We start from the raw sequence: 72,089 nt of genomic DNA, 5'->3' as shown, positions 1-72,089 counted from the left end.
GGCTGAGTGTTTGCTGTGAAAGATTGACAATGTTGTTGATCTTGTTTTGATTGGTGGCCTGTAGGTTGGAAAGGTTGCAGAGTTTTTTATTTTTCTGGTTCTTCAGTAACTCCAGTTGAGAGTGGTAAATGGTTTGTTTTTCCTTGTGGAACTTCTGTTTTTCCTTGTGGAACTTCACCAAGCTCAAAACCATGGAGGGACCTGGTTTGAACAGAGATATCGGGTTCTTATCTCATTATACATGATAAGCGATCTTCAGCCATCTCAACCCTTGCTTTTTCATGCAAAACCATTTGCAGTCGTTTGCGGTCATCAACAGCTATCAGTCAGTCAATCACCCATTTCCACCACCCTTCTGAGTGATCCCCCCTCCCCATCCCCACCCCTCCCCACCCCTTCTCTACATAAGTGCCTGGAAACTTCCATTTCACTGTATCTGAAGAAGTGTGCATGCACACGAAAGCTCATACCAAAATAAAAACTTAGTTGGTCTTTAAGGTGCTACTGAAGTTAATTTTTGTGTTTGTTTGTCAAGTAAGAAAACTAATAAAAAGCATTTTAAAAAATCCTGCATTGCAGGGGATTGGACTAGATGACCGCCATGGTACCTTCCAACTACAATTCTAGGGTGCTGAGTATTGTTAGGAGACCCCTATCCTGCCCAGAGCTATGTTTCCCAGACTTCCTGGGGTGAGGGACTGACTATTTAACCGCCACAGGAATTGTAGCTATGTGAGGAGAACAGGGGGCCTTCTAACAACTCTTAGCTCCCTTAACAAACTACAGCTCCAAGGATTCTTTTTTTGGGGGGGGGGGAGCCACTGTTTAAAGTGGTATCACAGTGCTTTAAACGTATGCTGTGACTGTGGCCTTGGTCTCCCAGCTCCGAGTCCCACACTCTAACCACTAGGCAACACTGCATCTCAGGGATACAGTAGGAGCGGGGAGTTACTAACATGTAGTTATGACATAAGGGGGATGGGGTTCCTCCAGTTTTATAATAAGCTCAGTGACAGATCTCCATGTGACCGTTTTAAAATAACACCCGATCCAGTGACAGCTGAGAGAGAGAGAGAGAGAGAGTGCTGCTTGAAAGGAAATGGCCGTTGTTGCTCAAATATTGACATCATCCTCATATTATTATCAGGGCAAATTATCCAGTGACTATGCACACACACTCCTGTTTATTCATCTTTGCCACCACGGTGATGAAGATGGCAAGGAGTAAACAACAACAACTGGCTGAGAGGACTTTTCCCATGCTGGGACAGGGTGGGAATCGAGGGGTTTTTGTGTTGCCTGTGGCCACGGAATTTTTATAATTCTCCTTGAAGGCAACAGCTTCCCGCATTCCCTGAATTAAACAGCTGCGCTTATCAAGGAAGGGTAACTTTGCTGGTATTCCCCTGCCTTCTCCAGCATGGAATCCGTTTAAAAATAGTTTTATTTTCCCTCAACGAAACCTGTTGCCTCATGAAACAGCAGTGTGTGTGTGTGTGTGGTCAGGAGGAAAAAATGACCACCTCATGTTGCTGAATACAGTATCTGATCTCTCGTTGCCAAGGCTGAGTCATTTCCTGTCACAATAACAAGACTGTAATCTGCAGAAAAAGAAGAGGGAGCGAAAAAAAGCCCTCCGAGCCAGTCTACGTTTTCTCTTTGCCTTCCCCAACCTGGTGCCCTCCAGACATTTTGGACTGGAAGTTCCATCAGCCAGCCCCAGCCCGCTGGGAGTTGTAGTCCAAACCGTCTGGTGAGCGCGCAAGTTAGCGAAGGCTGGTTTTATCTGATTTAGCTTGAAAGAGCTTACATTGTGCAGATTGTCAGAAGGCTTAGTTTTCAAACAGAACTGTTCTTTTTTGGGGGGGGGGGTGGATTTTATAGGCAACTGCTGAAGCAACCCTTCCCCAGGATCTGAGATGAGAGTTTTAGGCAGTGCTCTTTTTTTTCCTTAAAAAATGTTTAGGGGTACATTACTCTCGTTTTCCTACTCATATTGAAATTCTGCCCCTCAATGAGGCCAAACTTAGATTCACAAAATGTTTAGGCGTCCCCCCAGAAAAAAAAAACACCATTGGTTTTAGGTCTCAGGGCTGCCTCTCTCTCTGCTCTGTAAGCTCATATGCCAGTATCCTTTATTTTTTTAAATTTGTGTTTTTTCAGTGGTGAGATACAGCACTTTTTGAAAGTAAGGAGTTTGCGTGTGTGTTTAAAAAAAATCTGAACACAGTTTCAGAATATTGTTGGAGAAGACTAAAGCAATGCTTTGCTTTTTTTATAACGTTGTAGCTGAGTCACCAATTAATTGAGCTTCATGGCCAAGTGGGGATTTGAACCCTGGTCTCCCATGGTAGCTAAATGAATCCTCCAGATTCATTGGGAGTCTGCCCCTGAATGCCCATTTGATATACCACCTTCATGACCTGACTGCGGAGGGAAAGATGCTGTGCTAAACAGGTCTTTGGTCTGGTCCAGAAAGTTTCTTCTTGTGTTTTTGTGGCTAATAATGGGGAAATGAGTTTGGTTAGAGAGGGAGGGATAGGGCTAAATGAGGGCCAGTAACTGCAAGAGGTTCCCGGGCCTTTTCTGCTAACTCCACACTGACCGCTTGGCAGGGAAATGAAAGGAAAACCCCAAGTAATCCTGCTCCCTCTTCTCACCAGCTCTTGCTTCATGCTGAATAAAATTCCAAGGCATCAGCTGTTTCTCAAAAGGAAAACACAGCGGCTGCACTTTCCTCTCCCTCTAATTGTCATACATGATCCCTACACTGAAGAAATAAAATAATCCACACTCAGTGCTGCAATTTCATCAAGGGAGCATCACAGCATAGTGTTAGAAGTGGAAATCCTTCGGATTTGGTGTCGTGTACTGAACAATGAACTGTTTCAGGAAGAAACAAAAATGTGTACTGGGTCAACATGCTTCTCCCAAAGCACTTTTGGGTGGTCCACGGATTCCTACAACTTTGTGGCCTCCAAAGAAGAAATCCTAAATGCTAGCCACCACAGAGAGCCCCTGGGTGAACTTTCATGTTCCAGATTTCAACCCAGGAAATGTAAATGCCATCCAAGACATTTGGGATTACTTTGCTTTGAGTTCCACTTCCTAAAAAATAAATAATTTTTGCCTGCCTTCAATGTTTCCTGAACAAACAAACAATGGCCATGCAGCTCATTAAAGGTGCTGAGATATAATCCCTAAATGGATTTGGACCAGAATACTTGAAGGACCCAGGTGGCGCTGTGGTTAAACCACTGAGCCTAGGGCTTGCTGATCAGAAGGTCGGCGGTTCGAATCCCCGTGATGGGGTGAGCTCCCATTGCTTGGTCCCAGCTCCTGCCAACCTAGCAGTTCGAAAGCACGCCAAAATGCAAGTAGATAAATAGGAACCGCTACAGCGGGAAGGTAAACGGCGTTTCCATGTGCTGCTCTGGTTTGCCAGAAGCGGCTTTGTCATGCTGGCCACATGACCTGGAAGCTATACGCCGCCTCCCTCGGCCAATAATGCGAGATGAGCGCGCAACCCCAGAGTCGGTCACGACTGGACCTAATGGTCAGGGGTCCCCTTTACCCCTTTACCTTTACTTGAAGGACAGCCTTCTTCCACTTGACCTGCCTGCCCACTCTCTTCATCAAATGAGTCTTTGATTCATGCCTAGCTGCCATCTGATAGGATGGGATGTGAGGAAGGGCTCCTCTGCAATAGCACACAAGCTGTAAAATCTATCCCTTGAGAAGCCCAATTGGCTGCCTCGTAATAGGCATTTAGAGAGGATGTGAAAAAAATATTGTTACACAGTATCTTCAGTTATCCTCCGTCCAGTGTGAATTTTTGTTTAAGACTGGTTTCACATAGGCCTGCAGATGTTCACATTAATTATATAAATTTACACCTGATTATTTACTGGGCTAAGCCACACCCACCGTGACTTACAATCCAGTGACGGTTATGCATGTGAGAATAGACTGCCATGCTTTTCGAAAGAGCCAGTTGCTTGATGCTGTTATTTAAGTGGAAAAGAACCAAGCAACAAACACGTGTGCACGATCCAGAGCTTTATGTCCCGTAGGTGAATGTGTGAACGGAGCCCACTGAAAAGTATTGTGTTTGAGGGGATGTAGAGGTTCTAAATGCAATGTCAAGCCTGAGATCGCTTGTTCACCCATGTAGTCATCACTTGATGGTGCACTCATCAAGTGATAAATATCCCTGTGTGAACCAAGGATTGAATTGCAAGGACATGCTAGATGTTGGCTGGATTGTCCTCCTAGAAAGCTTGTCCGGGGTCTCAGGCTGTAGCCTTTCCATCAGGGCCGGCCCTACAGCCAGGCTGGGTGGTGCAGGGCAGCACGGCGCCGGCCCGCCAGGGGGGTGATGTGTAGCTGCGCCCGCCTGCCGCTGGCCACTCCGCCGCACAGCAGCGCCCGCCCGCCGCACTGGGAAACAGGGCGGGGGGCGCCGGCGGGATCCGTCGCACAACGGCGCCAGAGGTGCTTAAGACGGCCCTGCTTTCCATCACCTGTTTGCACATTCTTTTAATGGGAGATGTGAAAAATGCAAAACATGTGCCTTCCTGCCACTAATCTGTGGGTTCTCCCTGGTCCCTGGTCTGATGACCCCCCAACCACCCCACATTAGGAGAAACTATCTTAGCATTTATCTCTTATGCAATTAACCAGCATACCACAAGGCACAACTGGCCCTTTTATGGTATTCCACATTTGCCATGTCATACTAGTGCCACACCAAAGGTTTATCATCATTTCCCAAACTTGGGTCTCCAGCTGTTTTTGAAATACAATTCCCAACATCCACTGGTCCTGCTAGCTAGGGATGATGGGAGTTGTAGTCCAAAAACTGCTGGAAACCCAAGTTTGGGGAACCCTGGTTTACATGGACATTTTATGAAGAAACTCAATCAATTCTTCTTCTTCTTCTTCTTCTTCTTCTTCTTCTTCTTCTTCTTCTTCTTCTTCTTCTTCTTCTTCTTCTTCTTCCTTGTGCATGTCAGCACCACTGTGGTTGTCAGCTCTGGCAAACGGAGGGGCTGTTTTGCATCTTAAAGCCACTGATTACACAGCTTAGGTAAAGAAAGCCACCTCTACAGGGAGTATTTGGGTTTCTGTCATTAAGAAGTTGTAAATAGGCAGCCTGCTTTATAAGCAGCTGCGGAGACCCCTGCCTGAAATCGATGGCTGTGTGGAATCCTCCATGTACTCTTCCATTATTTCTGGAAAGGGATGGAAAAATACTGTCAGTTGTTTCACTCACCCCACGCTGAAGCAAAACAAATGTTGCTCGTAAACTTGCATAGGTAGTTTTCCAGGCTGTTTAAATGCAAATACCTTGTACTTGCTCCAGACCCCTTCTAGCCTGCAGCGCTATTTCACAGGCAGGCGGGGGTAGGACAGGACTAACGCTGCTGTCGAAAGATACATTTATTTGCTCATGAACTTCCACTCCCTGCCACCTTGAACGCTTTGCTACGGTCAGAGTATTCATTACATATAACCAGGTTTTTCTTCCCCTCTCTGTTACCTCCATTACCATCCGTGTATCTGGGAATACAATTGCGTCTCAAATTTCATCAGGTATTTAATAAAAGTCAGAAATGCATGCATTTTCCCAAAGGTTGCACATCGTTTGCACATTGACTTTTTATGGGCCTGCCTCTTGGGGAACATCTTGCGGCATAATTCTCATCTCTGATACAAAGGGAAGCACCCAGGACCACTAGGCACAAAGTCACAGGCTTTATTGTTACCAAATCATGCTGCAAGACACTGTGTAGAAAGCCGCAGACGTCATCATTGCTGAAGCAAGAAGCAGGCTAGCCACAGAGAATGACAGGGCTAGTCCAACCCAATAGGTGAGGGGTAGCCAACGTGGTGTCCAGATGTCATTGGACTACAACTCACATCCTCACTGGTCATGCTGGCTGGTGCTGATGGGAGTTACGGACCAATAACATCTGGAGGGCATCATCATTTACTAAATTCCTATACCAGATGTGAGGGACAGAAGCTATAGACAGCCCCCTCCCATCTTAAACACGAGCTCTTCGCCCAGTGCAAGTTGGAGTGGGGAGGGGGATGCTTCGAGCGGTGAATCAGGAAGCAGAAGCCAGGGCTCAGGCAGGATAGCTGAGCCACGGCGCCGCTTGGGAAAGGAAGGGGGAAGCAGGGAAACCGCGGGACGAAGACCGATCCCAGCGATCCCGGAATTGCGTAAGAAGCGCCGGGGGCGGAGATTTAGTATCCCCAGCCTACTTTGCTGGAGAAAGACGCGGGAATCTCCATTCGGAGGTTCTGCACCGGACTGACAACATGTACTGACAACATGTATATAGCACTGCTTAAACACTGTAAATAGACTGCACTAATAAAAGGATAAAATGCAGAGCTGTGAGGAGTCGTTACTCTAGAGTAGCCACCACCGCCACTGTGACACCACCCTTCATCCAAAGATCACAGGGAATTTTATTGCCTGTGCAGTAAGTGATACAGGAAGCCGCCTATGGCATCAGAAGTCAAGAAGCACAAGCAAAAGTTCACCAGGTTGGGTGGAGATGCTACCTTACCTTCCTGGCAGGTGAGCCACTGTTACTTATTGGGATGGAGAATGCTGATGTAGTGGGGAAGTCAGCACAATGCAAATGCACTGGCAGAGGCAATTGGACTCTCCTGCCAATGTGTTTGCACCAACCTCATCTTTCCACTTCTGCTTCCAGGTAAGCAACACAGTCCTACCACTCTGGAAGCTAGTGTAAGAGTTCGGCACCACCCACAAAACCACTTTTTGACGCCAGGTTACTCTGGAAGAACTTGGAAAGGGGGAGTTCCCACACTTATGACTCATGAGGCAGCAGGATCCAAGGGAAGGGAAGAGATGTGTCCCGCCAACAGCGACTTCCCAGCTCCAACCCCCTTCTGTTGGGCCATTTTTAATTATTTGTTTATAATATTTCTATCCTAACTTTCAATTTATATATCATATAATCACAGAGTTGGAAGAGACCACAAGGGCCATCCAGTCCAACCCTCTGCCAAGCAGGAAAGACCATCAAAATATTCTTGACATATGGCTGTCAAGCCTCTGCTTAAATCAAGTTTGTGATCTACCAAGACTCCTAGATCCTTTTCACATGTACTGCTTTCAAGCCAGGTGTCTCCCATTCTGTATTTGTGCCTTTTTTTTTTTTTTTAGCCCAAGTGTAGTACTTTACATTTCTCCCTGTTAAAATTCATCTTGTTTGCTTTGGCCCAGTTGTCTAATCTGTTAAGGTCATTTTGAAGTGTGATCATGTCCTCTGGGGTATTAGCCACCCCTCCCAATTTGGTGTCGTCTGCAAACTTGATCAGGATGCCCTCAAGCCCATCATCCAAGTCATTGATGAAGATGTTGAATAAGACAAGACAGAACACTGTGGCACCCCACTAGTCACTTCTCAAGGCAGCTTACAGAGTTCAGGGGGTAGGGGACACAGAATTCATTAAAACAACAACAAATAACAATTTATGGCTCAGGAAAAGTGGACTGAGCCACTTTGGATGCAACAGCAAACTAGAGTTCAGCATTCTACAAGCGAGCCTCAGAGACACCTGCCTTCGCAATCCCCATGCTCTGATTTTCTCCCCAAAATACTCTTCCATGACAGACTTCCATGACAGTAAGTCCATACATTTCACAAAGGCATAATTTGTCTGCAAGCCAGAAATCAGAAGCCACAATCAGAACATGGTTTCCGCTGGGGTTTGCTCACAAACTGGCTTGCACAAACCATCGTTTTGCCTGGTTCAGGTGTAAAATGGCTTGTCAAGGAACTCAGGAACTATGAGAAAGACAGAGATAAGTATTTGGGAGTACTGTAGTATGCAAGCCTGAGGGTTCACTCATGGAACCCCCAACTGTGGTTTGGCTCTCCACCCAAACCCGCTCAATACAGTGGTACCTCTGGATATGAATGCTTCTGGTTGTGCATGCTTTGGGTTACGACAGGGGTCCCCAAACTTACCCGGCTTCTGGCTGGTGCCCGCTGCGCCAATTGCGTGGAGGGTGGGGGAGCACGCATCCATACGCATGTCCACACACTATTTCCGGCGTACATCCGGATTGGAGGAGCACTGGAAATAGCTTGCGTGCATGCACACAGGCCTCCTCCGACCATAGCTGCCAAGTTTTCCCTTTTCTCGCGAGGAAGCCTATTCAGCATAAGGGAAAATCCCTGTAAAAAAGGGATAACTTGGCAGCTATGCCTCCGACCCGGAAGTGCGCCAGAAATGACGCTTGCGCGGAAGTGGGCAGCCGCACCACACCGCTAAGAGCAGGTGGTGGCAGGGGTTGCCGGGGGCCGCATAAAAGAGCCTCGAGGGCCGCATCTGGCCCGCTGGCCTTAGTTTGGGGAAGCCTGGGTTACGAGCTCCACTAACCCAGAAGTAGTTGCTCCCAGTTGCGAATTTAGCCCCAGGATGCGAGCGGCAGATGCCATTAGCGAATGCGCGCCTCAGGATACGAATAGTTTCAACTTAAGAATGGATATCCGGAACAAATTAAGTTTGTAACCAGAGGTACCACTGTATAGCTTGAGTTGACCTCGATTACATTTACAGTATCTCCCTCTCCCTCTTTCTTAATCATATGAGCCAAGAGTGAAACTGCAATGTAAGACCTTTGGCACTCAAACCGTCTGACTTTAGTTCAGGGAACGGTGAGTACTTAGTTATAGGGAGTGGGAAGATGATGTCACGGCAAAGATATTGCTTTTGCTTCTGAAAGGAGTCGATTTGTTTCAAAGTTATCCAGTGTATTTTCAAGCCTGGAAAAGGAGGTGGAGGGGGGGGGAGGATTGGAGGGGGGTGAAGGGGAAACTCCTTTTCCACAGATTGTGGAACGGAGACAGTTTCGCTCTCATTCTCATCTCCCCCTCCACAATTTTCCTCCTTCTCTTATTTGCACCGCCACAATCTAGGACTTTTGTACTAATTAAAATGCAAACAAAAGGCATTCATCTGTTCCTAGTAGGCAAGGGGGTGCATGAAACACACTTCAGCACTCAGAGGAGTGGGTAGAAACATATTAAGCATACTTGGGAGCATTAAATTGATGCCAGAAAGCACGGGGGAGAGTTGACAAGCAAATGGGAAAGATGCATTAGAAGGAGGGAGCTTTTGAGGACAATGTACCGTATTCACTTCAAAACATACAGGCTTCCACCTAGGAATAAGAGACATTCCAGATTATGATTATGATTTCTTTTCCTTTTATTTTTCACAGGGTGATTCGTGCTTTATATTTTCAATTCCAGCAGAGTAACTAAGGTTGAATGCAACCTGGACAGGGTTGCAAAACGAGGCCTCAACATTCATGCCATATTTGGGCAGCTGTTCGTGTTCAGTGTCGTAATGTTTTCTTTTCAGTACAGAATGAAGGATTCGGCATATTTTCAAGACGGCAAGCGATAAGGATATTTGCTCGCTCGGAGGCTCAGTAAGGGTGGCAGGCCAGACAGAGGAGCACCGTTCACAGCTCTCATTGGCCCCCTGTGCCTGCAGCCTAACACAGCAAACCACATTCAGTCATTAAATGTTGCTGGTGCTGGAGGAGGAAATTGGAGGCAAGGCAGCAGCAGCCAGCAGCAAGGAATTGTGTGCTCGGATTGGCTAGATTTCATACACGATGAGCTCATGGTCAAAGATGGTTCCGACAGACAGATCTCATAACAGAGAATGGATTACGCCAACCGTCGCTTTGTAACCGCAGCCAATGCCTGGGGACTCTCCCTATATATAATCTCATTTGACTGCATGTATGTACGTCATACACTGAAAGAGTCTAGTTGGGAGAGTTGCCAGATGACAGCAGACATCCTGCAATAAAACCTCGTACAGCAATGCCCATTAGTTTTGTAAAGTTTCACCTTGGTCTATTCACCTTGAGAATATCCATAAAAGGGTGGCTTATTATAATTTTCCTTTTCAATGTGCCAGACTGAGATTCTGTCAACCAGCTTGTGCACATGAAGTGACCGCTTCAAAATGATACCCTTATCCCCCCCCCATCCCATGTTTCTTTCTAGGACTTCTGTATCTGTAAGAGCTAACTCTTGCCAACTCTCTTCTTCTTCTCCACAGGCAGCAATCCAGAGCGGAAGAGAATCAGGGAGGAAGGACCTGAGCCTTTCCCCTTCCTGTTTCTTGGCTCAAATTACACAAGCATGGTGTAGTGGTTAGGGCGTTGGACTGCGACCTGGCAGATCAGGGTTCAAATCCCCAGCTCAGCCACAGAGCTCCCTGGCTGACCTTGGGCTCAGTCACAGCCTCTCAGACCAACCTACCTCCCTGGGTTGTTGTGAAGAAAGCACAGAGAGCAGAGAGGAATGTATACCACCTTGAGCTCTTCAGAGTGCAAGTTTTTTAAATTACATTAATAATAATAATAATTTATTATTTATACCCCACCCATTTGGCTGGGTTTCCCCAGCCACTCTGGGCGGCTTCCAACATAATATTAAAACACAACAGTCTATTAAACATTAAACGCTTCCCTAAACAAATATCTATCCAAAGATCTCAGGGTGGTTCACAAGATAAAAACAGAAGCACATAATAAATAGATAAGACAAAAATAAAATAATAACCCCCATTCCCACAAACACATTGAAAAGGTTGTAGTAACGTATAGGCCCAAGCCCTCATTGAAGAGGAATGTTTTTGTCTGGCGCCTAAAGGTGTGTAATGGTTACATGTGGCAACCAGCTTCCTTGTTTGAATGAAGCTGGATCTTGGAAGATTCAGGACAGAGAGAAAGGAAGGACTACTTCACGCAGCACATAGTTAAACTATAGAACTCGCTCCCACAGGAGAAAGGGAGGGTCACCAACTTGGAGAGCTTGGAAAGAAGATTGGGCAAATTCCTGGAAGGAGGAGGAGGCTTTCAATGGCTGCTAGCCATGATGTGGTCTGCCTCCACAGTCAGAGACACTGGTGGCTGGAAACCACAGGAGGGTAGACTGCTCTTCTGCTTGAGGGTTTCCCACAGGCATCTTGTCAGTCACCGTGAGAAGAGGACACTGAGCTAAATGGACCATTGGCCAGATCCCGAAGTGTAAGGATTTTGCTTGTGCAATGGAACCTAACCTGCTCTCTTCCCCCCACGCCAGGCATATACAGTGCCGGATTTATGCATAAGCTAAACAAGCTATAGCTTAGGGTCCCATTTTCTTGCCCCCCCCCCCAAACAATTTAAAGGGGAAAAAACCTGGATGTGCATTTCCAAAATATAAGATAAAAAACAAAAAAATAAACAAAACCTACATACAGCAACAGTGTTTTGTGTTGTGTAGGCTCCTATGATGTAAGTAACGGGCCCTGCCTGCCAGCCTGCTCCCTAAAACATCACTGGTTTGCCCATTTCTATATATAGGGTGCCTAGATTCTGCATGTGCAAATGGCTTTAGGTACTTGAGGGCCGATTCTAAAAGGTCTTATTTGAGAAACGACTTTGCCCCTGTGGAGATGGTAGCATAGAATCAGGGGCACATGTCCTCCTGTAATGTTCCCTGTATAAAGACTTGAGGAACGAGATCATTACTCCACTCCTTCTAACCATTCCAGGGCGTTCATCCATGGCCAGAATGCATTTCCTTCTATTAGACCTAAATGACCAGACAACAGCTAAGGTTCCTAGCTTCATGGATGGGGCAATTAGAACAAGGGCCACCAACCCAGGACTCTAATTTGTGCTTTTAACAAATCTAATTTGTGCTTTTAGCAAATCTTTTATTGTACACAGTGTATTGTTTTATTCTTGCTATGGCCTTTGGCTAACGTTTATTATTATTATTATTATTATTAGATACCTATTAGGTCCATAAATTACCATATAGCATATATTCAACACAAAAAAAACAGTGACAATTTGTTGTTAACAAAGGACAGCTGGACATATAAAGGGTAGCATTACCTTCAGTAGCTTAGGGCCTCATCAAACCTAAATCCGGCCCTGGGTATATACGTACATGGAAATTGTCACAGTGCGGTTCTTGACAGGCCCATAGTCTGACTCAGTGTATTCTTTGAAGTGCCAGACACAGGCATGCAGCCTATGGGGATGGACCACCTAGACACATGAATGCCTGGGGTCTGCTGAGCATGAAGTAGCCGGAGGAATGTGCAAAGCCAGTCGATTTGCAATGTGCAACTTTTGTCATCTTATTTTTCATCTTATTTTTCTTACAGAAGTCACTCCGAATGCAGATGGCCGAGTCTTGTGATTCCCCCCCTCTGTGTCTCATGATTTTGATGGTTTATCTTGCAGCTCAAAAATAAAGAAATCACAAGATGCATGATAGCATCATGAGAAGTCTGGAGCCGTTCCCCTGCAAATGCACACACTGTTATAACCGAGTGTCCTAATCATACCAGGCCATTACACGTAAGTTTGAGTTTTGCATTCCCTGTACAGACAATTGCGCAGAATGTGCATTTGCGGAAGGAAGCAGTTGCAATATTGAGTGTGAGATTAAAAGCACGGCCCCATTCCCGATTTAATTGGGGAATTGCCCTATGTATGAGTAATGTGTGAACTGGGATTAAGAAACAAGGAAACAAACTGCAACTATGTGGAATGAGGAAGAAAATCCTAGAGTTGAATGCATTCAAAATGTTGCAAAGCTATTATTTAATATTTAATAATCATTTCTTTTCTTCCTATGTGCAATAATGTACCCTCCAACATTTCTCCAGTTAAATTAGGGGGGAGTCCTATATAATAATAATAATAATAATAATAATAATAATAATAATAATAATAATACCCTGCCCATCTGACTGGGTTGCCTCAGCCACTCTGGGTGGCTTCCAACATATATAAAACCATAATAAAACATAAAACATTTTTTTAAAAAATAATAATAATCCGTATGCAGGGCTGCCTTCAGGTGTCTTCTAAACGTTGTATAGTTACTTATCTCCTTGGCTCGGGGCTTGCATAACTCCACACCCTCCAATATTTCCCCAATGAAAATAGGGACGTTGAAAGGAAAAGCTGGACATTCTGGGATCAAATCAGAAAGCAGGACGGCTTCTGTCAATCCGGCACTGTCCCTGGAAAATAGGGACACTTGGAGGGTCTGCAATAATTGGGCTTCAATCGATCACAAATTTATCTTGTTGTTTGTCATCATAAAGGTCAGGGTGGAAGGAACTAAAATAAAATAAATTGAAATAAAAGAAAAATGGGGGGGGAGGAAAAAAATTAAATAAAAATGTATACAGCAGCATGAGGACTACGCTAGCATGGGGAACCACTATAGGGTGACGGTAGCCCCAATCAGCATCTCCAACCAAATATACAGAGCCATGGTTTGCATATAGCAATGGCAGGATCAATTTCTCATTTGCATCTCCAGGTGAGGCAGTCCAGCAGATGTCTGGCCTTGGTAATAGAGTGGATGTGGGCCCATAAACTGCCGCTTAATCGATATAAGACTGAGGTGCTGTTAGTGGGCAGTTCCCTTGACTAGATGGCTGGGCTGCAACCTGCTTTGGATAGGGTTTCACTCTCTCAGAAAGCCCGAGGTGCATAGTTTGGGGAAAAGATGGTCTGAACACAAAACACCAATTCTGCATGGCTGCATTTGCTAGCCATTAGCTTCCAGGCCAAATTCAAAGTGCAGGTTTTGACCTATAAGGCCTGATGTGTCTCAGGAACCTGGCGCCTAAAGGTTTGCATCTCCCCGCGTGATCCAACCTGGACCTTGCATTCCTCATCTGAGGCCTTCTCTGTTGCCCACTCTGAGGGATGCAGATCAGGTGGCAACATAAGGACAGGCCTTTTCAGTGGTGGCTCCCTGGTTGTGGAATGCTCTCTCCCCAGGGCGGCTCACCTGGCACCTTCACTCTCTGTTTCTAGGGACCAGGTAAAAACATTTATAGTCACCCAGGCTTTGGGAGTTTAATGTCTGCATATTTCAGTAGGGTGGGGTTAAATTGGATTGGCTCTTTTATACATTATTGTACATATTTCAGCTTGTGCTCATTCTTGTTTTTGTAATTTTAGATTCAGGTAGGTAGCCGTGTTGGTCTGACGCAGTCGAAATAAATAAATAAATAAATAAATAATTTTCCAGTAGCACCTTAGAGACCAACTAAGTTTGTTCTGGGTATAAGCTTTCGTGTGCATGCACACTTCTTCAGATACCTTCAGATTCCTTTTTCAGATACCCTTGTTTTTGTAAGTTGCCTTGAGTTCCTTTTTAAAAAAAATGACTAATAGATATTAATGATAAAAACAATCTGTTAAATGTTGATTCTCTCAGTTTCTCGTTCTTCCAATATTCTCTACATCTCTGTGGCAGTTTTCATTAATTTTCTATAACAAATCTCCAAATTTCTGCTTACAAACACATCTTCCCTAGCATACTTTTTTTTTGCAAGCAATCCCCCCCAAAAAATGTAATGCATTTTTGTACGTTGCTCTCACTAATATTTATGCACAGTTCCCCCTTATACTTGCATTTTTAAAAACGTTGGTTGGTTGGAGAACTGCATTGCATAATTTAAATACAGTGGTACCTTGGGTTAAGAACTTAATTCATTCTGGAGGTCCGTTCTTAACCTGAAACTGTTCTTAACCTGAGGCACCACTTTAGCTCATGGGGCCTCCCACTGCTGCCGCGCCACCGCCGCACGATTTCCGTTCTCATCCTGAAGCAAAGTTCTTAACCCGAGGTACTATTTCTGGGTTAGCGGAGTCTGTAACCTGAAGCGTCTGTAACCTGAGGTACCACTGTAAATGCTAATTCTGAATGACAGCTGTGTTTCGGTTGCTGTAGTGTTTCAGCAACTGCATGTATGTCTTTAAACGCCAGCTGAATCAACCTTGGAGTCCAACCTGCTGCCTAGTTCTTGACCTTGCTCTCCTCCACAGCATATCCCGTAAGATATTACAGTACTCAGCAATGTCTTCGCTGCTTTCTCCCCCCTCCTGCCCCCCACAAAAGAGCCTCTTTGTCCACCGGACAAACTGATCTCAATCCAAGTCATTTAGTAAATTAACATAATCTGAGTAATAGCAGCCATGGATGTGCCTAAGACAGAGTCACCGGTGATGTCATTCCAGGATGTGTTCCACAGGGCTCACCTGTTTGTCAGGTTTAGTCAGCGCTGAAGTTAAACTGTAAGCTCCACGTCCGGTAAAGGACCTGAGAGCAATGAGCAAAAGGTGAAATTGCCAGGAGCAGTTTCTGGGAAATGGCTGCACGGTCCATAGTGCCAACCATATTGCACATTTATTATATTTATGTAGGGGGTGGGCAGTGATGACACAGCAGCAGGATAAATCACCACTGACATTTACAGGCAGGGAAAGTGGATAGTTGCAGCTAGGATAAATTTATGGGGCAAATGTGCATTGCAAAAGGAGGGTGGTGGCAGAATAGGGCACCGGAGCACTGCCTCCTTGGGAAGGACTACCACCTCATTGGTAGAACGCATGCAGAATTTCATGGGTTCAAGCCCTGGAACCTGTAATTATGAAGGTCAGGTCGGAAGGGGGTGATGGGAAAGAGACCTGAGACCAGGGCTGTTGTCAGTCAGAGTAGACAATATAGTCTGCTTTCCAAGTTTCTTAGAAGAGAGCAGGCTCATTCCTTTTGGCAACCCAGGATTCTATACTAATTTATCCCCTTAATACAAGGTTTCTACCGGTAGTTCTCATGGTGACAGAACTAAGCATGGGCATGACGATGTTGACAGAGGCAATGGGCTCGTTGCAACCTACTGGGATCATATCCCAAACGGACCTACGGGAAGTTTTCAGTAGATGTTTAGCTGTTAAAGACGAAGGCACCTGCTGAATTTCCATTGGCAGACTAAACAAAATTAAAAAAAATTCCTTCCAGTAGCACCTTAGAGACCAACAAAGTTTGTTATTGGTATGAGCTTTTGTGTGCATGCACACTTCTTCAGAGGTTTTGCATGGCCTCTAATGATATTTAGGTCAGGGATGGAGACGCTCTAGCCCAGGCACCCCCAAACTTCGGCTATCCAGATGTTTTGGACTACAGTTCCCATCATCCCTGACCACTGGTCCTGTTAGCTAGGGATCATGGGAGTTGTAGGCCAAAACATCTGGAGGGTCGCAGTTTGGGGATGCCTGCTCTAGCCCCTTCCAGATATTGGATGTTGGCAGCAGTGGAGGAAGCCGCTTGGGCGCCCAGGGGCGAGGCATGCTGCCCATAGGGGCAGGGCGCACTACGGGCCCTCCAGAGTCTGCCTGCCTCCTCACACTCAGCCGCCCTACAGCGGTGGGGGGGGGGCAGCGGGCAGACCGTTTGGGCAGCGTGGAGCCTGCGTGCACCAAAGCCAGGAGAGATGCGTGGCTCGGGCACACTGCAGGCCCCGTGGTGAGTGCTGGCTGGCATTTTGTCACCCCCCTCAGTGTTGACGCCCGGGGCGAACCGCATCCCCCTTCCTCCGCCCCTGGATGTTGGGCTCCAAGTCCCGCCCCCTCTAGCCATTGGCCAGGCTGCCAGGGGCTGATGGGAGCCTGAGCCCAACAATATCTGAAGCAGCATCAATTACTTCCTCCAGCCTCAAAGGCATCTGAATATATAGACTCTGATGCTGATGATATAATTTTCCTCTTGTTCCGGCCGGCACTGAGACATGTTTCATTTGCGGCCTGATTAGATCATGATGTGATGAGACGCTGTGTACACCATGGCTATGCATTTCGATTAGTCATTTAGCTCTAACTGGAACTGTTATCCATCTTTATAACTCCAAATTTAAGCTGGGTATATTATATAATAACACAGGCATTTCAAGGCTCTGAACAGAAGCAGGACGGGCCAGGGTCAAAGGTAATAGGGAGTGGGCAAGAAATTCTTCCTTTTTGTGAGGCTCTGAAACGTACAGGAGGTATCACCTGATCTGGGTGAAGCAGGCCCATAGATCCATGCTGTTGTTCTCATCAGGGCCAATAATACTTCAAAAAAGTATTATTAGGCACAGTGCAATTTCTGAGCGGCAAGGAGCACAAGGGGTGTCTGCTTTGTACAGGGTGCGGTTTTATTGGAAGGAAGGTCAATGGAGACCACGGTGTCTTTAGGATATACAGTCTCTAAGATATACAGCCATAGGATGGAGGGGCTCACAGCACTTATACCCCAACAGGTCTTGCTTCTTCATTAGGGTTCCAGGGAAGCTCCAAGCTACTTCTCTTGGGTCCAGCATAGAGTCTCACCAGCTTCCAGCATCAGTCAAAACTCACGACACCAAAACTCTGGCTTTTGTTCATCTACCTTAGAAGGTAATGTCTCTTCCAACCAGATGAGTGTGGGGAGTGCCGCCATTTGTCCCTATGGCATCAGGGCAACCTCTTTCTGAAGTACAGGACAGTACTCAGCTAGCCAGCTAAGGCCATTACCTTAACAAATGAATGGGTCTAGGCAGTTTCCTCTTATTCTAACTCCACATATCAATGGTTATCATCCAGACTAACTGTCCAAACCCAAAACACCAACTTTAAAAGGGGGGGGGGACCATATTACTACATTTATTCATTTATTGAAATACAGACTTGACAGAAACTTTGCAAGGTAGTTTCTGTGCAAAATTACAAAAAGGACAATTAAAAATGTCAATAAAAACATCGACAAATGATGGTTGGTTGGTGAAAAGACATTTGCATTGCAAAGGCCTGGCTAAATGATATAGTTTTTAACAGGCATCTTAAAGACGGCAGGGATGATTCCTGCTGAACATTTGCTGGCAAGGAGTTCCACAGGACAGGGTCTGCCAGGCTAAAGGCTCAACCCCCCTAGTAAAGGCCAATTGAACCTCAGGGGTGTGGGGAGCCCAAATAATTGCCCCATTGGAAGATCTCACTGGTTGAGGTGGAGCATAAGAGTTGAGGCAATGCTCACTTAAACTTCTTGGTTGCATTGCCTTTTAAGGGGTGGGGGTGGGGCGGACTCCTGTATAGTGGTACCTTGGTTCTCAATCCCTTCTGGAAGTCGGTTCCAAAACCAAAGCATTCCAAAACCAAGGCATGCTTTCCGATAGAAAGTAAAGCAAAATGGATTAATCCATTCCAGACTTTTAAAAACAACTGCTCCCATCAGCCCATCACCCATTCCCACCCACCCCCACCACCCTCTGTATATATATATATATAAGGGTCTGACACTTCTGTTTCCAGTGTATCTGAAGAAGTGTGCATGCACACGAAAGCTCATACCAAAATAAAAACTTAGTTGGTCTTTAAGGTGCTACTGAAGGAATTTTTTTATTTTGCTAAAACAGCAATTTAACATGAATTTTACTATGTAACGAGACCATTGACCCATAAAATGAATGCAATAATCAATGTACTGTACTATAAAATAAATAAGACAGTATTCTAGATGATAATAATACTAGCTGGACTGGATGAATCCCAAGCCAGAATTAAGATTGCCAGAAGAAATATCAACAACCTCAGATATGCTGATGACGCAACCTTGATGGCAGAAAGTGAGGAGGAATTAAATAACCTTTTAATGAGGGTAAAAGAGGAGAGCGCAAAATATGGTCTGAAGCTCAACATAAAAAAACCCTAAGACAGGCATCCCCAAACTGCGACTCTCCAGATGTTTTGGCCTACAACTCCCATGATCCCTAGCTAACAGGACCAGTGGTTGAGGAAGATGGGATTTGTAGTCCAAAACATCTGGAGGGCCGAAGTTTGGGGATGCCTGCCCTAAGATGATAGTCATTGTTTGGATGGATGGGCTTTTATCCATTCCTGCAGTCACACAATCAATCAATCAGGAGGTGAACTGGGTTCCACACAGTCACAAAAACAAATTAACTGAAAAAGCCTCAAAAACAAAAACACAAAATAAATAGCAAAAGCAAAAGTGTCAAACTTAATCCATTCTGGAAGTCCGTTTGACTTCCAAAATGTTCAAAAACCAAGTTGCAGCTTCTGATGGGTGCAGGTGTCCTGGAAACAATAGCTGACAGCTGCATTGGACGTTCGGCTTCCGAAAAGCGTTCGAAAAACAGAACACTTACTTCCGGGTTTTCGGCGATTGAGAACCAAGGCGTTTGATTACCAAGGTGTTTGAGAACCAAGGTACCACTGTATCTTTAACAGCATCTAGATCTGCTTCTGTGTGCATCCATAGGTAAAGCTTTTCGTGCTTTGGAGATATAACTTTATTCCCTGCAAATATCAGCAGATCAAGCAATTGTTAAAGGGAAAATGTGGCAACCAGGAGGAACCAGGATTAACTAAACCAGGAGCAACAGTGTGGCTTGCCTTCTGTGATGTCAGTATTTGGCCTAAACTAGACTTCTTTGGGTCTGAGAAGCACACTCTATCAGATCTCTGAAGCCTACACATGAGCTCTCTGGCTTCACGTAGACCCTGTTTGATAAACCCTTAAGCAACTGATGGGTAAACATTCCTTTGGTTTCCAAAACTGGCTTATCCACTGGGTAAATAGGCCACATGCTTGTGAGTAGATTGGCACAGCCTAAGGATGCACTTCAAACGTTTGGCAGGGAGAAGAGCTGTTCCTGTTGTCACAGGCCTGTTGCCCTTCAGGTGAGGTCACCCTTGAACCATATTTGGGGTTCTCTTTTAAAGTTGCAGCCTTGGGGCTCTTCTGCTCAGAAAGGTGACCACCACTATCCTATGCAAACCTATGAGTGAGTCTATTGAACTTACTTCTGAGAAAGTGAAGGCATTCCTCCTCTTCGTCCTCTTTTTGAAGGAGCATCTCCACCCCCACCGTTCAGCCCGGACACTGAGGTCCAGCTCCGAGGGCCTTCTGGCGGTTTCCTCACTGCGAGAAGTGAAGCTACAGGGAAGCAGGCACAGGGCCTTCTTGGCAGTGGCGCCCACCCTGTGGAACACCCTCCCATCAGATGTCAAGGAAATAAACAACTATCCAACATTTAGAAGACATCTGAAGGCAGCTCTGCTTAGGGAAGTTTTTAATGTTTGATGTTTTATCGTGTTTTTAATATTCTGTTGGGAGCTGCCCAGAGTGGCTGGGGAAGTCCAGCCAGAAGGGAGGTGTGTAAATAAAAAATTATTATTCTTATATCTTCTTCTTCTTCTTCTTCTTCTTCTTCTTCTTCTTCTTCTTCTTCTTCTTCTTCTTCTTCTTCTTCTTCTTCTTCTTCACCTTCTATACTACCAGCTCAAGGTGATTTACATAAAATAATTAAAAACAGTTGAAAACACACACCAAAAAACCCCAAATACCATAGCTGCCAAGTTATCCCTTTTTTAAAGGGATTTTCCCTTATGCTGAATAGGCTTCCTCGCGAGAAAAGGGAAAACTTGGCAGCTATGCCAAATACATTTAAAATAAAACTAAAATCCTAACAAGTGGGCACTTGTGGTAAAGACTCACTATTGAGGCAACCTGGCCTTCAATTTTATTTATTTTTAAAGTGGTTTTTTTTCTGGCCACCTCTGAAAATAATCATTTAACAAAATCAATATTTTTCGTAAAATAAAAAAATTCCTTCAGTAGCACCTTAAAGACCAACTAAGTTTTTATTTTGGTATGAGCTTTCGTGTGCATGCACACTTCTTCAGATATTTTTCGTGTCTTTCTCTGTCTATGACAGCTTTGCCCATTGCTCAAGCCTTTAAAAATAGCCACTTCTCGAGTCCTGTAAATAGTCAGGAGTTCAATCCCCCGAGGGGGTAAAAATATTTTGTCTGTTGACGTTTCTCTGGATCACTGCTGGCTTTCTGCTTTGCCTTGGTGACCTCAGCCAAACCTGAAATTGCCAGCTTTTAAAGAATAGGAACTTGTCTCAAACTTCATCTGGCTCTGGGAGCTTCAGAAACATAAATAAATACGAAGAGAAAGAGAAATTGAATGGTTAACCAGCAGATGTTTCCTACAGGAGATATAAACAGGGGAGGGAGGGAGAAAAAGAGAAAGACCTGGGATTTCCTTTAACACCTGCAAACTCACTTGACAGGTTTGCCAAGCAGGATGCCCAGACGGGATACCCCCTTTTCCCCCCCGAAGGATTGTTTGTGCAGTGATATTATTTTATTTCCTGAGCCGCTTGACTCAACCTGATAAGATGTTCTCTTTATAATGACATCGCCAATTGGCGCACAAATAACACAGGCCTGGGAGCTGCTCCTCCTCCTTCACAAAACTGTTTTGGTGCTTGGCCTTTTTGTGAGGGGGAGGATAATGGTTGGTTACTTTAATTTGGGCTGGAATGTTTAAAACTTTGCGTACCAGGTTCCAGGAAGAATGAAAAAACAGCAACAACTCAAAAATGCTGGTGCCATCTTAAAGCAGATTTTGAAAGCCTGTTTTGCTGTACATAATGTACACTGCTATTTTGAAATATCAGCAGACCCTCCAAGTGTCCCTGTTTTCCAGGTACGTTCCTGATTTAGAGAAGACACCCCGGTTTCTGATTTGATCCTGGAATGTCTCACTATTCCTTAGGATGTCCATATTTTCATTGGAAAAAATGTTGGAGGGTATAGATTCCTGAGCTGTCTGAAAGCAATCCTGTATAAGGAAGTTTTTTCAATGTTTAATGTTTTATTATGTTTTTATATATGTTGGAAGCTGCCCAGAGTGGCTGGGGCAACCCAGTAAGATGTGTGGAGTATAAATAGTAAAATTATCATTATGAAATGTGACGTCCCTATTTTCATCGGAGAAATGTTGGAGGGTATGTATCAGGCATTTTAGAAATGGTTTAAACAAATATATATAAATATGTAAATACAATTCTGTATATAAAAACAATTAAAATAGTTCCATTTATAAACATAATTTCATATGTAAAAAACAGTTTCAAATCCAGTACAGATACATCATCATCATCATTATTATTTGCTTCTCCCTTGTAAATGGTTTTTGATAGGTCACACAATTTGTTGAAGCAAAGGGAATACGCTACTTTTATATATATATATATATATAAGAGCAATGATGGCTTTCTCAAATACTTCATTTCCTGGAGTATTTTAGCAAAGGTTTCTTGAAAAAAGTGACATTCACCTAACATTTTCACCTTCATCAAAACTATTATCTCCCGTTTTGAAGTCAAAAGACAGCTGAGAATAAAGGCTAGAGTTCACATTTGTTTGTTTTTCAAATGTTTCATCACTTAACCGTCAAATGCTTTCAAACTGATGAGATGATGTGGCAGGAATGGAAATCCACATCAATAACGAACTTTCTCCTTCTCTTTTGGAGAAAAACTTAAGAGCGACTTCACCTCCCTTCCCCCAGGTTGTGTGTGATTTTTTTTTAAAGCACCCTTGTTTTCAAAGTTGTGGATGTGCAATGGATTCCAGGAAGTTGTTGAGTTTGGTTCCTGCGGAAGGACTGATCTGCACATGTAAGCAGCTGCTGGCCCCCTTTCCTGCTTGGCTATGGGCCTTGTTTGACGAGATGGAATGCGAGGCATTTTTATTTTGCTCAGGTTCCCTTGGCCCTGCAAGAGCAGCACCTCTACCTTCTGAGCCCCAGATCTCCTTTATCAGAGCCATTCATGTATTATCTATGAAATGGATTAGGTCGTTTAGCTGGCTGCATGTCTCTGCGCTTGTGTGTTAAAGATCAGGCTGACCTTATGGCCTTGTGATCTTCAAAGGAGCCCCTGCCGTTCAGCTGAATCTGATATGGCACCATTGTGTGAGGAATAACTGGGGCAGAAGTCCTGGATGCAGCTGTGGAGGCAAGGCCACGATCAAAGGGCAAGCCAACCACTCACGGACTTCTTTTCCTGGTGGCTCCCCTTCCTCAGTACAAAGTGAGGTTGCTAGATGAGTAAGAAAGCACATAAGACAGATCTCTGAAATCGGTAGGTGTGACGTATCATAGTGGTGGGTTCATATAGTAACCACCACACGTTACTATAGAATCATAAGAGCCGGGAGGGATCTAGGGCAGGCATAGGCAAACTCGGCCCTCCAGATGTTTTGAGACTACAATTCCCATCATCCCTGTTAGCTAGGGATGATAGGAATTGTAGTCCCAAAACTTCTGGAGGGCCGAGTTTGCCTATGCCTGATCTAGGGATCTAGTCAAAAACCTTGCAATGAAGGTTTTAAAAAACGATATGAAGAATGTTGAAAATAGACTGAAACGATAAGGAATGTTATACCGCGCAACCAAACACATGAATATAAAAACAGCAGAAGAAAGTAGTGTGGAAGTCGATCATTGGAATTTTTTGTAACCTTAGGTTTGAACTTTAAGAGTTGTTTGTTGTTATTATTACTATACTAAGTTGAATTTTTATTTGAGAATTATAGAGAATTTGTAAAGATAATGAATGTAATGAGCCTAAATGTTTGATAACGGAATATGTGGTATGTGAAAACTAATAAAAATTATTTTTTTTAAAAAAAACCTTGCAATGCAGGAATCACACAGCTAAAGAATCCCTGGCAGATGAGCATCCAAACTCAGTTTAAAAACCTTCAATGAAAGGAGTCCGTTCCACTGTCGAACAGCTCTTACTGCCTGAAAGTTATTCCCAATATTCAGTTGGAATCTGCTTTCTTGTACTTTGGATTGGGCCCTAGCCTATAATACGCAGTTTATGTTGGTTAAATAGGTCCTTCCTACCTGTGCAAACAGGTAAGGGGGGAACCCCCCCAACTTCTCTTTTTAATATTCTCTGCAGACAGAGGCACATATGTGTGTGAAGTACAGTAGAACCAGCCGCCTGAGTTATGAATCCTCACCCCAGCTAAACGCTGCAACGATAAATACATTTTCACCACAGGCAATAAAATACTGTATCATTAGTAAAGCAAAGTGCAGAAATATTATCCCCCTTCCATCTCATTTATAACCTAAATTCTGCACAATTCCACCCTTATAATTTAGTGCCGCACATTAAACACTTCTCATACAATGCAATTCCCCTCTGGCCCCTGCAATCTCGAGCTACTGTGGCTTCGAGGAGTGATGAACTGGGGAAATGGAAACTGATTTTCAAGGATGAAATAATGGACTAATTCAGTTAGTAACAGTTTCCGAAGAAAGGCATCAGAGAGAGGCAGAAGTAAATGGGGAACTAACAGGAGGTGAACTCTCCAGGTGCTCCCTGAGAAGTGTGGTTCAGCCTCTAAAGTAGCAAATGCTCAACAACAGACAGTGTTTTCCAGCCTGCAAACCCACTTGACATTAAGCTAGTCTCCCCAGTAACTATGCATATGCAGCATATTTTGAGATGTTCAGAGCAGATGTCTCCACCCTCCCAATTATAATTATAATTGAGAGAGCCAGTATGGTGGAGGGGTTAGAGCAGGCATCCCCAAACTCTGCCCTCCAGATGTTTTTAAACTACAATTCCCATCTTCCCCGACCACTGGTCCTGTTAGCTAGGGATCATGGGGGTTGTAGGCCAAAACATCTGGAGGGCCGCAGTTTGGGGATGACTGGGTTAGAGTGTTAAGACCAGGGAGACCAGGGTTCATAATCCCCTCTGAAGCTCACCTGGTAGAATTGGTCCAGTCAGGGGCGTAGCCAGGATCAAAATTAGGGGAGCAAGGGGCGGGGTCAAGGCACTGGGGAGGGGCCACAGTGGGGCAAGGAAAGCCATGGTCAGTCAGGGGCGAGGGAGCGTCAGGATTGGCCTGAAATCGGGCTGCTCCGACCCCCTCCTCCCCCTCCACAACCGGCAGGGGCGAGGGGGCACCAGGATCAGCCCGAAATCGGGCTGCTCTGACCCCCTCCTCCCCCTCCCCGATCGCCGGGGCGGGTGGAGGGAAAGCTGGCTTTCCCTCCACCTGCCCCACAGCCAGCAAGGGAGAAGGGAGACGTCCCTTCTAGCCAGCTGGCTGTGGGGCGGGTGGAGGGAAAGCCCCAGAGCCGCGCAAAGCGTTTGGCTGGCTTTCCCTCCACCCGCCCCACAGCCAGCTGGCTAGAAGGGACGTCTCCCTTCTCCCTGGCTGGCTGTGGGGCGGGCGGAGGGAAAGCCAGCCAAACGCTTTGCCTGCAAACCCAAACGCTTTGCCTGCAAACCCTCTGGGGCTTTCCCTCCACCCGCCCCACAGCCAGCCAGGGAGAAGGGAGACGGCACCGGGCGGCGGCGGGCAGCGGGGCAGGCTGGCCAGCGGCCCTGCTTCTAGGGGGCAACTTCCCCCTCCTGCCCCCCTGCCTACGCCCATGGGTGCAGTCACTGTCCCTCAGCAGAACCCACCTCATGTGGTTCTTGAGAGGAAGAAATGGAGGAAAGGTGGGATATAAATGTCCTTTAAAAAAAAAAAGTTTTCTAGAGCTGTTCTAGAAACCCCATGTGATATTTGCCCACTATAGTCCTAGTTCGAACACTCTGCATCACAGATGTGGAATAAGAGTTTCACATGGAAGTTCGTCTTCTCCTTTACCTCCCCCTCACCCACAAGATACTTCATCCTCAAAACTAAAATAAAATGAATCCTTTAACTTGGGCTTTTCTGCTTCCTGTCCTGCCTTGCCTGTTGTCTCTGTGGGTCGCCCCCTGCCCTGGCGAATAACTACAATGGATGTCATTGGCTCCCATTATGCTGTATTTGGTGTATTGTTGGGTGATTGGACAAGGACAAACACATTAAAAGAACATCCGTGCTTAGGAACTGGAGTCAGCAGAGCTAATGAGCTTGGCGTTGCAAAGCCCCTATCCATTAACTTTAACTAATCTACCTGGTAAAAGTCCAAAGATGAAGTCATCTGTAATTGTGAAAGCTATGGGGAGGAAAGTTCCTCCAGACAATTGTTGAATGAAATGATGTAAACCAGTATGACGAAGCCCCATACCAGGTGGTATTCCCCCCCCCCCGGTCCCCATGGTCAAATTCCAAGAAGAATTCTTTGCAGTCTACAATTCTGATGTTGTGTCACACTTTGCCTTGAAACAAGGCCCTGAGTGAGGGATGCCCGATTATGCAGAGATAAGTTTCTCAACAAGGGTTTAATTGCCAGCAAGGCAGATTTGTCAAAACCATTGTAAAATGCAATTATTATTCATGAACTGAAAATCCCTTCTTTCATTTTACTCTTTCTCTGTAATATTAATTTGTCTGGGAAACATTTCAGAAAACCTTCTCTCTCTCTCTCTCTCTCTCTCTCTCTCTCTCTCTCTCTCTCTCTCTCTCTCTCTCTCTCTCTCTCTCTCTCTCTCTGTTGCTGGGCAAGAGAGAGATTCCTTATAAATCTATAGCCCCCTCCATCATTTCATGCCAAAGGACAGCATGTACAGAAATGCCCCCCCCCTTTGTTGAAATTTATGGAGATGTTTTTGTAGGCTGGGCAAGGGCATAGCAAGACTCTCAGGAGATCACTGGATTGGCTTCATTCTCTATGTGAGTCAAAAAGAGAGTAAGATGAGTGTATAAGGTTATGCGTGGTATGAAGAAAATGGACAGAAAAATGTGTTTCTCCCTTTCTCATAATTGGGGATGTCAGAGAATTCTGTCACAAATGGAAATGGGAGTGGAAATTCTTGCAATTCACATGCTTGTTGGGGTTCAGCGATATGAGCAAATATGAGCAGAAGTCGCTATCGCTATTTTTTAGTCCGCAAAAAGTATGTAAATAATTAGGTTACATTTTGCATTGTGTTTGATGTTTCTTTCTTTCTTTCATTCTTTCATTCTTTCTTTCATTCTTTCTTTCTTTCTTTTTATGTAATTTTTTATTAAACAAATTTAGCAAGACAAGTTATCAATCAATATAATCAATTACATTTTCTCATTTTTATTCCCTCCCCTCCCTCCCTCCCTCCCTCCCTCCCTCCCTCCCTCCCTCCCTCTGCCACATCTTCGAGACTTCCCTCAGCTTCCCTCTCTGATTTGTTAATACATATTATTTTCTGCATGTTATAATATGCATTTGTACATATCATTACTTTATCTGCCATGTGTTCTACCAATAAATTTGCAAGTGTTTATTCAAAACCTGCCAATGAGTCCAAGCCCTTTTGTTGTCTTTTTAAGTAATTTGTGAAAAGTTCCCATGCATTGCATTTATTTGATGTTTCCCTTCCATGGAAATGCATTGAATGTTAGTAGATATCAAAAGGAACAATGTAGGTTTTAGCAGAAGCTGAAACGTAGCCTAGCAGAAACGCTGTGACGAACACAGAATGGGATAGAAATTGCTGCCTTCTTACATCCCTACTCATCATACTACAACTTGGGGACACCTAATGGAGTGGAATGGTGGAAGATTCAGCACAGACCAAAGAAAGTACTTCTTCAGGTACTGCACACTTAAATGTGGAATTTGCTACCACAAGATGCAGTGATAGCCACTGATTTGGACAACATTAAAAGCTATGAGTGGCTGCTAGTTACAATGACCATGTTCTACCTCCACTAGGAAATGCTTCAGTGAGTTCTGTTGCTTAACATCCAGGACCATATGTGGAAGAGACGGGTGGTTCAGATGAAGATGACTTACTAGATTTGGTTGCTGCAGAACTTGAGGAGGAACTCGCCTCGGACAGATTGTTTAGCAGGAAACGTGATTCACATTTACTAACTACATTAATGTGACCTTTATTTAGCAGGAGCCCATTTTCTACCCATGCGAGTCCAGTCACCTTCAATACCAAATTCACTGGAGTTTCATCTTTTGCCATTGCAATTTATGGGCTGGAAGAAGGGGAAAAAAGCATCGGCATTTGTTGATTACTATAGTCAGAGGGGGCTAATATTGCCTCTTTTGTGCATAATCTGTCAGATACAAAAGAACAGGCTTTAATTTAGCACCCTATTGATTTGTAATGAGTTACAACTATGTGATCAGAAGGGCAATGTGTTTGTAGCCACTTAGCCTATAAATGTAGCTCCATTTGTATGGTTATTGGTAGGGAAGTGGGGGGGGGAGTCCAAATTAAATTAGAATTTGATCGTTGTTGCCTCTAATCCAGCTCTAGCTCCTTCTGTTTTGAAAAGTTTAGAGATTTTTTTTTCTCCTTCCTGGAAAAATCTGACACAAAGGAGAGTAATGCAAGAGAAAGGGCAAGCTTATCACTAATTCAATGTACGGTACTTTGGTGGGACTATTGGTATGTTTCCTCTAATAATGAAATATGTGGCATGGTTCTGTGGGCTACGCAGATTGTTAAGTACAGTGATTTAATTTACTCAAATTGGCAATGCTTAAATGCATTATTGTGTGTTTAATTCTGGGGTGTTCCCCAGAAGCTCTTGTGTGATTGGTTAACTTTAGTCACGTGACATATCTTATTACATTCTCCATTTTGTTTTGTATGTGAGTGACTTGACTGCATTGGCTGCCTCTTCATGAACATTGAAGAAGAGACAGTGTTAGATAACTCTCTCTCTAAATGCAATACAGGAGGGGAGTGCTATTGTTTCTGTGGGGATGTATGTGACAGAAAGAAGTACAGAAGTTGATGTTCTCTCAAAGGAGCAGTAAGGAGAAGTCTGCTGGAAGGAGAAAGTGGAAACCTCTTAGAAGGAACTGCGTGGTCTAGCTGGGTAATGCACAGAAGACTGTGTAAAAATACTGGAAAGAAAGACATAGCTTGTTTGAATGTTTAAGGAAGAAGCTGTAATCTTCAACTAAGAAAAAACAAGCCCATGCTTGGATAAGCATGTGAATGGAAACACTTTGCATATATTCTTCTTTAGCTACATGTTCTGCAAGCAAAAGCTTCTGAATATTTCAACTAATGTTTGGACATTGTTTTAAGTTCAAGAAAAGACTCTGTATTGCACATGATTTGGCTTCCTAGCTGCAATTCAGCTGCTCTGCTAACACAGATGACTCCTAGCTAGAGTTCAAGAGGAATCAAGAAGCAGAGCAGGGCAAAGCCCAGCTTTCAGGAAGGCAAGGAAAGAGTTCAGGATCCGGACAGCACCTTGAACAGCTCCACAAGGACCTCATAGTGGGGACTTATAGGGAAAGACGCAAACGTTGCTTCAGCAATTGCAAACTAAGCCATAAATATTGTAGAGCTGCCTCTGGGTGGCTGGCTCAACTTCCAGTGAGAGAAGTGTCTTTAGTTAAAGCTGTGCTCTTCAACCTGGGCTCCCCAGATGTTGTTAGACTGCAATTCCTATCAGCCCCAGCTAGCAGTTCCCAGAGTGGTTTAGGAATCCATTCTTTTTGCCAGGGAACTTAGGGAATTGCAGCTCTCTGGTGAGAATAGGGGTCTCCTGGCAATTCTCGGCACCTTTAACAATATGAAGTTCCCAGGATTCCCTGGGGGAAGCCACAACTATTTAAAGTGGTACGATGCTGCTTTAAATGTAACATGCCAATGGGGCCTCATTGACTGAATGGGAATGAGCCTCTCCCTTAGAAGAGAGACACTGTAGAGCTTAAGGAGGGAAGCTGTTGTTACAGCAGAAAATGCAAAGGAAGAGGCCATTTGCATCTGTGGTCAGTCCATAGCATGAGAGAATAGAATGATTTAGAGATTCTAACCTCAGGGGAAATAGAACATGAACGGAGGAAAACAGTATATCAGCATCTTTCAGACACGATTAAGGAGGATCTTCCCCGGAAAGACTCAAAGTGATGGTTTCAACCTTCATTTAACTAACGGATACATTGCAGAGTCCCAAGAGGATTGCTGCAGAGGGAGAAACAAGACAAGGGAGGAATTGAATCGATACAGGACAAGAAGTTACTCTACTGGAGCCACTGTAAAGGCTGGACGTACCTGCAGTCAGTCAGATGGTATCATCCTAAAGTCATCTGCCTTGGCCTTATTCTTGCAGGTCGGTGATGCTGTGTTAATCCACAGGCGGACAAAGAAGACAAGTTTAAAGAATGCATTTGTCTTTTTGATTTCTTTTTTTGTTTTAACTCAGATGTGTGGATCACAGTTTGGCTGGTTTGATCACTCAGAAAGCGGAGTTGACTTCACGGCTGAATTGGAGCCTTCTGCTCCATGTATCTCCCAATCATGTCATGTAATATTTCCCTGTAATTACCGGAAACGTCACTTGCGGTACTGACAGCGACGACGAGCAAAGGAATTGCAAATGGCATTGTGCTGGTGTCACAGTGGAAGGGGGGATGATTAATTATGGAGCAGGATAAATTAACTCTCATATCAAACATGTGAGAGGCAGTAGATGTGGTTAGTGTTTTCCTTTTATTTCCTTCTGGGGAGGAAATTGGAGACAATTGTGCTGGATGATAATGAGCAGAAATGGCCTTCTTGACAAAGGGGGTATTTAATCCCACCTTAATGTCTATAGATAGTTAACATGCCTATTTTAAAGGGATGCCCAAATATCTGCATACACTTCCCAAAACTTCCCAATATCTGCATACACTACCCTCCAAATGGGGACACTTGGAGGGTATGGAAATGTGGCCTTTGACTGAAACGCATTCCCCTCTCCTGATATAGGGGACCTGTTTGTTCTGCTATTATGTATTTATATTTATGCTTTGAATCTGTTGTAAGTTGCTTGAAGACCTTCAGCTAACAAGCAACTAACGTGCCATAATAGTCATATAGAGGACAGTCCTCTGTGGGGTAGGACACATGGCCACTCTAACAGCAGAGTTCTCTCATGTGGTCCTTTAAACTGCAGATGCCAGGGAATGAATGTGTTTCACCTTTTGTATGCAAATCACTTCGCTAAAGTCTCTCCCTGCCACCAGCCAAATGCACGAAATGTTTCTTGCTTACCGAGAAGGGTAAAGATGGCCTCCTTCCCAGAAACTGTGCAGATAACATATTCAAATTTGCTTCCTTGCATGTCAATTTGCCAGCCAGCACGCACATCGCAAGGCATCAATGATTCAATATGTAGCCCATCAATTTTGGGTTGTTGCTCTGTCTATACAGCAGTGTTCTCATTTACCAAAAAAGAGAAAAAGTGTAAAAGTAAATGGCCTCATATTAAGAACATATACACTTTAAGAAGGCCCCTGCCCACTGCTTTGATCACAGCTAGCATTTCAGATATTGGACTACAACTCCCATCATCCCTGACCATTGTCCAAACATCTGAAAGGCACCACATTGACTACTCTTGTTTCAGACTTGAGACATGACTTGATATTCTTGATGCATGACTGAAAAGCTCCCCACTCTTCTTTTGTACATTGTTAGACTTCTTTTTAGCATTTCTCTAATCCAGTGGGTTTCAAACGTTCGACCTTCAAGGAATTTGTTCTGCTTTCCCACAGGAACCTGTGCAAGATCTGCTACTTTCTGGAGCCATGTACACCAAGTGTGGGCTCTAGGCCAGTTCCTTAGGCCCTCTTGAACAGAGAGGGTGATCTTGGAAATATATACCTTGCACTCTCGTGATGCTGTGCATTTCATGGAAAGGTCATCCTTGGAAGCAAAGCTCCCCTTCAAGGAAGCTTGCCCAACATTGTGGATCTTGAGAAACCCCATGAACTTTTCAACAAATAAATTAAAATACAGTGACCAAAACATGGTTCCTTGAAACACATACAGTGGAACCTCGGTTTATGAACACCTCGGTTTATGAATTTTCGGTTTATGAACACCGTGGACCCATCTGGAACGGATTAATTCATTTTCCATTACTTTCAATGGGAAAGTTCGCTTCAGTTTATGAATGCTTCAGTTTATGAACAGACTTCCGGAACCAATTACACCCATGCTTCAGTTTATGAACGCTTCAGTTTAAGTACTCCGCGGACCCGTCTGGAACGGATTAATCCACTTTCCATTACTTTCAATGGGAAAGTTCGCTTCAGTTTATGAACGCTTCAGTTTAAGTACTCTGCGGACCGTCTGGAACGGATTAATCCACTTTCCATTACTTTCAATGGAAAAGTTCGCTTCAGTTTATGAACGCTTCAGTTTATGAACAGACTTCCGGAACCAATTGTGTTCATAAACCGAGGTACCACTGTATTGGAAACCACTGCTGTAATCCCAAAAATTGTTTATTGAGACATCTCCACTCATGCCTCCACCACCTCCAGTCTGGCATATTGTGTGTGTGTGTGTGTGTGTGTGTGTGTGTGTGTGTGTGTGTGTTTGTGTGTGGATTGCTCTGCTCTTTATTAGTTAATAGCATTTCTACCCCACCTTTCTGAGGTCAAGTTAAAGTACATGGTTCTCCTCCATGTTTGTTTCCTACGCCAGGTTAGCCTGAGAGATGGTGACTGGCCCAAGGTCACCCAATGAGCTTTGTAATGGAGTGAATTTTGGAACCCTGTCCTCTCAGGGCCTAGTTCACCACTCCAACCATTGCACCGCACTGCCTCACCTTCTTTGATTCTCTTCCTTATTCTGGTGCATTCCTTTGGTGTGCCATTTGTAATGTGGCATTCCAGTCTTTCTGGCATTCGCGCCTTCTTTCTCCTTCCTCCCTCCCCTTTAATATATATACACAAGCTTTCGGCCCTTTCCTGGTTGTTGACACAACGTGTAAATTATTCATCTCTCACGCTTCATGTAGTGAATTCGAGGATTTCTTTAAATAATTAAAAACACAGACAAATGCTTATTAACCCCAGAAACAGTTGGCGGTGCTCAACTATAATGTGGAGCTAAAATGCATTTCAGTCCTTATAGAGGGTTATTTTAAAAGGGAGGTTGAGGGGAATTGTTTTTCCAGATGTGTATTTTTATTTTGTATTTATATGCTGTGAAATGCCCTGAGATCTACAGATGAAGGGCGGTATACAAAAGTAATTTAATAACAACAACGCAAACAAAAATCTACCCAATAATCTCATTCTAGAGTAAGGACAAGAGCCAATGAGGAAGCTGCAAACTCACATTTTCAAAAAAATGCAGCTGATGTGCAAATGTGTCACTTGGTGTAGCAATAAAGTAATTTTAGGCTCCTGACCTAATGACACATACCATGCAAACTCTTTAGACTGGGGCTGGGGAAACCATTTCAGCCTGAGGACCACATACCATTCACGACAACTTTCCAGGGGCCACATACTAGCGATGAATTGAGCCAATGACAAAAGTAGGCGGAGCAAAACATGTAAATGTTACCATTGTGCAGTAGGCTAGATTCCTTACACTCACGCTTCCCCCTCTAAGCTTCATCCAGGCAGGCAAGAAGCATTCTCAGTGTTCAAGGAAACGTTGCATGGTGGGATGGGCCTGTTATTCCAAAATAGATCCCCTCAGAGGATACGCACGAGAAACAGGGCACTTACAAAAATCAAATGATTTGTTTTTCTTCTCATTAAGAAAATAAAACACTTGTGATCATATGGCTTTTGCACCTCTTGACCATGTTCACTAATAACTCCTGGTAGATCTGTGCATCTGATACAGACCAGGTGGTCCAAAACCTTTATTTCCTGCCCTAATGTAGTAGCTATGATTTCTTATTAATCACTGACCCTTGATTTTATCTTGTTCAAATATGACTCAGCTGTCTCAGTGGTGCTTTAACAAGGTTTGCCCTCAAGGCCAAGGATGACTCAGGGTCCCATCACATCAGTGAAATCAAGGTGGGACAATATATACTTAGAAGTGGAGATATTAGTCATTAGCCTGGCATGCAATGTCACACTTCAGTTGGGCTTCCAAAGTCCATATGGGAAGCCATGAGCAGACAAGTGTTTAGAATAGCCTCCCTCACCCTAGTACCCTCCCGATGTTTAGAACTGCAATTCCCCTGAGCCTTAGCTAGCACAGCTGACCTTAGCTATGTTGCTTGGGGCCGATGACTGATGTTGTCTAGAACACCTGGAGATCATCAGGTACAACATCCGTTTTCTATGCAGAAGGTCCCAGGTTCAATCTCTGGCATCTCCTAAGACTTCTGTCCAAAACTCTGGATTGCCGCCGCCGCCAGTTGAGCTAGAAAGACTAGTGGCATGACTTGACAAAAGGTAACTTCCTGTGTTCCTCTGTTGTTCCTAGATTCCATAACAAGACTAAACAATCAATCGAAAAGCCAAATAAAGAAATGGAACACGACAGAAATGAAAGAGATTATGATGACAGTAAAAAGAAACAAGTTCCAGCAACACACATGTAACACAGCAGCTTGCAACATTGAGTGAGCCAATATGTGTCAGCCTCAATTCCCCACCTTTAAAATAGGTACAGTTGTTTCTTGCCTTATAAGGAATGTGTCGGGTGATGGAAACAGCATTCATTTTGGGCTTTTGGAGGCAGGGATGTAAACAAGGCATCGGAAAGGAAACAAACCTAGAGATAGATATTGCAAAACGGACTACTGGAAATCCCCAGAGCTTGCCTGCTCTTTCCCTCGCTACTGCCATTTATTTCTGATGTGCCTTACAACATGCATGTCGCTATGAAAATAGAATGGCATCTCGGCATCCATTCATGCAACTGGATCATGTTTCGGCAGTTGCTCTATTTTAAGAAGTTCCAAAGAGGTTAGCGTAGATATTCAAACCTTCTAGGTTCTTGGATTTACATGACTTCAAAAACCTTTGACCTAGATGAGAAAACTCTGCGTTGAAGCACATAGCTGAAATAGCACCTTCCCTTGATGGTCCTTTTGAAACCCATTTAAACGCAGAACAGATTACAGTTGTAGGAGTCCTAAAATATTTGGTCAATCTGAAAAGTTTTCCACCAGGAAATGTCCCTCACTCCCCCACCACTAGGGATGGGGAAGAAATGCCTTTCAGTTTGCATTTAGAGGTGCAACATGAGAACTGAGACACAGCCATCCTTCGAAACTTGGAAAATGAATTTTGTGGTGCAGTTGTCCCCCAAATGCATACATTGGGGTAAAATGTGCAAATTTATTTTGCATATACTAGTGGAAATAACATTAAAGTGAATGCTGAACCTATAAACCCACCAAATGAGGAGCTTTGGCTCCATCTTTATGTTCACACTGTGCATGATGGAAAGAATGAAAGAAACCCCCAAGAATTCCTTCACTTTCCTGACTCTCTCAATTACTGCACATGGAGGCAATAGCTACTAATCTCACTTTTGTAGCAAGCAGCCCCTCCCCAAACACACACACACACCCCATTTCTCCTAACTTCTGGATGTGCGCCAAATACATTAGAGCAAAAATTGGAGCTATTCTCTTCTCTGCCAATGTTCTCACAGTGGGGAATAATAGTTTATAATTTCCCCCGGAAGATAGGGTGGGGGGAACCCGCCAGTCTCATGGAAGCTCAAAAGACCTGTAGGATCCAAATCACACCTTCTCTGAGTTCTTTTATTCCAGCATTTGCATTTAAATGTAAACAACCCTGATTTCCCCACCCCCACACCGTATTAAACATTTAGAAGAGGTTGTTTTACACGGTGCTCACTTCTGAAATAGCTGCAGCTAATGCCTTCATATATTACTGACTCGTTCATATTGTGCGTCCTCAAAAGGGGTGGGGGGTGGGGAGAGAGAGAAGTGTGAGAACAAGCCAAGCTGTCTTAATTATTCACTTTCCCTAACAGAGAACCATTAGAGAACAAAATAAAAGCTTGCCTCATGCAGTTTGTTTTAGTTGTTGGGAATTTATTCGGCTTCCCTTAAGAAGCTTTTAAAGATGATGAACCGCCAGTTACTGGAGGAAGAAAGAGAGAGGGAAATCTATGTGCTGGAACATCTTGAGTAACAGTGATCACAGTTTCCCTGGTTCTGGAAGGTATGATGAGGCATAGAATCAGAGAACTGTAGGGCTGGACGGGACCCCAAGGGTCATCAAGTCCAACCCCTGGCAAAGCAGAGGTCCTATCCTCTGGGGTAGGAGAAACCAAGCCCTTGAGATATTTGAAGATGGTGGCGCTGTGGGTTAAACCACTGAGCCTAGGGCTTGCCGATCAGAAGGTCGGCGGTTTGAATCCCCGCAACGGGATGAGTTCCCGTTGCTCGGTCCCAGCTCCTGCCAACCTCGCAGTTCAAAAGCACGTCAAAGTGCAAGTAGATAAATAGGTACCGCTACAGCAGGAAGGTAAACGGCATTTCTGTGTGCTGCTCTTGTTCACCAGAAGAGGCTTAGTCGTGTTGGCCACATGACCTGGAAGCTGTACGCCAGCTCCCTTGGCCAGCACCGCAACCTCAGAGTCGGTCACGACTGGACCTAATAGTCAGGGGTCCCTTTACCTTTAGCATACATACATAGCTCCCTCAAGCATTCATCATAAGGCTTGGTTTCCAGACCCCTGATCATCTTGGTTGCCCTCTTCTGCACACATGATAACTTCCCAATATCCTTCTTAAACTGTGGTGCCCAGAACTGGACACAGGACTCCAAGTGTGGTCTGACCAAGGCAGAATAGAGCAGGACTATTACTTGATCTACTTCTGTCTATGCAGTCTAGATTGTATTAGCTTTTCTTTCTTCTTTTTTTTGGCAGCTGCTGCATCACACCATTGACACACGTTAAGTTCATGGTCTACTAAGACCTTGTAGATCTTTCTCACATGTCAAGCAAGGTGTCGTCGTCCCCATCCTATATTTGTGCATCTAGTTATTCCTGCCTAACTGTACAACCCTACATTTGTCCCATCAGGACATGTGATGGATCTACCAAAGCAAAGCTGGCAGGGGAGGATACTCAGTAGTCAATTTCATTGATGTATTTATATAGATCAAGGTGTTTGAAATCTTTCCTATCTTCACCTTGCTGCTTTTCTCATAGATCAGGGATGTAGAACCTCGGGCTCGAGGGTCAAATGTAACCTTTGAAGTTTCTCTATCTAGCCCATCTTGGTACTTCTTCTTGAAATAATAACAGTGTTGTTGTTGTTGTTGATGATGATGATGATAATTCTGTGAGCTCCTTGGGGGAAGCACGGAGTCTCTAAAAACAGGCAACATGAATGAGGCTTGGCATAAAATACAACCTTCATCACCAGAGTGTCTCAACACTTTATACAGTGATCTCAAGCCTTCCTCTGTTTTCACAGACCCATTTGACCTTAGGGCAGGTGGTCTGCAAATTACTATTACAGAATTCGGAATTAATTCCCCAGGCTTGTCTGGTTTGAGGTGCTTGCCCAAAGGCTTACTTAGTTACTCAATCATTTGCGACTGTTAGTGCCTAATTTTTAGTTTCTGCGTTTTGCTAGTCAACCAGTTCATAGGAATCTAGAGTTGGAAGGGACCACCAGGGTCATCTAGCTCAAACTCAGGACCCTGAGATTAAGCTCTACTGACTTAGCTATGCCTGTGGGAAGCCCCAAAGCAAGGCTTTCCCCAGTTAACTCAAGGACTTTCCAATACACATCCTCAGTTGGGAAAAATAGGGGAGGGATTCAGCCCCTTCCCACCATTTCTTGCCTAGAGACTGCAATGTCCCCTGCAACTTTTTAGATGTCTGACAGATCCCTATGAAATATAGTTTATCCCTATGAAATATAGCTTTCAATAGTAATGGGATGCACTTTATTACCTCCTGTTGTAGACCTGTGTCTAGGAGGGCTTACTTAATAAGTAATAAAAAAAACACTATTAAAGTTTGCTTCCTGTTCTCTTGAGGCACCAATCCAGTGAGTGCATCATTTCATCTTCCACGGAGTAACTCAAAGGAAGATGAAATGTAACAAGTGGCTCATTAAGGACAAAAAGATTGGATCTATGTTAATATGCAAATTTTAATCCATTAGGACTGTGCTCATACACCAATCCATCAATTAACTTGTCTGTCTCTGTATTGTTCATTATTTGAAAACTGCTTTTAATCACTTTGAAGTGCATTAATTAATAGAATACTTAGTTAAGAGAGGGAAAAAAAATGAAATTTAGCATTCCCTAGAGCTTCCAGAGGCAAATATTTAATCTTCAAGTATAATTCCGTGATTAAGCTATATCATATATTTGACAGGGGTTTTACCAAAGTCTCACACTATAAAATTTTATTTCATATAGAATCCTTCATATAAGGCTTTAACCTAGAGGAGTTTTTCAAGACGAAAGAAGCAGAATTCTAAAATTGCAATAAATGAAGACAGGAAGTAAGAGGAATATAAAAAGAACCTATTCATATGAATCAATGTTCATCTCTTTTTCATTTGTAGGTGAATTAATGCCTTAGAACTCATGACTGAAAAGATAAGTTTCATTAAATTTTGAACTGTGAAGAATGCAGACGTAGTGCAGAAATGGAAAAAATAATTAAATCCGCTTAAAAAACTGTTTAATTATGAAAATACAAAACAAGCTATAGTCACCGACATTTTATGCTTTGTGAGTTTTCTTATATTGTCTTGCTGATTAATAATTTAATGCTTGATTGTAATTGGTGGGGTGGCTTTGTTTTATTATTGCAGATATTTTGTTATTATCCCATAACGTTATATGTGAAACAAATGTTTGGATTTTTTTAAAAAAAACTGTTTAATTTTAGGTATATTTTGAATTGCTATAGGATGCCAATGATTTTTGTTGTATGTTTGGTCCACACATTTCTATAGGTTGTCAACAGGAATGCAGAAGGGAGGTATGCAATTTTAAAAAAACCCAACTACAGTCATACCTCGGTTTAAGTACACTCCGGTTTGAGTACTTTCAATTTCAGTACTCCACGGACCCGTCTGGAATGGATTAATCCACTTTCCATTACTTTCAATGGGAAAGTTTGCTTCAGGTTAAGTATGCTTAAGTTTAAGTACTCCGCGGACCGTCTGGAACGGACTAATCCACTTTCCATTACTTTCAATGGGAAAGTTTGCTTCAGGTTAAGTACGCTTCAGTTTAAGTACTCCACGGACCCGTCTGGAATGGATTAATCCACTTTCCATTACTTTCAATGGGAAAGTTTGCTTCAGGTTAAGTACGCTTCAGTTTAAGTACTCCGCGGACCCTTCTGGAACGGATTAATCCACTTTCCATTACTTTCAATGGGAAAGTTCGCTTCAGGTTAAGTACAGACTTCCAGAACCAATTGTGTACTTAAACCAAGGTACCACTGTACACACACACAAACAGAGATCAGGGGTAGACAATGTGTTGCGCTACTAGCATTTTGGACTACAACTCCTATTAGTATTGAGCCAGCAGGGCCAATGGTCAGGTATGATGGGAGCATAGGCCCCAATTCCTAGTGGCTGAGGTGACTTCAGTCCCACAATATATTTTATAAAGAGGCCCAGCCTTCACCCCCCCAAAAATGAGGGGGCCAAAGGCAGAGCTGAGAGAGGCACAGCTTCAGTGACAGGCTCCTCCTTAATCAAAGGTTTAAGCAACACAGCATCATTTTCTTCCTCAGATATGGAGAGCAGTGATGACTTTTGGACCCATTTCACCAAGATGAAAATACTTGATACTTTACCTTTTCTTGCCAGCATGGGCTTTATTATCCTTAGCCCATTAAAGAGACTGCTAATTTCCCCTTCCCAGTATAAATGAAGGGGAAAATGAAAGTTCCCTGGTGCGGTTGGATCAACCAGCCATCGCCAAGGTAATTTGTGCTTACTGAGACATCGAGCGGTGTGTCGGTGGGTTTTGTTTTTGTTTTAGATTGGGGGGGGGGTCCTTGCATTCGCAGCTCTTCTTTAAATATAGTTCATCTCAGTGAAATCCAGACAAGCTATGCACTCTCTCCATTAATGCCACACATGCACACAGACAGACAGACGTACCTCCTTGTTAAGATTCTGACTCACAATGTTCAATCATAGCTACTGTTTGTTCATCTCTAACAGGAACTCCTCAAACATTTACTGTCGCAGAGGGAAGAAACTGAGACACTCAAGGAATGTTCTGGAGCTGAGAATGTGTCAGTACCAACCCCCACCCCATCCCCTACCCTATTACCATACATACGAGCCTCTGGGTATCTTTTTATTAGCTGTTTTGCTCTGGGATAGCTTTTGGCAATTGGAATACAGGGGTTGTGATGTTATCTATCTGGAGATTTAAAGGAGCTTATGCGGATAAATGGGCATTGAAACTAGATATAAACACAGCTGGTAAGTTCAGCTTACGTTCTGTGAAGCGCAGATATGGCAACGGCATTGAAATCCCTTCCAAGGCTGATCTGACTTCATCTGCAGGACTTTGGGTTTCTAGTTAGCTGTCCTTAATTTGGATAAATATTTTGTTATTTCATGATGAGGAAGAATAACGTGAGCCACGCCAAGTTGGAACCCTCTGACAATTTGATATAGCATGGCTGCCAAACTGCTAATGGAGTCAAAAACAGGAAGCAACACCCACCTCATATTGTCTTCATGTTTCAGGCATGCTTAGCACAAATATTAATCGCTGAGCCAAAAAGAGAGAGAAAGGGGTAGCATGGAATCTGGCCATGAGAGAATAGCTGCTTGAATTTATTGAGTGGCATCACCTATAGCTGTCTGGGAAGGATGAGAAAAAATAAAAAAAATTCCTTCCAGCAGCACCTTAGAGACCAACTAAGTTTGTCATTGGTATGAGCTTTCGTGTGCATGCACACTTCTTCAGATACACTGAAACAGAAGTCACCAGATGCTTATATATAGCGAGAGGGTGGGGAGGGGTATTACTCCCTCCTTGTGGTGGGAGTGGGTGATTGGCTGACTGTTGACTGTTAACGACTGCAATTGGTCTTACAGGAAAAAGCAAGGGGTGAGATGGCTAAAGATAGCTTTATCATGTATAATGAGATAAGAATCCAATGTCTTTATTCAGACCTGGTCTCTCCATGGTTTTAGGTAAAGTTAAAGGGACCCCTGACCATTAGGTCCAGTCGTGACCGACTCTGGGGTTGCGCGCTCATCTCGCATTATTGGCCGAGGGAGCCGGCATATAGCTTCCAGGTCATGTGGCCAGCATGACAAAGCCGCTTCTGGCAAACCAGAGCAGCACATGGAAACGCCGTTTACCTTCCTATTTATCTACTTGCATTTTGACGTGCTTTCAAACTGCTAGGTTGGCAGGAGCTGGGACCGAGCAACGGGAGCTCACCCCGTCACAGGGATTCGAACTGCTGACCTTCTGATCAGCAAGCCCTAGGCTCAGTGGTTTAACTACAGCGCCACCATGGTTTTAAGCTTGGTAATAAGCTTGGTAATAAGACCATAAAGAAGGCTGATCGCCGAAGAGTTGATGCTTTTGAATTATGGTGCTGGAGGAGACTCTTGAGAGTCCCATGGACTGCAAGAAGATCAAACCTATCAATTCTGAAGGAAATCAGCCCTGAGTGCTCACTGGAAGGACAAATCTTGAAGCTGAGGCTCCAATACTTTGGCCACCTCATGAGAAGAGAAGACTCCCTGGAAAAGACCCTGATGTTGGGAAAGGTGGAGGGCACTAGGAGAAGGGGACGACAGAGGACGAGATGGTTGGACAGTGTTCTCGAAGCCACCAACATGAGTCTGACCAAACTGCGGGGGGCAGTGGAAGACAGGAGTGCCTGGCATGCTCTGGTCCATGGGGTCACGAAGAGTCAGACACGACTAAATGATTAAACAACAACAATAAGTTGCAGTTCAGCAACTTCTCTTTCCAGTCTGTTTCTGAAATTCTTTTGTAATAAGACAGCTACTTTGAGATCTTGTATAGAATGTCCTGGGAGATTGAAGTGTTCTCCTACTGGTTTCTCTGTCTTGTGATTCCTGATGTCAGATTTATGTCCATTTATCCTTTGGCGTAGGGTTTGGCCTGTTTGTCCAATATAGAGAGCTGAAGGGCATTGTTGGCATTTGATGGCATACACAATGTTAGAAGATGAGCAATTAAATAGTCCTGAGATAGGATGTTGGATGTTGTTGGGGCCAGTAATAATGTTGTCCGGGTGTATGTGGCAGCAAAGTTGGCATCTGGGTTTATTGCAGGCTCTGGTACCAGTGTCCATGTTAAGTCTGGTTGTTGTATTATTGTGGGTGAGGAGTTGTTTAAGGATGGGAAGGATGAGGTCGTCCATCACCCCAACCATGTGATAAAGTCCATGTGTGTGATGCTTATAAGTTTCTTGAAGCACTTCTCCCAGCAGAGAAGATACCAGGAAAAGTTCAAATTAAAAAAAAATTGCCAAATAAGCCACACCTCTTATTTTAGACAAATAGGGGTCAATATGGATTGTTGTCATGTCTAGCTTGACCCTCAGATTAACTCAAACTGAATAGTGTAAGGGAAATGCCCCGTTTTTAAAAAGTTTGAACATGATGGGGATGAATAATGTGGGTTTTTATATATATATAAAAATCACATCGATTATTTTTACATTCAGGGCTTTTTTCAGCCAGAATTCACTGGAACTCAGTTCCGGCACCTCTCAGGTGGGCGCTATTGCCATTATAAGAGAACAAGGAAGGTGTTCATGGTGAGTTCTGGCACCTCTTTTTTCTAGAAAAATAGCACCGTTTACATTTATATCCCTTTTATAATCACATTAACCCTGTTGCTTTGGGAGTCATCCTTTTCACAACAGGCACCAGGGACCAACTTTAGTGTCTGGTGGCTCTAAAGATATGAACCAGAGAGGGCCAGAGAGTGGCTGCATTTTCTGTTTTTTCTCCCAAAGCCCAGTGTTGTGGCCCATTGCACATTCTTCAGCTGAGAGCGCTGCAACTCTGCAAGCTCTTCTGATACTCAAAGAATTCATTTGGAGACATTCTTTTGTGCCTAGGATTGCTCCTATCTTGGCTTATAAACATATAGTAAATCATTAGCGTATGGGAAGCTGTCTTGTTACAATGATTACAGATAACAGATGGCATTTAAAGCAAAGCAAGAATTAAGTCCTCCCGTGCCTGGCAGTTTGGCCACTACCCACTGCATTCCCGATCTCTTTTTTACCACCCTCTTTGGCTGTTTAAAGAAAAATCAGACTCCCTTACCTCCCCACCCCCGGCCTCCATCTCTTTTCTTCTCTCTCTCTCTCTCTCTCTCTCTCTCTCTCTCTCTCTCTCTCTCTCTCTCTCTCTCTCTCTCTCTCTCTTTAGATGGTTTATGTGCAAGCATTGAAGTGTTACTCTCTTGGATTGCAAAGTGACTCAAGCAGCCTATCCGTCTCCCCGGCAAAACGGTATTGATGGAGCTCTTGCCAGGCTCCATGTCGGGAAAGAAATGGCTTTCAAAGGGAGAGTTACTGGTGGTTACACTAAATTATTAATTGTTATGATTGCGCTTGTTAAAATAAATATGTGCTGGGGTATTTGTCATTTTCCATTCCACACAGTTGTCGGTTAAAATGTGCATTGGAATCCACTCCGCATCGGACCTGGGCTATTTGCCTTCCTATAGGGCAGTGTTCTTCAACCTTGGATCCCCAGATGTTGTGGGGACTACCATTCCCATCAGCCCCAGCCAGCTCAGCCAAATGGTCAGGAATTGTGGGAGTTGTAGTCCAACCACATCTGGGGACCCACAATTGAAGAGCATTGCTATATTCTGTGGATTACTTGATGGAGAAACCACAATGAAGGTGGGGAAAATGAGGAGTCCCATGATAAATGGACTCTCCAGGGTAGGCATCGGCAACCTCCGGCCCATGGGCCAGATACGGCCCATGGAGGCTGTTTATCTGGCTCACGGGCCGCCCGTGAACCGAGACACCCGCTTGGCAAGTCCCCCACGCGCTGCGGTAAACTGGCGCAGCGTGACACGGGGACTCACCGAGCAGCACTGGAAATCGGGTCTACGCAGCTGCAGAAGCAATTTCTGGCGCTGCGGACATTTTGGAAATGGGCAGCCAGCACCGGAAATCACTTCTGTGCAGCCGTGGACATGCACAGAAGTGATTTCTGGTGCTGCACTGCCCATTTCCAAAATGTCTGCAGTGCCACCGGAAATCGCTTCTGCGCCTGTACGGCCCATGTCCGGCCCACGGATGATAGTCCGTGGGAATCCTCTGGCCCACAGGCAGAAAAGGTTGCCGACGCCTGCTCAAGGGGGTCCTGGTTGAGGAAAGTGATCTCCAGGAAACAGATGAACACTGCAAATTGTTATAGATGCTTTAAGATACCACCAGTATTGTGATTTCCCGTTGGTCTCCATCTTGGCAAGAGATTCCATTTCAATCATGGCTTGGTTTCCCGAATCAAAAGCCCAACTTCCACTACCATCAACAGACAGAGATTCCCCCCCCCCACATCTCCCTTCCCCCATCATTTAAATTTAAACAACAACAAAACAGATCAGAAATAATATAGGGTCCCGCCCGCATCATGTTTCATCACAGAGCCCACCCTGTCTTTTCAGTCCTGTCCTCAAACACAGTTTTGATGAATTTAAATGCTGTTAACAGACAGCACCTGTGACAGTGAATACATGAAGAATCCAACTTTCTTTGTATGTGTGTGTTAACAGATTGTAGCCCTTAGCAACAGCTATCTGATTAATACCGAAACTGCCTGAAGCACAGGATTCTGCATCGGGAGATGGGACCTGTGACTCACTGACGAAAGCTTTCATAACCCTGATCTCTTTCTCTCTGTGTCTCTTTATTTAGCCATGCAGTTGCATTATTATAAAGCATCAAAATGCAACACCTTAGAAGCGGTCAGGAAGAAATGTGAACTGACTGCGGGGAGGTAGAAAAAAAAGAAAGTTATTAATATGCCTACCTTGAGTTGGATTGTGCAAATGTCTGGCTAACCAGATGCAAACATTATACTTAGCACTGGGGGGAAGTTTGTTTTCAAGTCGCTGGTTGTCTTTGCTTGCTTTTCTCTGTACTGTGGTTCCTCTTTGACAAAATCCTCAAGCTTTTTTTTTTAATGTATCTTTCCCAGTCACATTGCAAAACAAATGGTCATTTCTCCTAGCACAAACAGGTGCCCTCCAGATGCTTTTGAACTATAGGTCCCATTAGCCCCAGCCAGAACAGCTGATGGGAGTTGTAGTTCAGAGGGCACCAGCTTGGTGAAAGCTGCCTGACGTTATTATACCACCTTTGCTCTCAAGTGGTTCGATAAGCACGTTTGCCTCATGACTGTGCAAAATACTTTGCCCCAGTAAATATGACAAATGCAGGATAATAACGCAGGCACGCCGCTTGTTTGCATTTGGAATGCAACCTTGAACAAGCTTCTCAAACACTTCAGAAATCTCAGCTATTTGGAACGACCGCCAAGTGTTACCCAAACAGTCTCCATGTTGTGTAATCGGCATCGAAACTGATACAGGCCACGATCCCCCCTTTTGCCATGAATGGGAGGTGTGCAACAGCGTGGCCTTGAATATAGATACTTAAGAAACTGACACTGTGTGTGTGTGTGTTTGTTTTTTGTTCTTAAAAAACAAAACGTTTTCAGTTTTGTGTCCGGCCGGTTTTCTGAAGCTTACAATGAGTCAGACAATCCTGTGACTGTCTAGGCAGCCTTCCAACGCTGAAGGCTATTAAAAGCCTTGACAAAAGAACCTAGAGCTGGTTTGTGAAGCAGTAAAATGTACGACCTGTGTGTGTGTGTGTGAGAGAGAGAGAGTTAATACCCTGACCCAGGCAAAAATATTCACATAAGAAGTGTGTTCCACTGAGCTGTAAATATTTAGACATAATTAAAGGGGGGGAGAGAGCAAACAAGGCAGTTAATTAGCCACTTTCAATAATGGAAGGCCAAACCACACTCTTATCAGATTTTCAAAATGGCATACATTAGCAAAGAAGGGACCTAGATATTTAACTGTTTTGTGTCATAGGGGTGGTATAACTAACACACACACACACACACACACACACACACACACACACACACAGGAGAAAAAAAACCCTCAAAAAACATTTTGTTTTCTTAATGTGCTTTACTTTAAATTCGAATAAAATTAATGCGGCATGGAAAGCATCCATTTAAATCATCGTCATTATAGGGATATAGGAACCTGCCTTAAACTGAGTCAGAACATTGGTCCATCCCACTCGCTATTGTCTGCACTGACTGGCAGCAGTTTTCCAGGTTTTGAGAAATGGGTCTCAAAACCCAGACCTACCTGGAGATGTTGAGGATTGAACCTGGGACCTTTTGCACGCAAAGCAGATGCCCTGTCACTGAGCTATAGCCCTTTCCCTAACACCTCAAGGTCTATACCTGGGTATTTGGAACAATCCTTGAACCTTACCCAAAGATGTTTCAACCGTGTGATCCGCAGTGAAGCAGCAAGCAGCCCTCCTTTTTCTCAGGGAGATACCATCAGGTCCTTCCTCTTGGGGTTTGAAAAAGGCAGCAAGTGGGGTCTGCTTCTTCATCAGCCATTGGCTGGGGGAAGAAAAGGGTTCTCCCAGGTGAGAGCTGGGATGGTACATCCTTCTCTGCAGGGGATAAAAGTTAGGTTAGATTGGCGAGAGGGGGTTTGTAGTCTTTTAACTATTTTTCTTCTTTCTTTCTTTTTACTATTTTCTGCTTAGAATAGGATTTTTATTATTGTATTGTGAAGTATCTTAATGAAACTTTACATCAAAAAAAGGCATTGATTTTACACTTCCTCCTATTTGCTGCAACTGCCCGTTTACTTGCCTCCTCTGAGTGAAGACGTGCAATAAGCTTTGCCCTCTTCTTCTGGGCTGCTGTGCAGAGTGAGGCCAGAGGTGAATGGGCAACACCAACAGTAGCAAAGGAACCACTTGGGGGGGGGAGGAGGAAGCACGAGTCTCTAAGCCTGGGATGATCTAGCAAAACACATCGATCAACCCCAATCAGTATGGCCAATGATCAAAGAGGGCGGCGGGACAACAGTCTGACAACATCTGAAGGGCACAGCAGCTTAGCAAAGGCTGTTGTAGAATTAAACCTGCTCACATGCCCAGCTGGGCTCTCTTCCAGGGACAAACCAGTTTTAGTGAGCAGGAGCTACCTGCCAGAGGCTGACATCATCGCTATCGATTTGGAAGCAAGGCCTTGCCTCTGAGAACTACAATAAATGCTGTCATCTATTACCAAACTCTTCCAGGGAAAAAAAAACAACAAACCCAAATAATAACCTGGTGGTTTCCTTCCAGAAGACAGGGTTCCCATTCAAGGAGAACAAACACTCACATTGTTCCTGTTGGTAATCCACTTCGTGGAAATCCAGGTGATTGTGTGGGCATGGGGATAATAGGTGCCTTGTTACCTGCAGATGCAGTGGGGCTGAACTGCAGCAAGTAGATTGTAGGGAAAGTGGAGGAGTGTGGAGAAAGGCCAGCTCATCAGAGGATGTGGGTCTTCTCTGAATAAGCTCTGGCTTTCATTGTCTCCCCTTCTAGATGAAGGAAGGAAAGGAGGAAGCTGACTTAAACCCAGCGGCAGAGGAAGCCAATTGGCTGCCTGGGGGGCGCGCACGTGCCCTGTGCCCGGGGACGGGGCCAGCTGGGGTAGGATGCTCCATGGGGCCTCCGAGGAGTCTGCCTTCCTCCTCCCACTCAGCTGTCCTACAGCTAGGGGGCAGGGGAGGCGGCAGGTGGACCATTTGGGGCGGCGTGGAGCCTGCGGGCACCCAAGCCACTGTGTCACTCCCAGGAGAGACGCGTGGCTTGGGTGCATTGCAGGCCCCACGGTGAGTGCCACCCGGCATTTTGTCACCCCCCTCGGTGGTGACACCCGGGGCGACCCGCCCCCACCACACACACCCTTCCCCCACCCCTGCTTAAACCAAGTCAGACCATTAATCCATCTAACTCATGGTTGTCTTCACTGGCTAGCCATGTCTCTCCAGGGTTTCAGATGGCAGCTTTCACCAGATGGAGAGGGATGACATTCCTGAAAGGGATGACTCCCCCTATTGGAGACAGGCAGGGTCTTCAACTTGCAACGTCCTCTCCAGAGGGGAGGTGTCATCCGGCCTCTCCAGACCAACCCTGCCTGCTGCAAGGGGTGGTTGGGTCTTTGGGCCTCTGTGTGTGGAAAGAAACGTTTGCTTGAGTGCCTGTGTGGCTTTCTCCTTTGTCTAGTCCTCTCCTTTGTCCTGTTTGCTAGATCCTCACGTTTTTCCACAGTGCTTTCCTGCTGGCTCTCCTCCCCCTCCCAGCTTCTTCATTTCTACTTCATTCTCTTCATGTCCCCCCTTCCCCCTGTTGTCTGGGACCTTTTGCATGCAAAGCAGATGCTATTCAGCCCTTCTAAAATTCTTGCATTACAGTGCAGTCGTACTGCTTTCCTATGATCTCTTGCCACAATTCTCTGGAAATGTCTGAAGGATCCACGTGGCCTCTAGAGTTCAGCACAGTGCTGCATTGATTGGAGACATATAGGGGCAGGGTGCATGATGGTCTTCTAACATAGCAGCTGGGCCTCAGGCACTGGAGAGCTTCTCACCATAGTTGCCAAGTTTTCCCGGGAAAACCCCTTTTCTACTTACCTTTTCCTGGTTGTCCCCCGTATCACTTCACCTCCCGTTTTTCTCCGTTATTTTCTCCTATCGGCAGCCAATTTTTCTTTCCGATTTGCCCTTCTATGGGCACCAAAAATGGCCTCTGCCAGCTTCAAAAGTAGCATCTACGCATGTCCGGAAGTGCATAGACGTGACTTCCGGTGTTGGCGGCGGTCATTTTGGTGCCCATAGATGGGCGGAGCGACACTGGAAGTTGTGTTGGCGCACTTCCTGACATGCGTACAAGCGACTTTCGAAGCCAGCGGCGGCCATTTTGGGTGCCCATAGAAGGGCAAAGCGACACCGGAAGTTACATCGACACAACTTCCGGTGTCAAATGGCTGCCGGTCCCGGATTCTGCAGTCCGGAACTTGGAAGGTAAGCTTCTCACACTTAGTGCCGAACAGGGACTCAGGCAGAGAGCTTTCCCTCTGCAAGCATGGTAGGTCAGAGGTGGAACATCTGCTTCACATGCAGCAGGTCCCAAAATTCAATCCTCACCATTCCCAAGTATGGCTGGGAATGTTCCCTGTCTGAAACCCCAAAGTGCTGCAACTAGTCCCTGTAGACAGTTCTGATCTAGATGGACCACACATTCCTAGAATTAATGGGGAGGGTCAGGCTTTCTTCACCCGCTCGTTCGTTGGCTCCATCCTTTGCATGCAAGAATAAGCTCTATTCATTAGCAGATGAAATTAGATGGAAACTGTAGGGGAGCCAAAAACTGAATTCATTCACAGATCTCAGATGCCTCTGTTCTTCCCAAGAGCCACCGGTTGCTTTTTATAACAAAAGTGAAAATGACACTCCTGCCAGTAAGACATATTCCCTTACGCTCATTTCGCATTCATATCTTCCCACCTCATTTCTAATTTAGGGTTTGCCCGCACTAGAATTCACAACAAGCCAGCCACAAGCTATGTTTAAATGCGGTTGCAGCTGCAACATTCCAGCACTGAATCCATAAACCAGTATTATCAATGGGGGTCTGTTTGTTTGTCGGTCGGTGCACTGTTCCTTCGAGAGGAAAGACAAGGTGAGCACAAGGTTTTTATGAAGTTGTGGCTCACGTCCCAAAAGGAATGGTGAAATTCTAAAAGTTAAAAGAAGAAGTGCTAAGCACCTAAACTAGAGCGAATTTCACCCCACCGATTCTTCTTTTTGGATTCTGATAGTCAATAGCCTCCGAATGTGCAAATATTCAAGCATCAACATGGCAACCAATGATTTGCCCCCTCACCAATTGAAGTCAACATTTGGCAGTATCTTCAAAGTTCTCTTGTGATTCTGGGAAGTCACCATGCAGGTTTCTGGATCTCGATGGGAGATCTTTGAGTTCTGGTGGGCACCAAGGCATTTATTACAGATTACTTGCACGCGGGTGGCGTGTGGTCTAAACCACTGAGCCTAGGGCTTGCTGATCAGAAGGTCGGTGGTTCGAATCCCCGTGACGGGGTGAGCTCCCATTGCTTGGTCCCTGCTCCTGCCCACATAGCAATTCGAAAGCACGTCAAGTGCAAGTAGATAAATAGGTACCACTCCGGCGGGAAGGTAAATGGCGTTTCCGTGTGCTGCTCTGGTTTCGCCAGAAGCGGCTTAGTCATGCTGGCCACATGACCCAGAAGCTGTACGCCAGCTCCCTCGGCCAATAAAGCGAGATGAGCGCCGCAACCCCAGAGTCGTCCGTGACTGGACCTAACGGTCAGGGGTCCCTTTACCTTTATTGATATCATGCATAGTGAACATGGTGCTTTCAGAAGCTGTTAGATTCCAACTCCCATTGGCTCCAGCCAGCTTCACATGCTTAGGACATTAATGGTCACAAATTGCTCAGCTTAGCATTCATTTTCACAGCTGAAGTGTACAGTATATTAAAAATCCCAACAGAACAACTATGCAATGAGGCAGGCTGAATGTCTCATCCCTACTAAGTACAAAAGCAGAAAAACTGTTACGCGAGATTAGTTTTGAGGACCAGATCAAAGACTTTGCAATTAGAGAAAGTTGGAGAATTTTCCCCCAAATGCAAATAAAGTGGAAGTATACAAAAGTAAGCATTATTTTCCATCTTACTGGAGGTTTTGTTTCATTTTGAAAAAGTAATTTGCCATTTATTGTTGTTCCTATTTTGAACTAGATATATATGGGGGCACCAAAATCTTTTTAAGTGCTATGGGTATCTAAAGTTCTTAATCTCCAGCCCTTACTGAATTCCAGTCGCTGGACTGCAGCAGTAGAAGACTATTGCCTCCTTGCACAGCTATAACATTCATGGAAGCATTTCAGTTCGGTGGCTTTCACACTGTTCCAGCAGGCCTCCTCTTCTCTCTCCTTAAAATGACGGGCTCTCTTTTATGCCTGCTACTGCCATTTCCTCCCCAACCACCCCTAAAATTTGCATGCATTTAAATCTACCCCCGATTTGCCTCACTTGATAAGCTGTGCATTAATTTGCTGGCCTGACATGGGAAGCCTGAAACTCCGGCGTGACTCACCACTCATGTTATATTGTGTTCAATTATATTCCAGTCATTTGAGCTAATTGAGTCAAATGATACAGTGTCACAGAACTCACTGCGGGGTTAGAGGTTCTCCCTTTCTGCCTGTGTTGCTCATCGTCAACTGTCAACAGCTCCTAGCATTCCACATACTCGTCGCCAGACCGCGGGCGGGGAGAACCCAAGGCAAGCCATCTTCTGCTCTGAAAGTCACAGTTCCTGTTCCAGTCTCCTGCTGCCGGCATGTTCAGATGACTGGGGGACAGGAGGGGAAAAGGTTCTGCAGTCGTTGATGAAACAACAACTAAGGCACTGCAACAAGATGTTACAGTGGTATCCCCAGCCAATAACACACATGCTCCTTGTTCAGGGCTCTAGTCAGCCTGGAAACGAACCAAATTTTCTCCAAAGGCTTCTATTGCCCTTGAGAATATTTCTGAGATTTTTCTTTTCCTTGCCACCGTAGAAAATGAAGACCCACTTTGCAGCATTTTCTTCAAATATTCTCCATAATTCATTTATTTATTTTGGTGTGGGGGGCTCCCATTTCCCCTCGGAAATGCCCCAGAATAATTCTAGGATAATCCTTGTGGAGAATACAAATATTGCAGCAGAAAGCTAACAAAACAAATCCTGAAGCGATTCTCAAAAAAATGTTAAATTTCCATTGTACAATACATGGGTAGGCAAACTACGGTAAGGCCTAGGGGCCAGATCTGGCCCAATGGCCTTCTAAATCCGGCCTGTGGACAGTCCAGGAATCAGCATGTTTTTACATGAGTAGAATGTCCTTCTATTTAAAATGGATCTCTGGGTTATTTGTGGGGCCTGCCTGGTGTTTTTACATGAGCAGAATGTGTGCTTTTATTTAAAATGCATTTCTGGGTTATTTGTGGGGCATAGGAATTCGTTCATTCCCCCCCCCAAAAAAATAGTCCGGCCCCCCCACAAGATCTGAGGGACAGTGGACCAGCCCCCTGCTGAAAAAGTTTGCTGACCCCTGGTATAATAGTATAACACAATTTTTAAAAATTCATCCCAGAATTGCAGCCTGATCCTGAGTTCTTTTATCATTGTTATTTTAAATAAACCTTCTAGTTTTCAGCTTATTATGTGCCAGTGCATTTGCTGAGTGCCTCTTTGCCACCACGTCCCTCCCATTCTCCCTCCCGGTAAGCAGGAGGTCAGGTAAGATTCACCGCACCAACCTTTGCTCCTGGGTACCAGTCCCTCTTCAACCCTAACAAAAGTTGTTGTTATTTAGATTTCTGTTCTGCCTTTCTTCTCAAATGGAGTCCAGGGTGGCAGACTAGTTGTTAAATTGGCTAGGGACATAATGTCTCTATGCAATGCCAATCAAGGTCGGGCAGACCACTGAAAACATCTGTGCAGATGTGTAAGGCTGTCACGAGGACCTCCCTGGCACACCGAACTGCTGCTCAGCTTTGTGCAAAGACTGAAAACTGTCTTTTCTGGTGCACACGTTTCGACGGCCCACATTTTCTACATCTGGAAGGTACTCTGAGACTGACAATATGATTTATTCTTGCACATGATGCGAGATGCATCACAGGTCAATTAAAGTCTCTTTTATCGAAAGATGCAAGCTCAGTTGAAAAACTCCAAGAGGGGGGGGCAGCTCTGCTGTTTTAATTATCCTCATTATTAGAAAGCAAAGGAAGGATGTGCTGATCTGCAGCTGATCAGAATCTGCTGGTGTGTACATATTTCACATCTGTGGGCATGGCAACATGGCTTCCTTTGTGGCACGTCTTCCTTCACACCGTGCTTGGCGGGGGTGATTACCATAACAACGTCTTTCGTTTTTGACACGGCAACCCGTCCCGAGGTTCCTCATCCCCTTTCTTCTTGGCATTTCTGAGGTTTCTGTGACAGCGGCGTGTGTGCTCTGGTTTCCTACGAGGGATCTTCTAATACGAGAGCGAAAGCGCCAGGAGGAATAAGCTCTAGTACCCGTGTAAAACCACAGTGGAAACTCCTGCAGAATGGGAAATGTCACAGCCGCACAATCTGCTTTGTGGCGGATAAGAAAAGTTGCTGTGTTACTTTTATTTATTCCTTTTTAAATTTACTTCCTCTTTTATTTTTTATTTTATTTTTTTCTGAGGGAAGGAGAGGGGCCAGTTAGCAAGAAGGAGGGACTTCCCTTCCTCTTAACTGCAACGAACGTTTACTATGAACAGTTCGTGCCCTGAGGCATGTACAGTTTCCTCAGTTTGTTCCCAAAGCACAGACGACAGCCATGCTCAGTGCTGGCTCTGTGCCAAAAGAGCATTCTAGGTAATCACATGCAAATGAACCTCAGCAAAATAATTCACAGCTCCTCCACAATCCCTTCATTAAAGGAATGACACTGTCCAAACGAAACGTGTGAGTGTGTGTGTGTCCTCAACTCTTTGTTATCAGGGCTTTGTTATCAGAAACCAGAGAGAGAGAATCGGCCTAGTGCAGTGCATAGCTGCCAAGTCTCCCACTGAAAAATGTGGGATCAGCAGCGGCGCGGCTCCGGAAGTTGCGTAGAAGCAACTTCCGGGGCCGCTCTTCCCATGTGTGGGCACCGGAAATCAGGCAGAGCAGCACCAGAAGTCGCTTCTACACATGCCCGGCAGCCATCTTGGTGGTATGCGTAGAAGCGACTTCCGGTGCCGCTCTGCCCGATTTCCGGTGCCCACACATGGGAAGAGCGGCACCCAAAATGGAGGCTCCCTGGCAGGTAGGAAATCCAGGGGATTTCCAGGATTTTTCTCCATTCGGGAGAACAGCGGGAAACAGATTAAAATCCAGGGTTTCCCGCGAAAAACGGGATACTTGGCAGCTAAGGTGCAGTGGTTTTCAACCAGTGTGCCGTGGCACCCTGTGGTGCCTTGAATGATGGTCAGGAATGGCCTCTGTCCTTCTTTCCTCCCCTCCCTTCCTATGATGCTCTCTTGTGTCTTGGCCTCCCAAAGGCTTGCACAGCTGTTTGTTGCAGCAGCCCTGGCTACAAGCTCCGCAGGCGAATGGTGCCTCTGGGGCTGGCCAGGAGGTGCTGGCTGTCAGAAGCTGAAGTGGCCTCAGAGTAAGTAAGCAAGCGGGCGAGGGAGGGAGGGAGGCTAGCCAGCCAGTCTGCCAGCCCTTGCTGTTGGAAATGGACAGAAGTCCCAGGCCCCTGTGGGGCAGTGAGAGGAGGCACCTCTCTTTGAGGGCGGCGGCGGGGGGCACAGCTCAGAGACCAGGGTTGGCAGCAGCATCTGCCCAGAGGACTCCCAAGGAGAGGTGAGACGACGTAACTGAGTTCCTGTGCCCCACAGGGGTTCCGCAGAAAGAATGTAGTTCGAGGACTCAAAAAGGACTCTAAAGGGTTGAAAACCTCTGCAAAGCCTTTCCCAGACCCTGAGTATGACACAATATGCTTTCTTCTGCCCTAACTGAGAAATGATGGCTTTTGCCAACTGTGCTTCACTTCTGCTAAACGGCTGGTGCAGAGGTCGTGTGAGGGTAGAGGAGGACAGGCCACTGCAAAAAGCAAGAAGGAAAAACGAAAAAACTGAGTCAGAGTGAAGGAGCCCTGAAATGATGGGGTCTGAACCCTTCCTTGGAGGGAGCAGGGAGATTTAAATTTTCTTGGGTCAGATTGGAGACCTTGGGTAGGTTTTTGTTCTGGAATTTCACTGCAGATGACGGATCATTTATCATGGATCCTGCAAAGCTATTTGCTCTACAAACATCTGCACTGGCAGGGCTCCAGTTTGCATTTAACTCTGGCTGGCTCATGCTGCTGCTACTGCTAGTACTGCTACGTCTTAAGATGGTCCCAAGGTGTGGTTATAAGGTACAAGATGCACTTCATTGAAACTTAGCTGCTCTGGGTCTATGTATGCTGCCTTGAGCTCTGTCGTAGAATGAAGGTAGGATATAAACACAGCAAAATACAAATTGTTATTGCTTTCCTTAAGGTAATGCCTGTATTGCACCAGAAAATGGGGCACTGGATCTTTTTAGCATGAACAGATTGGCATAATTGAAATATTTTTGCCACGCAAGGAGATGAGTGATTTCTCAACAGATGAATCTGAAGAGAGAGAAACCATCTATTAGGAACTTAGGAAGCTGCCTGGGACTTTCTGCATGCAAAACAGATGCTCTTCCACTGAGCTAAGGCCCTTCTGCCTTCTTCCTCTCTCACCTAGTGAAGTTCACTGGCCATTAGGTTCAAGACAGGGAGAGAGAGAGGACAAAGACTCATTTAACAAGGCAATTCTGATCTTCTTAGTTTTCCTGGATAGAAACAGAAGCTCGGAGTTTTATTTCCTCTTTTGTTTGCTTTATTTTTCTACTTTTACTCCTCCACTTCTATTTTATAGGAGGATATTTTTTTAACCCATTTTGAAACTCATTTCATATGGGAAGTTACAGAGATGGAGGTTGTACCACTGAGGTCATACCAGTAGTTCTTACTACCAAATACTAATATAGATACTTGTCGCCCCCCCCCCTAAATAAATAGAGAGATTGCCTTGGATACAGGCTGCGATGTTTAGCCACAGTAGATGCATTTCATATTCAATATGTAGAAATCTCGCACTTGCCTCCCAAGAGAAATAGCTGGTTCTTAAGGCATCTTCTGCAGGGCCTGGTTCGCCTACCGTTTTGTAATTTAAATCTTATTCTCAATATTGTGCAAACACCGAGCATTTTATTTTGCATGCAATTGTGCGTCAAGAATTGGGCTTTATGTTGCTTTATGTTATTCTTTGTAATTATAAATCGCCTTCAAGGCAAACCCAGCATCTCATACACACACACACACACACTATATTCAGTTTGCGTTACCAACAGTTTTTAATTACTTAAATCAGCACAATCCAGTTAAAACCCATATTATAACTGCAGACTGGCTTCTTTGAATTAAATGCACAAGGAAAATTGGATAGTTATTATCAAGCAGAGACAGAAAGGTTGCCATATTTCAAAAAGTGAACATTTAGAGCTTTTTGCCCACAGTTTTGCCCACAGTTGTTGCAAAAAAACCTGATGTTTTTGAACTATTTTTCTAGGAAATCAGCAAAAACGACACTGCCGACATGGGTTCCCCGAAGTCAGGCATAGGTGAACTCGGCCCTCCAGATGTTTTGGGACTACAACTCCCATCATCCCTAGCTAACAGGACCAGTGGTCAGGGATGATGGGAGTTGTAGTCCTAAAACATATGGAGGGCCGTGTTTGCCTATGCCTGCCCTAAGTCTAGATTTTCCCAGACATTTGCCAATTTCTGCCCAGACACTGCTTCCGATTTCAGTATTCCAGGTATGTCCAGGAAATACTGGACGTACTGGAAATTCTGGACGTATGGCAGCCATAAGAGACAGAAAAGCTTTTGCCCTCCAGATGTGGCTGAACTACAGCTCCAACCAGCTCCAGCAAGCAAGGGAGATGGGAGTTGTAGTTCAGCAACAGAGAAGGGGAAGGGATTGTGTGTAGAAACCAGACTTTGATGCTGAGGGTAACATTTACATTCATTGCTCAACCTGCTTTTGCCTCTGACCTCACCCACTGAAGCACGTGGCCCCCAGAAGCTGGCTCAGAAGGGGATGTGGTCCTCACAATCCCCACCCCTACCTTATGGACGAAGCAGGCTTCCATACTCTTCCCATCTCTCTCGTCCCTAAAGGCAGAACTCAGGCTGAAGGGGGCAGGCATCCTAAGTGACTATTTTTATTAGGTCAAATTCAGAGGGAGTCAGCAAATTATTCTAGTCACCCAGCATATGAAGGGTGCTGCGTTGCTTACCTCTGCAATAGGTAACACAGTAGACCCTCCAAGTGTCCCTATTTTTCAGGGCCAGTCCCAGATTAACAGAAACCACCCCAGTTTCTGATTTGATCCCGGAATGTCCTGCTTTTCCTTAGGACGTCCCCATTTTCATTGGAGAAATGTTGGAGGGTACGTTATGCGACACACACACACACACACACACACACACACACACACCAAGGAGACAAGGTGACAAGGTATACAACAACTATACAACAAACTTTAGAAAACATCTGAAGGTAGCATCTTTAGGTAAGTTTTTAATGTTTAATGCTTTGTTATGTTTTTATATATGTTGGAGAATTGGCTTTTAAGTGGGGATAAATGAGAAACAGAGACTTGAAATCGACAGGCTTGTCTATCCCTATTTAAGGATAGATTATCTCTTAAGAAAGCAATTGGTTCTGTGGTTTTTTTTTAAAAAAAGTAATTTTGGAGCAGAAGGCATTTGGTCGCCGAGTGTCTCTTTTTGCCTCTTAGGAGAGTTTCCCTTAAGAATATATTTTCTGGTGGCAAGATTAGCCTATCTTGGTTTAGATGTCTGAGGCAATGGAGTTTCCGCCTCCCTCGGGAAATTCTTACCAACTAATAGACTAGCGATCACTGCCGTGATCCCAGATCTCCCATCTTTATTTTCTCCCATCGTTCCAAGTTACATCCCCCTAGTGCCAGATGAAATAATCCTTTCTTCTCCTTGGTGGCTTATGTCCTTCAGCTATTTGCTGCTTTGTTTAATATCTCCTCTGAGCAGCTTAGCCAAATTATGCATATTTAGTTCTGTCTCCCCTCATTAAAGTCAGTCCCTAGTCTCTCATAGTGATTGTTGCTGCCTTCTCTGGTTTAGTCTCTTTTTTGCTTTCCCATTTGGTCTTTTGTCAATATTTCTACAGAGCAGAAGGTCCCAAACAGAAAATGTTGAGGTGGCTCCTCCTCCTCCATCACCCCCTCAAAAACCTGGCTTTTTTAAAAAGTAAATTTTTATTGTTTTTTCAAACACAAAATTACTAATATATAGAAAAGAAAAATGATCATCAATAAAACAATTCCATCTTTTACATTTCTACTACTATTTACTAAATACATTCTATTGTTCTGCTGAACACAAGTTCCTCCTTTTTCCACCTCGGTTTTATAAGTCATCTTCATATATTTTGTGCTTTCTTCATCCACATCTCAATTGTTGGAATTTCTGTTGATTTCCATCTTTGAGCCAATACCATCCTGGCTGCTGTGGTGGCATACATGAATAACCTTTGATCTTCTTTTTGGATTTCCCATTAGTTCTAGTAGGAAACTTTCTGGCTTTTGGGGAAATGTATATTTTAACATCTTCTTTATCTCATTATAAATTAATTCCCAAAATGTTTTTACTCTTTCACATTGCCACCACATATGATATCTTTCTCCATCTTTTTGGTTACCTGGCTTAGTTAAAATGAACTCTGTAGTCTTTTGGTGGATCTGAATCTGCAAGAAATGAATACAGGTGGGTTCAGACAAACATTTATGGTGATGAGCACCATTGGAGAATTTTTATACCACAGAGGCCATTGGGTTGATGCTCTGCAATGTCACAGGTGAGGCTGAATTTCATCACCACATTTCCAAAGAGTTAGGACATCTCAGGGCTGGTCTACATGTTAGTTTGGTCACCCAGTGGAAACCAGAATTGTACAGATGAATGGATCTGTCAGTGCTGGTTTCTGACAATTTTTGTTTGGATCTCTTAGCCGATCCTTGGTAATCTTCCATGCCTGTGTCCCACACTCTCACTGCGTGCTTTCGTCTGCCTAGAATGAGCCTTTGAATTTATGAGAAAGGCTCTTGCTTGCCTGGATGAAGGATAGAAAGGTGTGTCTAGAAAACAGCCCTCTAACTTTTCCATAGCCAGAACGTTAGGCGAGAGGTACAAAGGTAAATTCTAACCTCCACTCAACCACCTGTTCCAGACTTCTTGTGGGCACTTCATCTAATGGCCTCACACACTGATATAAGCTAGTTTTGTAAGTAGATCCAAATGGTGCAATATCCCAAGCACACTTCGAGAAGGAAATCCTGCTCAAACCCATGTGTGCAAACGGAAATTCAGGCTGTGATCCTGATCTCCTTGGAGGAAGGAGAGGGAAACAAATGAGGTGGGGAATGAGATTTCATTGTTGGGGTAGGCAATAGTCCATGAAGACCACTTCCTACTCTTTCTCATCTAGGGAAGTAAATCAAGCACATTTGGTTTTCATCCATTTAGCATTGCAGGGCACGCCATGTATAGTATTACCCAATGATTCAGAAAGACAGATTGATTACAGGAAACATTTAATCTGATGCTTTTTTATTTTTATTTTTGGGCTAACATCTCATTTTATTCAATCTGTATTTACAACGGTTTGATGATTGCCCTGCATTCAGGGCTTAGCGTTGCCATGGGAACACATGATCTTTTGCAAACAAATATGTGGCATACTACTGACCTTTTTTTGAATTCCATTATGCTGAATTACAGTCATAAAGCTAAAATATTCATTCCAAGGTGTTTACATTGTATGTATCCCCCCCCGCCTTTTCAGCCTATTTGTATTTTATGTGGAATGTGTATTTGTAGGGAAAGAATTGCCAAGTTTATTATACTGAGCTCTGTTAGCTATCCTACCAGGCAAATATTCCACTACATTTGAATGTGTGTGAACTTTATGAGCATTTCTGTGTGGGTGTGTAAATTCCTGTTTCCCTCCCCCCCAACAAGCAAATGTCAAGGGGGTGAGATTCCCCCCCCTGCAAATCCTGACACATTAGAGAGTAATCAAGATACAGTGGAACCTCGGTTTATGAACACCTCGTTTTACGAATTTTCGGTTTACGAACGCCGCGGACCCATCTGGAACGGATTAATTCACTTTCCATTACTTTCAATGGGAAAGTTCGCTTCAGTTTATGAACGCTTCAGTTTATGAACAGACTTCCAGAACCAATTGTGTTCATAAACCGAGGTAACACTCTATTGTTTAGTCGTTTAGTCGTGTCCGACTCTTCGTGACCCCATGGACCATAGCACGCCAGGCACTCCTGTCTTGCACTGCCTCCCGCAATTTGGTCAAACTCATGTTCGTAGCTTCAAGAACACTGTCCAACCATCTTGTCCTCTGTCGTCCCCTTCTCCTAGTGCCCTCAATCTTTCCCAACATCAGGGTCTTTTCCAAGGATTCTTCTCTTCTCATGAGGTGGCCAAAGTATTGGAGCCTGAGCTTCACGATCTGTCCTTCCAGGGAGCACTCAGGGCTGATTTCCTTAAGAATGGATAGGTTTGATCTTCTTGCAGTCCATGGGACTCTCAAGAGTCTCCTCCAGCACCATAATTCAAAAGCATCAATTCTTCGGCGATCAGCCTTCTTTATGGTCCAGCTCTCACTTCCATACATCACTACTGGGAAAACCATAGCTTTAACTATACGGACCTTTGTCGGCAAGGTGATGTCTCTGCTTTTTAAGATGCTGTCTAGGATTGTCATTGCTTTTCTCCCAAGAAGCAGGCGTCTTTTAATTTCGTGACTGCTGTCACCATCTGCAGTGATCAAGGAGCCCAAGAAAGTAAAATCTCTCACTGCCTCCATTTCTTCCCCTTCTATTTGCCAGGAGGTGATGGGACCAGTGGCCATGATCTTGGTTTTTTTGATGTTGAGCTTCAGACCATATTTTGCGCTCTCCTCTTTCACCCTCATTAAAAGGTTCTTTAATTCCTCCTCGCTTTCTGCCATCAAGGTTGTGTCATCTGCATATCTGAGGTTGTTGATATTTCTTCCGGCAATCTTAATTCCAGCTTGGGATTCATCTAGTCCAGCCTTTCGCATGATGAATTCTGCATATAAGTTAAATAAGCAGGGAGACAATATACAACCTTGTCGTACTCCTTTCCCAATTTTGAACCACTCAGTTGTTCCATATCCAGTTCTAACTGTAGCTTCTTGTCCCACATAGAGATTTCTCAGGAGACAGATGAGGTGATCAGGCACTCCCATTTCTTTAAGAACTTGCCATAGTTTGCTGTGGTCGACACAGTCAAAGGCTTTTGCATAGTCAATGAAGCAGAAGTAGACGTTTTTCTGGAACTCTCTAGCTTTCTCCATAATCCAGCGCATGTTTGCTATTTGGTCTCTGGTTCCTCTGCCCTTTCGAAATCCAGCTTGCACTTCTGGGAGTTCTCGGTCCACATACTGCCTAAGCCTGCCTTGTAGAATTTTAAGCATAACCTTGCTAGCGTGTGAAATGAGCGCAATTGTGCGGTAGTTGGAGCATTCTTTGGCACTGCCCTTCTTTGGAATTGGGATGTAGACTGATCTTCTCCAATCCTCTGGCCATTGCTGAGTTTTCCAAACTTGCTGGCATATTGGGTGTAGCACCTTAACAGCATCATCTTTTAAAATTTTAAATAGTTCAGCTGGAATATCATCACTTCCACTGGCCTTGTTATTAGCAGTGCTTTCTAAGGCCCATTTGACTTCACTCTCCAAGATGTCTGGCTCAAGGTCAGCAACCACACTACCTGGGGTGTACGAGACCTCCATATCTTTCTGGTATAATTCCTCTGTGTATTCTTGCCACCTCTTCTTGATGTCTTCTGCTTCTGTTAGGTCCTTACCACTTTTGTCCTTGATTATGGTAATCTTTGTACGAAATGTTCCTTTCATATCTCCAATTTTCTTGAACAGATCTCTGGTTTTCCCCATTCTATTGTTTTCCTCTATTTCTTTGCATTGCTCATTTAAGAAGACCCTCTTGTCTCTCCTTGCTGTTTTTTGGAAATCTGCATTCAGTTTCCTGTATCTTTCCCTATCTCCCTTGCATTTTGCTTGCCTCCTCTCCTCCGCTATTTGTAAGGCCTCGTTGGACAGCCATTTTGCTTTCTTGCATTTCCTTTTCCTTGGGATGGTTTTCGTTGCTGCCTCCTGTATAATGTTACGAGCCTCCATCCATAGTTCTTCAGGCACTCTGTCTACCAAATCTAAATCCTTAAACCTGTTCCTCACTTCCACTGTGTATTCATAAGGGATTTGATTCAGATTGTATCTTACTGGCCCAGTGGTTTTTCCTACTTTCTTCAGTTTAAGCTGGAATTTTGCTATAAGAAGCTGATGATCTGAGTTACAGTCAGCTCCAGGTCTTGTTTTTGCTGACTGTATAGAGCTTCTCCATCTTTGGCTGCAGAGAATATAATCAATCTGATTTCGATGCTGCCCATTTGGTGATATCCATGTGTAGAGTCGTCTCTTGTGTTGTTGGAAGAGAGTGTTTGTGATGACCAGCTTGTTCTCTTGACAGAACTCTATTAGCCTTTGCCCTGCTTCATTTTGAACTCCAAGGCCAAACTTGCCAGTTGTTCCTTTTATCTCTTGATTCCCTACTTTAGCATTCCAATCCCCTGTAATGAGAAGAACATCCTTCTTTGGTGTCATTTCTAGAAGGTGTTGTAGGTCTTCATAGAATTGGTCAATTTCACTTTCTTCAGCACCGGTAGTTGGTGCATAAACTTGGATTACTGTGATGTTAAAAGGTCTGCCTTGGATTCGTATCGAGATCATTCTGTCATTTTTGAGATTGCATCCCATTACAGCTTTTGCCACTCTTTTGTTGACTATGAGGGCCACTCCATTTCTACTACGGGATTCTTGCCCACAGTAGTAGATATGATAGTCATCCGAACTGAATTCGCCCATTCCCTTCCATTTTAGTTCACTGATGCCCAGGATGTCGATATTTATTCTTGTCATCTCATTTTTGACCACATCCAGCTTACCTCCATTCATGGTTCTTACATTCCAGGTTCCTATGCAATATTTTTCTTTACAGCATCGGACTTTCCTTTCGCTTCCAGGCATATCCGCAACTGAGCGTCCTTTCGGCTTTGGCCCAGCCGCTTCATCAGCTCTGAATCTACTTGTACTTGTCCTCCGCTCTTCCTCAGTAGCATGTTGGACGCCTTCCGACCTGAGGGGCTCATCTTCCAGCGTCATAACTTTTATATGCCTGTTGTCTTTGTCCATGGAGTTTTCTTGGCAGGGTTACTGGAGTGGCTTGCCAGTTCCTTCTCCAGGTGGATCACGTTTAGTCAAAACTCTCCACTATGACCTGTCCATCTTGGGTGGCCCTGCATGGCATAGCTCATAGCTTCTCTGAGTTATTCAAGCCCCTTCGCCACGACAAGGCATTGATCCATGAAGGGATCACTCTTCCCCAACACTCTATACAGTCTGGTTAAATGCTTCCACCAAACTATCACATTGGATTTCCCCTGAATGAATCTTACATTTAACCACAGGGTTGGGGAAGGAGTGACCTTCAGAGGATTGTTGGACTACATCTTCCACCATCCCCAATAACATCTGGAGTACAACAACATCTGGAAAGCTGCAGGCTCCTGACTCTCTTTTACTATATGGAGGCTCACTCGTAAGATGGAGTAACCACCACGATCCCTGCAGCAGCAGTGGTATAAATTGCCTGGGGCTGTGTGAGGGGGAGGAAATGGCAGCCTCCACACACACACACACACACACACACACACACACACACACACTAATTAATTAAAAATAGTGGATGTTATCCAGAGAATGTTCTGCAAAATGAGCTTCAGCTGATTATTATGTAACTCTTCTGACAGATCAAGATAAACTGGTGGAAGCAGGAAATGCAACAATTCTAGCAACTGCAATTAAAAATATGGGCCACAGAGATGGTCCCTGAGTTTTAAATTGGATAGTTTTTATTAGTACAACTTAATTGAGTTTGGTGATTTTACCTGCTTAGTTGTGCTTATATATGTTTGAACTTCATAACAAGTTGCAATGGCTGGTGGCTGGTGCAGATAAGTATCTAGCATTTTCTAGGACGGAGATGAGAAAGAGTGAAATCTCAGCAATTTTCTCAGAAAAGTGTTTTCTGAGAAACTTTAACTCGGCTCTTCCTATGACTCACTGGTGGTACTTTGTGAAATTACCTGGCCTTGTGATAGACCAGCAAAGCAGGAGCTTATGTTGCTGGGTCCCCTCTTAATGCTTCATAGCTTTTTAAGGGATGAGGACCTGGTGAGGCTACTTCTCCTGTAGGAAATGCTTCATGATATTATACTCAAAAGCTCTGTGATGAATGTGGCTGGATAGAGTTGATGAAACTCAACAATGGCTTCCTGGTGGTTTTCTGTATGTATGTCAACAGAGCCGGCCCTACGTGCAGGCTGGGTGGCGCAGGGCACCATGGCGCCGGCCCGCCAGGAGGGCGCCGTGAGCTGCGCCCACCTGCTGGCCGACCGGTCTGCCGCGCAGCTGCGCCTGCCCGCCCGCCTGCCGCGCAGCAGCGCCTGTTGCACCCGCGCTGCGCGTGACGCCCACCGCGCTGGAAACGGGGTGGGAGGGCGCCGGAATGGGGCGGGAGGGCGCCGGAGGGATCCGGCGCACCACGGCTCCAAGGGCACTTAAGACGGCGCTGTATTTCAAGATATAGGCCCAAGAAGGACTTCCAAGCAGTCTGTGCAACACAGACTGGAGAGCCAGGCTAGAGTCACAGGTCGAGATGAGCCTCCATTGGCTCCTCAGGTCTCCTTATTATGTTGAGCACAGCTGCTTAGGGCTTTAAAGGTCCACACCAGCAATTTTAACTGGGGCTAGAAAAAGACCAGTGCAGTTACTATAATAAAGGTGTTATAGACACTGACTACCTAATGCTCAGTAGGACGTTTCTGAACCATCTTCAAAGGTAGCCCCACACAGTAGTCCAGTCTGGATGTGGCCAGAGCATGGATCACTGTGGCAAGCTCATGAGATAGTTTCATGATGTAGTACAAGCCGAAAAGCAAGAATTGGTGGGTAACTTAAACATTACAGTTTGAACAGAAGTGGTGAATAAATGCACAAAGTTTGTACACACAGCAAATGATTAGGTTGAACAGAATATAGAAAATATTATGTATATTGGGGTGATATATGGCTTCCCAGTGTTGCTGGGCTCCAGCTCCCATCAGTTCCATTTCGTGTGGCCGGTGGTCAGGGATGATGAAAGTTGTTGTCCAACAACATCTGCAGGGCCAGATGTTCCCCATTTCTGCTAAAGATGATAAATCTTGCATGTTTAGTTTGTTTCAGAGAAGGTAGATAAATCATTACTAATATAATTAGTATTTATTTGTCAATTTTTGCAATGAACACCATAAACAGAACAAAACTGCTGATATTTTAAAATTTTGAGCTAAAATCAGAAATATGAAATGGTGTTGTTATAATGACGTCTCTTGTAACGGCAATTGATTATTATTATTATTATTATTTTGCCATAACCTCCCACTTGGACTCTTTCTTGTTTTTCACAGACTAACACAGATACTATTTCAAAAAGAAAAATATGTTTAGAAGTCTTGTGTTGCATGAACACACACACACACACACAAAAAAAAACACACACACACACTGTATATATAATGTTCATTTTTTAAAGAAGAAATCTCAGATTACTGGGGAAGTGGGATGAAATGGTTTCAAGTGGCTTGGACTGGAACGATCCAGTCATCTCTAAAAGGTACATAACCCGCCGCTTTTTAGGTCTCTGGCATAGTTCTTTGCATAGAGAAGTAAACAGGATATAATCCTGTACAAGAGCTGACTGGGGTAGCTGCTGTTTTGATACCAGTCGAAATCCATCCCCTAAGGGCTGGTTCGACCAATGACTCCAGTCATGGAAAGACATTCCAAGAGAGAGAAGTAAATCACCTTCCGCCCCTTTTGTGCATTTAGGATATGCATATCAGAGCTGATAATCTGTTGGGTGTCTGGACAAAGGCTGGATTCAGCACACACCGGAAGGTTTAATTGGGTCAGCCACTGTCACCGGAGAGTGAATGCATGTTTTTTTCTCTCTGCTTAGATAATCAGAGATGAGTGGGAATTTCAGCCTGTCAGCATCCCACTGTAGACATGCACAAGGGTGAGCCAAGTTTCTGTACTTTGCAACTATGCATATTTGTTGGGTGACTCATTTGTTTCTCAATGACCAATTTACATGAAAAAAAGGGCCGTACATGACCAAATAATGCCGGTGGTAAGGGAACGGCGCACTCATTATGTATCATTTCCCGGTTGCAATTGCTTGCAGAGCAGCTAAAACTCCCGATGCATTGACAACATTTGTTGCTATGCCAACAGTGTAACAAAAAGTTTGTAGGTACAAGGCCTTGTGTACATACACCCCACTCTCTCACCCGCACCCTCATTCTTCTCTCTCGCACACAATATTATTTCACATGGAACATCCTGAGAAATGCTAAACGTTTTGAAGTTTAAAACGGGTCAACGCTTCCTTTGTACATGTTATGGGGAACAAGCGAACTCTCTGGCTTTGTGCGCGCATGCCGCAGCACACAGACAATACCTTTCAGTGTGAACCTCGTGCACACTTTGCATGCGTTCAGCCACAGTTCCCCTCCTCAGATCCACAAATCAGTTGTGCCTCAGGGCCCTGGGGAGGTGGGGAAGAAAGATGCCTAGAGGTTGCTGTGGCTCCAGTTCATTTCTGAGTCCAAGTCAAAGGGCTGCTGCTTACCCAGAAAGCCCTACATCACCATATTTTCCCACATTGGCTCTCTCATGCACCAAGATGGTTTTCTGGTGAATCCCCTCCCCTGGATATTCCAGGCAGCGGTGACCTGACAGAGGGTCCTCCCAGGGCTGGTAGCCTATCCAAGAGAGAATCACCTGGCCCCTCTGTTAAGATCTTCTCTCTACCTGGGAAATACCTGTATATTTCCCCCAGGCTTTATAACCTGGTGAAATATTTCGTGCTGTTAGTTGGTTTATTTAGTCTGCTCTTCATTCAGCCTTCTCTATTAATGATTTTTTAAAAAATGCATTTATTGTATTCTAGCTTTTTCCAAATGTAAGCGGCCCTGGAAATCTTTACTGAAGAGCAGTAAACAAATGCATTAAATCCATAAATAATAAATCCTTCCCATTAACTGCAGTGTGCATGCGGGGCAGGCAGATCAGGGCACAGACAGCCAAAAGCTAGCTGGGGAAGCAAACAGAGGCAAAAAGGTCCAGCGAAGTCCTATCTTGAACCCTTGCACATTCGGATGTGGAGAATTTTGGGTGAGTTTTCCTGATTATAATGCAAGTGCTTCTGTTCCCTTTTCTAGTGTTCCTTTCTCATGGAAGTACGTAACGATAGCCTTTTGACCGAGAAACCGGCATGTCATGCTTAATTGATGCACGTCACTGGGCAACCTTAATACTCATTCACCCTTGATTCCCCCATGAAAATGGCAAGAAAGAACTGCACGCCAGAATATATGCTAAACATGCTGCACGCGGAAATATATGCTAAACATGCAGAATAGCCCCTTCTTCATTTCCCGGAAGTGGCTTTAATGTTGTGCGAAAACTGAACTATAATGTGGAAATGAACAGTGAGGATAATGGTCAGGGAAACAGAATAAGCTGCTAGAATTTGGTCTTTCAAATTTCAGCGGTGCCCTGGACAAGCCCCAAATTTGGTGCCCTTCGACCTTTTGCCTTCCATTCTGCTCATTCTGCTATGTCATAGTCGTGACGCCCTGTGGCGCCACCTAGGCTTGGCACCTAGTGTGTTGGGACTGGTTACTCCGCCCTAAATCTGCCCCTGCTGCCTTTTGAACGCAGGAGCAGCAAGTGCTTTGTCTCTCCTGCCACTGGGAGAGACAGCTCTGACTTTGCCACTGCCTTGCCCCAGGTCTGTCCTAGTAAGTCTGCTCCCCTTCCCTTGGGGACGGTGTTGCGGACCGGCATCCAGGACCCCCAGCTGGAGGGGAGGGCATAGCTGCAGGCTGTTTAAACTATGACGTGGCCGGGGGACAGCCTCCTTGCACCTCCTCGCCGGATCTCCCAGCTCACCTACCCTCTTTTTATGCATTGCTATGACAGTGTCCTTGCTATGGACATATGTTGGCCGCCATATTGATGGGGCTGGGTAGGAATGTTTCCACTTGGCAAATAGGCACCAGCCATTTGGTTTTCGCCTGCCTCATAGCAATTGCCATAACTTTGTAAGGTTAGGCATTGGGTAAGCCTTTGTTTATGGTTGTAGCCTCCGCCTGCCCCTCCTCAATAAGGGTATCCTGTTAGAGGGATCTGGGTGTGTGGATCCTGTCTGAAGCCTGGTCGTGGGCTAGGGCCATTGCACAACCCATCGGGGACCCTGGGGGTGCCCCAATTTGACGTAGGTCATAGGGCTCCCCCTACTGGTGGTTTACCCTTAGTGAGACTCCCTGCAGGCGGGCAGCAGGTGGGATATAGCCTGGTTTCACCCAATGCCTAAATCAAACCGCTCCCATCTGTAACCAATAAAGTTGTGACCTATTTTTGCCCATTAACCTAAAATACTCATGTCCGTGTGTTTATTATATAAGGGAACTACGGGGCCCGCAACCTGGGCTCGCAAGCTGCAGTGACACCAATGTTGGAAACCATGGCTCTATACCTGCCAAGTCTCCCACTGAAAAATGTGGGATCAGCAGCGGTGTGGCACCGGACGTTGCGTGTGTGGGCACTGGAAATTGGGCAGAGTGGCACCGGAAGTCGCTTCTACGCATGCCCGGCGGCCATCTTGGTGGTGGCCGCATGGCGACGGCCATCTTGGTGACAGACGACGCCATGCAGCCACCACCAAGATGGCCACGGGCATGTGTAGAAGCGACCTCAGGTGCCGCTCTGCCCGATTTCCGGTGCCCACACATGGGCAGAGCGGCACCCAAAATGGAGGCTCCCTGGCAGGTAGGAAATCCGGGGGATTTCTGGGATTTTTCTCCATTCGGGAGAACAGCGGGAAACAGATTAAAATCCGGGGGTTTCCCGCGAAAAACGGGGTACTTGGCAGCTAAGCATGGCTCTGTGGCTCAGTTGCTCTTGCTGCAGTGTGCATGTGAGTGCATTGTGGCACTGGACATTAACTGAACAATTCATTGTGTTGGGGGACTATCTGATGTCTTCTTAGAAGCATAGGAAGCTGCCTTATAGCAAGTCAGACCGCTGGTCCATCTAGCACAATAGTGTCTACAATGGCAGGCTATGCCTCTCTAGGGTCTCTTGTAGCCCCAGCTGGAGATGCTGGGGATTGAAACTGGGACCTTCTGGATGATGGACTTCATGGAACTGGCCGAACTGGCCGGGAGACTGCGAGACCAGGGAGAAGAGTCGGTAGAAGAAGATTGGAAGAAATTTAAAATATATATTTAAAAATATTGCAATATTTGATAATATGAAATGCAGGGGTAGAAGCAGAGGTTAGTATTGAAAACAGTAGATAAAATGTGTTAAATAGAAATGAGAGAAATTAGGTAAAGGATAAGAATTATAAATGTGATTAAAGATATGATTTAGAATTTGCTAAAGATGATATACAATGAAGCTCAGAAGGGGGGATCTGAGGAAGTCACCCTGAAATGTTAAAGTGATATATTTTCTTTGTACTTTTGTTTTAGTCGATTTTGTTACGGCTTTTTTGTATTGTATTGTAATGTTTTTATTTATTGTTTTGTGTTATTATAAAATGAATAAAAAATTTCATTAAAAAAGGAGAAACTGGGACCTTCTGCTTGCAAGGCGGATGTTCCACCATGGTGTTATGAAGCTGCTTGTTTCAACTGCGGCAAATATGTGCCTAGCCAGAAATGTGCATTTTACTCAAAGGTGGTGGTGGGGGAAGCATTTTCGTCATCAACATTTTTTGTTAGTTCAGATCCAGGCATGAGTCACAGAGACATGGCATAATACCGTCATCTGTGGTGAATTTATTTGGGCACAAACTTCTTCAGAAGGTTGAGGGGAAACCCAGAGCAGATTTCAGGAGGACACAGGGAGAGGAGATGGGGGAAGCCCCATTGTCTTAGTTACTTAGTGCTGCAGTTTCGGATAGTTTCTGCATCAAAGTGCATTTTATAGACGTGTGCATTAGGCTGGAACACATTTAGAAATCTGCGCATTAAGATAAAAAAGACATATTTAAATATATATGTTGTGATAAAATAGGCCTTTCAGTATGAATTCTCATATGCTTTTTAAAAAACAAAAAAACCCCTTAGACAAATTTCAAAAGGGGTTAAGGAAAGATTTAAGAAAGCAAAATTGGCAGGGACAAGAAAAATACAAGGATGTGTCCATCTCTGCTAGGCATGAAGCGCACTGAAATCAGTGGGACTTACTTCGGAGGATTTCAGTGTAAGCCTGCAGTCCTAAGACACAATTGCAAGGGGGCAAATCCCATGGCACTGTGCCGGCTTATTACTTCTGAGTTAATATCTGTAGCACTGGGCTGTGGACATGTTTTCTCTTTTAATTAGCTATAGTGTACATTCTGCCCTTGCTGCTCCTGTAATAAGTCCTTCGGGGTGGCTTGGAAAGGTGGCTGATGAATATTTAATTTTTTAAAGAAAGGCTACTAATCCAGCTAAGTATATCTTTTATTCATCTTCCCAATACCCTATGGGCCAAACGAGGCACGGTACTAGGGATTTGTGAATGGGATTCCCTGGTGTGTTAACAGCAGCCACCAGGGTTTAGATGTCAGGGGTGAGTATTGGGATGAGAACCATAGTTCAGGGAGCGTAGCTCGTTCATCTCCCCATTGTTTTCAGTTGAAATAACCCTCCGGTGCAGCTTTTCTTTCCATAGGGGAAACATACAGACACTGCGGGGCAGGGCGGTCTCAACGAGGAACCCATTGAGCAAGACAAATGCCAAGCAATCAACTTCACATAGTTAACAAGCAATTAAACTATGTATAGGACTCGCTTCCACAGGAAGCAGCGATAGTCACCTACCTATCTTAAGGAGAGGATTAGGAAAACTCATAGAGGAGGGAGCTAGCAATGACTACAAGCCACGGTGGCTATACTCTACCTCCACAGTTTGAGGCAGAAATTCTTCTGAATCCCAGTTTCTGGAAACCACAGGAGGGGAGAGTCTTTTTGTCCTGAGCCTTCCTATTCCTCCTGGAAAGTGTGGAACCTGGGAGGGCCGAACTGGCCCTTGAACCCTTTTAGTCCTGCTTGTGGGTTTTCCAACAGGCATCTAGTTGGGCACTGCGAGAAAAAGGATGCTGGAGTGGATGGGCCATTGGCCTGATCCAGCAAGCTCTTCTTGCGCCCTTAACTTGTTCCCGCACATTTTGAGAGTGAACAGAAGGGTTCGAGGGCCAGTTCAGCCCTCCCAGGTTCCATGAGGAATTGAAGAGGCAGGCCTCTGGATTGGAGCCTAGCATTCCTTCTCCATTTTGGGTCCTTGGCATGAAAGCTGTAGCCTCCATATGTATTCAGGGCTCTTGGACTTAAGGGTCCCAGATACCCTGGGATTGGACAGAGTCTTATATCCATTTTAGATGCTTGGTCCTTGGTTGTCCTTACGGATTGGATCAGCCCATCCCATTTGGAACCCAGGATGCAGCAAACAGCAGCAATCTGGGAACTGGTCCTGATGAAAGCATTAGCCAGCTCTCTCTACAGCAACACTGCCCTGATCTCAACTCCTTCTGCCCTTTGCTCCTCCAAATTCCCTGTGACTGCTATGGGTATTTCCCAAAGTCATCGGAGTTCCCGCTCATAGGCCTCTTTGGGCTCTGCGTAAGCAGTATTTTTAACCTTTGCTGCAAAAACAAGTTTATAATTCCTGGTGGAAAGATACACCGAACAGGAATGGCAAATTTAAATCCATCGCCGAGAAGTTGCTTTTCATCTTTCTTGTGACAGAGCCTATCCTAATGCAGACTTTCCCCCTTGAGATAGTGAGATGGCACACCAATATAGAAAGGATCAGGTATTGAATTGGAAAACTTTCTGCACCGTATAATTACAGCTGAGTCTCATCCCACTCACACACACTTCCCACCCACCCCTCTTCCCAGGCAAGGCTAGTTCTTCCAGTTGTGAATAACATCTTGTTTTTCTCTTTGCATTTTAAACTCCTGTTTACCATTTTTGAGCCTATGGATACAAAGACCACATTCAGGGGAGATTCAGCTTTATATTCTTTATGTTCTCTAGGTCTGCCTGATGAAGCCAAGCCATGCCACACCATGCACCTTCGGATTTCACCTTCTGTGCTTTTAATAAACGTCATCCTCCCCACTTCCCACATGCAATGCTCCAACGAGAAGCGGCAGCAGGAGATGGCAGTCTCTCTTTCGTAGGTCAAACCGAAGCCAGTTGGACAACCTAGTTTATTTATTACTGTCTCTGAGGAGTTTGGGGCAGCACACAAGGTTCTTCAAGCCCTCTCTGGCATTTTTAGCTTGACAACAACCTTGTGTGCTAAGGTTGGGCTGAAAGGGAAAGTAACTGGTCCAAAGTCACCCAAGAAGTTTCATAGTAGAGTGGGAACTTCACTACACCACCCTGCTTCAACTTAGTACAGCATACTGGTGAAGCTGCGGTAGGGCCATAGCTCAGTGGTAGAGCATTTGCTTAGCATGAAGAAGGCCCCAGGTTCAATACCAGGTATCTCTAGATAAGGCTGGGAGAGAATCCTGGAAATCTGTTATCCTGGAGTGCTGCTGCCACTTAGTGCAGACAATATTGAGCTAAATGGAGCAAAACTCTGACTCAGAGCTTCCTGTGGCAGCTGTAAGTTTA

The 72,089-nt window shown here is 44.7% G+C and overlaps 1 long non-coding RNA gene across 1 annotated transcript; it reads right to left on the bottom strand.

Moving 5' to 3' along the window:
- Positions 1-26,808: 26,808 nt before the first annotated feature.
- On the bottom strand, positions 26,809-46,550 carry LOC148684288 (uncharacterized). Its single transcript, XR_015946328.1, has 3 exons — positions 45,921-46,550; positions 29,689-30,838; positions 26,809-29,598 (listed from the first exon to the last, which is right to left on the bottom strand). It is a non-coding gene; the product is annotated as an uncharacterized LOC148684288 (long non-coding RNA).
- Between the last annotated feature and the right edge of the window lie 25,539 nt (positions 46,551-72,089).

Source organism: Zootoca vivipara, chromosome 11 (genome assembly GCF_965207765.1).
Source record: "Zootoca vivipara chromosome 11, rZooViv2.hap1.1, whole genome shotgun sequence".
NCBI lineage: Eukaryota > Metazoa > Chordata > Lepidosauria > Squamata > Lacertidae > Zootoca > Zootoca vivipara.
The sequence above is the reverse complement of the archived record's forward strand: the minus strand, read 5'-3'. Positions and strand labels throughout refer to the sequence as shown.